The 72,089-nt window shown below is 30.9% G+C and overlaps 4 protein-coding genes and 1 pseudogene across 7 annotated transcripts; 2 read left to right on the top strand and 3 right to left on the bottom strand.

Moving 5' to 3' along the window:
• Positions 1-27,205: 27,205 nt before the first annotated feature.
• Positions 27,206-34,015, top strand: LOC111310396 (neutral/alkaline invertase 3, chloroplastic). Of its 3 annotated transcripts, XM_022909818.2 has the most exons (8): positions 27,323-27,484; positions 27,583-27,651; positions 28,057-28,859; positions 29,869-30,034; positions 30,135-30,346; positions 32,325-32,818; positions 32,922-32,970; positions 33,396-34,015. In XM_022909818.2, exons 3-8 carry the CDS (start codon positions 28,149-28,151, stop codon positions 33,720-33,722), a joined length of 1,959 nt encoding a protein of 652 aa, XP_022765553.1. In that variant the 5' UTR covers positions 27,323-27,484; positions 27,583-27,651; positions 28,057-28,148; the 3' UTR covers positions 33,723-34,015. The 3 variants fall into 3 exon arrangements, with proteins under 3 accessions (XP_089604675.1, XP_022765553.1, XP_022765554.1); XM_089748549.1 differs by lacking the exons at positions 27,323-27,484; positions 27,583-27,651 and adding an exon at positions 27,206-27,273; XM_022909819.2 differs by lacking the exon at positions 27,583-27,651.
• Positions 34,016-36,925: 2,910 nt separating this feature from the next.
• On the top strand, positions 36,926-41,689 carry LOC111309897 (serine/threonine-protein kinase D6PKL2-like). The gene is made up of 2 exons (XM_089749013.1): positions 36,926-37,606; positions 40,647-41,689. Exons 1-2 carry the CDS (start codon positions 37,032-37,034, stop codon positions 41,434-41,436), a joined length of 1,365 nt encoding a protein of 454 aa, XP_089605139.1. The 5' UTR covers positions 36,926-37,031; the 3' UTR covers positions 41,437-41,689.
• A 3,017-nt stretch (positions 41,690-44,706) lies between these two features.
• On the bottom strand, positions 44,707-45,734 carry LOC111309896 (large ribosomal subunit protein P2-like). Its single transcript, XM_022908893.2, has 2 exons — positions 45,471-45,734; positions 44,707-45,073 (listed from the first exon to the last, which is right to left on the bottom strand). The coding sequence occupies exons 1-2, from the start codon at positions 45,556-45,558 to the stop codon at positions 44,811-44,813; spliced, it is 351 nt and encodes a 116-aa protein (XP_022764628.2). The 5' UTR covers positions 45,559-45,734; the 3' UTR covers positions 44,707-44,810.
• Positions 45,735-48,977: 3,243 nt separating this feature from the next.
• LOC111310395 (pentatricopeptide repeat-containing protein At2g27610 pseudogene) lies at positions 48,978-51,645 on the bottom strand (annotated as a pseudogene). Its single transcript, XR_016330386.1, has one exon. The product of XR_016330386.1 is annotated as a pentatricopeptide repeat-containing protein At2g27610 pseudogene (transcript).
• Positions 51,646-53,912: 2,267 nt separating this feature from the next.
• On the bottom strand, positions 53,913-54,335 carry LOC149513430 (uncharacterized). The gene has a single exon (XM_089748668.1). It carries the CDS (start codon positions 54,333-54,335, stop codon positions 53,913-53,915), a length of 423 nt encoding a protein of 140 aa, XP_089604794.1.
• Between the last annotated feature and the right edge of the window lie 17,754 nt (positions 54,336-72,089).

The raw sequence follows: 72,089 nt of genomic DNA, 5'->3' as shown, positions 1-72,089 counted from the left end.
TATCATAGAAACAGATAACAACTCACAAAAAAATTTTGAAAAAAAAAACAAAAAAAGAAAAAAATTGAAAAATCTTTAAATAGAAGAGTTGGTGAAAAAATGAGAAAAATGAAAGAATAAAAAAATAAATGAATATGCAATCAAGAAGGGGGAAAGTATTGATAATGTACTAAATGAGAAAATGAAACGAAATTTTTGATGCGAAAATAGAAAAGAAAAAGAAGGAAAGTAAGCAAACCCACGAGAAATCGAGGAAAAAAATAGGAGGAAGAGAAAAAGTAACCATAGCTAACGAATTAACCATCAACAAAAATGGGAAAGCAATCTAGAGGCAAGAAGTATAGGTAACGTTATGAAAGGGAAAATAGCACAAAATTGTTGATGTCAAAATAGAACAAGAAGAGAAAAAAGACATGCAAACTCACAGGAAATTAAGGGAAAAGCAGGAAAGGGAAGGAAAAAGAGAATGTGAGAAGAGTTGATACCAAAATAGAAAAGGAAATGAGGGAAATCAAATGAAACCTAGGGAAAATTGAAGGAAAATGTAGCAAAGAAGGAAGAAGAGAAAAGAATAATAGACAACATGTGGCAAACCAAACAAGGGTTAATGAAAATCCAAAGCTAGTAAAATTAAAAGATGGATATGTATCTTCTTTTTTTTTCCAAAGAAAAATAAGTATCTTCTAAAAAGCAAAAAAAAAAGTCAATATTTATGTAAACCAAGATTTCAACTATTTTTTATTTTTTGAATTAAAAAATTGGACTCTGTTCTTTGAAAAAAATTATACATCAACCAGCTTAATCAATTAGTAAATTCATATTTATTTTTGTTTTAATACAAAGGGCATAGAGGCATGTGGATTTTTTATATATATATAGTTACACGTATATGTTTATTTGCATATGTAATGTATATAAATATAAATGTATAAACCATATGATAGTTTTGTTGTATAAAAACAAAATGCTTGTCGCAATTGAGATTTGATTTAATGATTTTAAGTATCCTTTTTACAAAGAATAAAATTAAAGATTCAGAGTTCAACTCCTTAAGTTATTTTATATTTATAAATTTAAATAGCTTACTTATACTATATGATTCTTTCGTTATAAAATAAGAACTCAAAGATTTTTTACGAATTGATAATAAAACAAGAAAGTTACTTAGTTTAAATATTTAATTAATGAAATGATAAGTTGTATTGAAAAGAAAAATAAAGTAGTTTTGTGGGATTAAGGTGAAATTTACAAATTATATTATGGTTTGATATTGAATTTTGTTATTGTATTTTAATTTTATTGAATTTATTATTATACTTTTAGTTTTATTGATTTTAATAAATATAATAAAATTAATACATTTTACAAAATATTGTGTTAATATAAAAAGAAAAAAATTCATTGTATTTTCAATTTCATTAAATTTTAGATAAAAAAACTACAAATTTGAAATATTACTTAGAATATTTTATTACTACAAATGGTAAATTTCTATCAATAATATAAAAATATATAAAATTTAATAAATCAAAATACATATATATAATTCAATAGTAACTCATAATAAAATAATAATTTAACTTTAATCTTAATTTTTTTATATGATATATATACATTAAGAGCATAGTGATTCGACTTGGTATCAAACCCTAGTGCAAGTTTTAAAAATTGGAATGTGCAGCTTTGTATATTCCAAGGCGGAGTTGACTGGTCAATCCACAAAACTAGTGCTATAATCATAGCTAGCGGTCTAATCATAATTAGATTTCGGTAAACTATTTATCATATAATAGTAATATACTCTAAGGACAATAATGATACGGCCAAAAAGGCTTTTCTCTCAAAAGTTCAAATGATTATTTTTAAAAATAATATATAATGAATTTAAAATTTAATACTTATAATTTTTAATTATCAGATTATGACATTATAAAAAAAATATTTATTTTATATATTCTCAAAACACTTCTTTTGTTATGTGAAAATATAATCAAGAAATATAATTTATTGATAAAGTGTAGAGGGTTGAGTTTATAGTTTCAAAAAGAAATCATGTGAAATAATATTTGATTTGGAAAAAAATCATGTAAATCACATATATTAGTATTAAAAAAGAAAATTAAAAAATTAAAAAAAATTATGAATATGATAATATATTATGTAAAATTTTAAATAGATTATTAGTCCATTATATTACTTAATTAACACTCAGTTTTTCCTTTCCCTTTTATTTTCATTTTCTTTTACTTTGCTTCCAATCAATTTTCGTTCCTTTTCTTTTTGGTTTTACAATGGCTTCTTTTCCTTTTCCTTTTTTTTTTTTTTTTTACCGTTCAATCCTTTAAATGAGGAAAAAAATAAATGAAAATGCCCACTAAATAACCAAATTATCTTTTAAAATTTTATAAATTTCACTTACACCTAACAGGTATCAGTCACTGATGAATTTGTTGTTAACTTTCTAATTTCTATCAACGATAGATTATTACTAAAGGAAGAGTAAAAAGAAATCCAAAAGTAAATTAAAAAAAGAGTACTAGCAGCTGTCTTATTGCACATCTTTTGAGTCTTATATCCCCAATAAAAAGGTGGTGGTTGGGGGCCAAGATTTGAGACTCATTGGTCCCATTTTGAATATATTACAAAATTGACAATGTTAACTCAAACATTTTAAATACTATATTATTAGAATGTATGGATTTTATTTATTTTTTGCTTCTAATTTTAGTAATTCAAAATTTAAATCTTATTATCTATAATTTTTAAAAAAAATAAAATAAAGAATATACTTTTTAATTATAATTTGTAACTTATAATCTATTATCTACAATCTTTTTATATATTTATTTTTTAAAGGCTAATGTCACTTTATTTCATCAAGTAACCGAATTACAATCAATCTAGATAACATTTAATATTGGGACAGGGCACTCCTCTAACCACATAAGATCCTCCTGTATTTATAGTCCTTCTTTAGCAAGTATATGAGATGCTTTGTTGCCTTTCCTTGCCATATGTTTGAAACTGCACCTCAGGAAAAGCCTCGTTGTCTCTCTAGCTTCATCAAGAATTACCCTGATCGGGGAAAGGTCTCTGACCATTCAGATTTCTTGGTAACACTTAGCGAGTCTCCTTCCAACATAATTTTAGTGAACCTCATCTCACTAGCAAACTCTGTTACTTTCAGTGATGCCCTTGTTTACGTTATAAAACTGTCTGTCTCGTTCTTTACTTTGAAGGCACTACTCCCAAGACTTCTCTTCTATGGTCTCGGATTACTGCTCCCACGCCTCCCTTTCTATCGTGCAAGTCCAAAGCCCTATCGAAGTTGACCTTATAGCATCCTTGTGGAGGAGGGGTCCACCTGGAACTAGCTTATGGGGTTTGCCTTGCTTCCTTCTACTGTGCTTGAGCATACTCTAGCTGATATTTTTGTATGAATCTTGCCATGTCATGTGGGTTTTGTCGTTCTTCCTCATGCAACTTATTATTTTTGCCGCTCCATATGGCTCATAGTGCTACCATGAAGAGCTGTAATCATTGATTTTCTAGACCGTGGATGCATTGTTTCAACCAGTTAGACAACATTAAGGTGTCGCTGTCCCCTACAGGCCATTGGCATCCTACATGTCACCAGATTTCCACCACGCGCTCGCACCTGCAGATGGCATGTAGTTCAGACTCCTCTTCTTTGCCAAATCTGAAACAAGTTTTGTTAATATTTAATGTCCTCTTTTCTAAATTTTTCTAAATTAGCCATCACTGGCAACACAACATCGTACATTCTCCATGCTAAGACTTTGATCTTGTTTGGAACCTCTGCTTTCCAAAGCCGGTTCCACATGGTCTTGGTGGATTCATCAACATTCTCTGCATCCTCCTCCATCATGCATAACTGTTGAAAAGTTATTCAAAATTGAGTTCACATTTGGGCTCAATGTCTTGATTTTTAGGATATAGTTGGTAGTAGACATTGGTTTTTAGGATTAGTTTGTAGTAGTTGTTAAACGTGGTTGAGTGATTCTTAATATTCAGTCACTTTCTCCACTTTCTCATTATCTATTAACTATTTGAGTTTTTTACTCTGTTAGTTATCTTTTAGGCCTATTAAAAGGTTGATTGAATTTAATAGAAAAACAGAGTAATTTATTTATAATTACCCAAAAATAGTTATTTCTTTTGAGTTGGTAATTTAATTTTAGAAAGCCTACCTCTTTCCTTAACAAAATTTTGGTATTAGAGCCTTAGGATCCTTACCCATTTTTTGTATTCGCTGAATTGTTAACGATGGTAGTAAATGACAGTTCAAATGTAGCCCAACCTTTCATTCCTGTGTTCAATGGAAAACGTTACGACCTCTAGAGCATTAAGATGAAGATACTATTCAATTCTTAAGATTTTTGAGATTTTGTAGAGATCAAGTATGATGAGAATGATAACGATGAAGGACGACTGAAAGACAACAAGAAGAAGGATTCCAAAACCCCATTTATCAGTCAGTAGGCAATTTATGAGACACTTTTCTCTAGGATTGTAGTAGCCAACACTTCAATAGAAGCTTGAGAAACCTTGCAAAAAGAGTTTTGAGGATCTTTAAAAGTTATTGCTGTGAAACTTCAAACTCTTTAGCATGAGTTTGAAACTTTGATGATGACAAGTAAGAAAATAGTGAAAGATTTTCTTTCTAGTGTAATTTCTATTATTACTCAACTGAGATCTAATGGTGATAAGATTATTAACAAGATCGTTGCTTTCAAAATTTTACGAAGCCTAACTCCAAAGTTTAATCATATAGTTGCTGCAATAAAAGAGTCTAAGGATTTATCTATTTTTTCTTTTGATGAACTAATGGGTTCTTCACAAGCTCATAAGGCAAGGTTGAACAGATCACAAGAGAAGATTGATAATAAGGCATTTCAAGTGAAAGGGGAGCAAACTAGAAAGAAAGTATCTGTTGGCAAAAGACATGGCAACAGAGGCTTTCGTGGAAGAGTACGTGACAGAGGTAAAGGAAGAGGCCATTTGATGGACAAGAGAGGTAGTTTGTTGGTGAGCAAAAAAAGAATAAGAGTGCTATCCAATGTTATAATTACAAGAAATTTGGGCATGTAAAGGTAAATTGTTGGAACCAAGCGAGCTATATAGAGGAAGAAATCAAAGAAAGTAAGTTATTTATAACCCATTTACCTACTAATGAAGTTCCAAATAATGTTTGGTTTGTGGATAGTGGGTGCTCGAACCATATGACTCCTAATAGATCACTGTTTAAGGATCTTAACGAGTCTCAAAAGATACAAGTCAGACTTGAGGATAACAAGCAGATGCAAGTTAAAGGAAAAAATACCATTGTAGTGGAGGCAAGCAATGGTAAAATAAAATTACTTTCTGATGTTTTCTTTATTCCTAATTTGGCACATAGCTTGTTGAGTATTGGACAACTAATGGTAGGTGGATGTGCAATTGTGTTTAAAAATGGAGTATGTGTGATTAAAGATAAATTTGGGCAACCTATAGTGAATGTGCAGGAATGATGAATCAAAATTGTGGCATCTACTATATGGACATCTTAATATCAAAGGCTTGTAGTTACTAAATAATAAAGGTATGGTTTTTGGATTGTCTCAAATTAGATATCTTGAATTATGTGAAGGGTGAATTTATAGGAAACAAGTAAGAAATTCGTTTCCAAGTAGACAATCATGGAAAGCCTGTGAATGCCTTAAATTAATACATGTCGATCTGTGTAGGCCTATAAGAACTACATCACTTAGTGAGAGTAAGTATTTTTTACTTTTTACTGATGATTGTAGTCGAATGAATTGGGTTTATTTTCTAACAAGTTAAAGACTTTTAAAAGTTTCAAAAAATTCAATGCTCTTATGGAAAGGCAAAGTAGAGCTTTCATAAAGACTCTTCGCACTGATTGAGGAGGAGAATTTTTATCTAATGAGTTTAACCCTTTTTGTGAAGAGAATGACATTCACAGGGAATTGACTACACCATATACTCTAGAGTAAAATGGTGTAGCTGAAAGAAAGAATCGTACTGTTATGAAAATGGCTAGAAGCTTGTTGAAGCGAGAGGACTATCGAATCATTTTTGGGTTAAAGCTATGGCAATTACTATTTACTAGTTGAATCTTTCTCCTAGAAAAGTAGTCCTTAATTAGACACCTTATGAAGCTTGAAGAGGTACAATGCTGATGGTAAGCCACTTGAGGATTTTTGGTCGTGTTGCTTATGCTTTGGTTAATTCTCAAGCTTGTCACAAACTTGAGAAAAAAATTTAAAAAATGCATTTTTGTGGGATATTGCACTTAATCCAAAGCATATTGTCTATATAATCCTCTTAGTGGCAAAGTGATTATTAGCAGAAATGTGATTGTTGATGAAGATATAAGTTCAGAGTGGAATGACAAAAATAAGACTACTCAAGTTATGATTCCAAGAAGTGAGAATCCAAGTGAGAATACAGCAAATGAAGATGTCGAATCAACTCTCACAAACTTTTTAGATAGTTTTTAGTCATCAACTTTCTCATCTTAGTTTTCACCTCTAACCTTACGATATAGTAGTTCACCTTTCTTAGAAGAATTATCAGATGAAACACCTCCAAAAAAGTTTAGATCTTTGAAGGATGGAACTTATTAATTTACTCTCTTTGTTTAAGATCTTACAACTTTTGAAGAAGCAACAAACCAAAAAGAATGACAAAATGCAATGCAAGAAGAGATGATGGTAATCCAAAAGAATAAAACATGAGAGATGGTAGATCTACCTAAAGATAAAAGTGCAATTTACGTTAAATGGGTGTTTAAAACTAAATACCACATTGATGGAACCATACAAAAGCACAAAGCCTAGTTGGTGATGAAAGGATACTTGCAACAACAAGGTATTGATTTCAAAAAAAATTTTTCTCTGGTTGCTCGATTTGAAATGGTGAGAATTATTTTCACCTTGGTTGTATAACTTTATTGGTCTATTTATCAATTTAATGTCAAGTCTACCTTTTTAAATGGGGATTTAAAAGAAGAGGTGTATGGTAGTCAACCTGAAGGGCTTATGATCAAAGGCAAGGACATAAAGGTGTACAAGCTAAAGAAGGCACTTTACGGGTTAAAGCAAGCACCATGAGTATGGTATAGTAAGATTGATAGCTATTTTTGTCACAATGGCTTTACAAAAAGTAAGAATGAGCTTACTTTTTATGTGAAAAAGAAAAAAAAAGATAATCTTATAATTGTTTGCCTTTATGTTGATGATATTATTTATATAAGCTTATATGATTCTCTTGTTGTTGAATTTAAAGTTAACATGATGAAGGAATTTAAGATGTCAAACATGGGCTTGTTGTATTATTTTTTGGGGCTTGAGGTAAAGCAAGGCAAGGATAGAATTTTCATTTCACAAAGGAAGTATGCAATGGATCTACTTAAAAGATTTAATTTGCTCAATGGCAATCCAACTGCCATACCCATGAACATGAATGACAAGTTACAACTTAAAGATGGTTCAGAAAAGGCTAATGTAAAGACTTTTAGAAGTTTAGTAGGAGGTTTGATTTATCTAACCCATACTAGACTAGATATTACATTTTTTATTGGTGTAATATCTAGGTTTATGCAAAGTCCCACAAAACATCATTTTGGAGTGCAAAAAGAGTCTTACATTATATTGCTAGAACTAGTGATTTTGGGATTTGGTATTGGCAAATTACAAACTTTAGGTTATATGGATTCATTGATAATGATTGGGCAAGTTCATTGGAAGATAAAAAGAGTACTTGGGTAAGTGTTTTCACTCTTGGATCAGGTGCCATCACATGAAGTTCAAATAAATAAGATATGATAGCCTTATCATCTTCAGAAGTTGAGTATGTAGCAGCTACTTTTGCAACTTGTCAAGCAATTTAGATTAGAGGACTTTTTACAGATCTTTGTTAAGTTTAAGATAGAATAACTAAACTTTTTTATGACAACAAGTCAGCAATTGCTATGACAAAGTTCCCACATTTTATGGCAGAACAAAGCATATTGACATTCGCTTTCATTTTATTCGTGACTTAGTTGCAGATGGCATAATCAAAATGGAGCAATGTGAAATGGGTGAGTAGCTAATAGATCTTCTCACCAAAGCACTTTCAAGATAAAAAATTTTCTATTTCAAATTATGTCTTAGAGTATGTGATTTTGAATCAAAGGAGAGTGTTGAAGAGTGATTCAAAAATGAGTTTATGTTTACTCAATGTCTTGGTTTTTAGGATATAGTTGGTAGTAGACATTGGTTTTTAGGATTAGTTGGTAGTAGTTGTTAAACGTAGCTGAGTGATTCCTAATATTCGGCCACTTTCTCCACTTTCTTATTATCTATTAGCTGTTTGGGTTTTTTACCCTGTTAGTTACCTTGTAAGCCTATTAAAAGGTTAATTGAATTTAATAGAAAAGTAAAGTAATTTATTTACAATTACCTAAAATTAGTTATTTCTTTTGAGTTGATGATTTAATTTTAGAAAGCCTACCTTTTTCTCCAACAATAACATGTTGTATATATTTTTTATAGTATATTTGCCTACTTTATCATAGTGATGTACCTGGATGTCTAGCCTTTCTATTCGATTGATTGGAAGTGAACATATTTGCTTTCTCCTTTGAGAACAAAAAGGCTGTGGTGTTTAGGTTCCATTCTTATGTGTGTGCATTAAAGAGCCTTTCAACTCGCATGTCCAAGTTTTCTTCAATAGTTGGAGTTTGTATTATGAGAGGATGTACTCTTGGAAACCATATATTAGTCCATACCCACTCTCAATCTCAGTTTTTGTTCTATAATACCTTTGGCCCCCACATACTGTGCCATGTTAAGGATGGACATGACCATAGTCTTGCCTCCAAGAAATATTCATTTGAAAAGTATTTAGTTTTAAGCACTTGATAAGCTAAGGTGTTTGTTTCCATCAACAGTCTTTGTCATTGCTTACCTTGTAGAGCTATATTAAACTTCTTCATATCCCTAAACCTCATACCACCCATAAACTTTGAGAGACATTTTTTTTCCATTTTACCTAATCCGTACCTCTAACCTTTCCAGCATGCCGCCACCGGTTTTTGCTTAACATCACATTTACTTTTTTGAATAATGACTTAGGTAACAAAAAAAATTTTTTACATAAGCATAAATAGCTTGCAACACTGATTTGATGAAGATCTTTTTCCTTCTTTGCAAGAGGCATCTATTGAAAGTGGCATCTCTCTTTTCAGGTTTTTGACTTTTCTCCTTTCTTTCTCTATGATAAAAGGTAGTCCTAGGTATCTCTTCAAGCTTTTTGTTGCTTCAACATTAAATATTCCTTTGATCAAGTCTTTTTGCCCCATATTAGCGTCATTACTGAAAAATAAAATAGACTTATCAAAGTTTCTTCATTGGCTAATGCCATGTTTATATCTCTGTAGCAAATCTTGCCTTTTTTTCTCTTTCTTCTCTGTTTGCTTTAGCAAAAAACAAATTGTCATATGTAAAGAAAAGATATGTGACTCTAGGTCAAAAATGGCTAGCAAAAATTGCATGTAACAACTTATCCTTTTGAGCATTTTATAAGAGAGCTGATAATGCTTCATGGCATATCAGAAATAGATAAGGTGAAAAAGGGTTACCTTGGCAAAGTCTTTTCATAGGGCAAAATTTGTTAATGATATCTCCATTAATAATAATTGAATAAGAAACTAATGTGATGCATTTCATAGTAAGTAAAATCCAATGAGAATGGAACCTTAGCCTATTCATAATAGCCTCTAAAAAATGCCACTCAACTCTATCATAAACCATGTTCCTGTCTAACTTTAAAGCAAAAAAAATACCTTATTTGCCTCTTTTTATGGATTTTAGAAAATGCAAAAGCTTGTAAGCAACCAGTATATTACCCATAATTAACTTGCCTAGAACAAAAGCACTCTGCTTAAAATTTATGCAAGAAGACAAGGCTTGTATAAACTTATTGGCAAGTGTTTTGGCTATGATTTTGTCTAATATGTTCAAAGGTTAATAGGTCTGTAATGTATTTTTTTTGTTGGCTTACTTATTTTGGGAATTAAGACAATGTGAGTGTGCTTTATTGGTGACAAATCTCCCTCCCTATTAAGCAAAGACATGTAGTAAGACATGTAGTAACTAATAACCTCATTTCTAATAATTTGCCAAATCTTATGATAAAAAATAGCAAGCATACCATTAGGTCCTGGTGCTTTGGTGTTAGATGCATTTGTTTTATTGCCAAAGTGATTTCTTCAACTTTGAATTCTATAATAAGGAGATTATTCATCTTGTTTGATACTCAAGCTTTGATGCCCCAAGGGCATCTTTAAATTAAGTGTTATCTTGTGAGTGGAAAAGCTATTTGAAAAATGTAGTAGCTATCTTTTGGATTTTCGATTCCATATCAACCATTGCCTGTGTTCATCATCTAGCCCTATAATGGTGATGTGGCAACTTCCTTGATTTGCCTTGGCATGGGAAAAAAAACAGCATTTTTGTCTCTAACACGTAACCGATTTATTTTTGTTTTCTGCAACCAAAAGATCTTCTTTTTCCATCTCATTGTACACTTTAGATATCTTTTAGATATTGTCTAAAATTTCATCATTTGACTGTGATTTTTTAGGGGCTCAAGTTTTGAGTGAAGTCCTTTCATTTTCAGTTTTTGGTCTAGGAACTTTTCTTTATGCCATCTGATTAGTCTAACTCCTATTCGCTATAACTTCCCATTCAGTTGGCCTTCATATCCCTCCCATGCAACTCTAACTTTCTTCTTAAAGTCATCATTCTTTCATTCATATTGCTTCAAATAACAGCCTTATATTTTATTCCTATTCCCCTCTATGCACCTCATCACCTTCATATATATTAAAAATGGGGAGTGATCAAATATGTTTAAACTTAAGTGACAAACCTTGTAGTTTGGAAACAAATCCCACCATTCCTTGTTTGCAACTCCTTTATCCGGTCTTTCTTGAATGTTGTTGTGGATACCATTTCTATAGATATCTAATTTTATTTGAGCATACTCTAGTCAATTATGATGCTTTGAAGATTGAAACTCGGATATTTTCTAAGATTTTCTAGACTTAATGGAAATTTCATGGTTATCGAATAAATTGATTAGGTTGATACAAGAAAATTAGAAAAAATTAAGAAAAAAAAGGTCAAAAGTTGATCTAAAAGTCAATTTAGTCACACTTGAGTCACACTTGATCAAACTCGAGTCAATCTTTGAATTTTGTAATTGATAAAGACAATTGATGCTCATTAGTAATAAAATTATGGTTTGGATTCTCAAAAATCTTGTTAGAACTCAAGAAGAGTGAAATTACAAAAATACCTTTTAGGGATATTTTTATAATTTCATTTTTTAAGGTTGGATTTTCCTGAAAAACTTTAGCCCATGTTTAAATATTATTGCATGAATTTTGAAACATTAAACATCTTGATAGCACTTCAAAAAGATTAAATTACTAAAATATCGTTTAGGGGTAATTTTGTAATTTGGTTTTTTTGGGTTGATTTTTTTATGAAAATTTCATATTATGGTTAAATATTATTGCATGAATTTTGATACATTAAACATCTTGATTATACCTCAAAAGGATGAAGTTATTAAAATGCCCTTTAAGAGCATTTTTGTGATTTGGCCTTTATGTTTTTATGTAAACTCCATATCATATTTAAATATTATTTTATGAACTTTGATACCTTAAAAATTCTGATTGCACCTCAAAATGAGTGAAATTATCAAAATACCCTTTAGATGCGTTTTTGTAATTGGGCCTTTTGGGTTGGCTTTTCACAAAAGCTCCAAATAACGTTTAAATATTATTTCATGATTTTTTTTGTACATTGAAAATCTTAATTGCACTTTTAAATGGGTGAAATTACCAACATGTCGTTTAGGAGTATTTTCAAATTTTGGCTTTTTTGGGGTCGATTTTTAACAAGAAACTCTATATCTTAATTAAATATTATTTTATGAATTTTGGTGCATTAAAATCATGAAAATCAATGTTGGATTATAAGATTTAAGAAAAATCATGAAAAAAGGTTTAAAATACTAAAAGAGGTAAAATGATCTTTTCACATTATGACTGCTGCACTAAAGGCCAAGATGTGTGCTATATTTCTTTAGAGTTATTGATTCAAACCTAGCTTAGATCCAATGGTCAAGATTGCATTGATTGGTCCCCAAACTTAATGTAAGAGATAAAATTATTATAACCATTGGATGGAAATTAATCTAGGGCTAGGAGAAGGTTGTTTGGTCTATAAATATATTATATAACGCTGGAATTTAGGGGAGGCAATAAGGAGGCTAGTGGCAATACACATGAAAGGGAAAAAAAAAAAAAAGAGGACGTAGAAAGAAAAAGCTTAGAAAAGTAGTATTTTTAACTTTGTCTCATGCTTTTCTTTATATCCATTTTTGTGTTTAAGTTGCTAGAATGTAATGGAGTTCAAAATCATCTTCCTTCTTCAATTTTAGCTTCATAGTCACTGCCATTTATATTTTTTTTCTTTCTTGCTTTGTGTTGGTTCTATTTATGCTATCATGTTTCGAGTCCCACTTGAATTTAATACTTGCAATGCTACCAACCTACTTTATTGCTTCATGTGCCCTATTTTTGTTGCTAAAATTTCATGGTTTTTGCTTTTATCTTTCTGTATTTTAGCTTAGGTAGTAGTTGATTTGTTTATGTTGTCTTTAGCTTGCACTTTCCTTTGTTTGCTAAGGTTGAAAAATCGTCATTTGTAGCCTTTTTTCTTCTTCAATCATGTTTCGTTATTTTTGTTTTATGGTATTTAAATTTCAAACAATTTAAATTTTATGTTCTATAATATTTCTCATTCAAACACTTTAAGCATTTCCATTTTCATTAATGATTAATATTGCTCATGCACATTTATGGTATATTCATGTTCACTTGCATTTTACTAGTAAGTATGTTAATTGCTATATTCATTTGTATTTTGAAATGTTTCTCAAGAAAATCAATAAAAGTCCAATTTTTAAAAAAGTGATGAAAACAAACTCGCTCTAAAAATCTTATTAGATTTTGAAGATTTTTTGAAAAGTTCATAACAATCATGGAAGAAACCCTAAAATCAAAACCCTAAAAAAATCCTAAACCTAAATTTAAACCCTAAACCTAAACACTAACATACCAAAAACCCTAAATGATACCCTAGTCCTAGTTTAAATCCTAAACCCTAAACCCTAAACCCTAAAATCTAACCATAAACCCCAAACCAAAACCTATACCCTAAATGAAACCTTAACTTTAAACCCTAAACCAAACCCTAAACCTTAAACTAAACTCTAAATTTGAAATCAAATCCTAAAACCCAAAGTCAAGCCCTAGATCTAAAGTCAAACTATAAAACCCAAAATCAAACCCTAAACCCCAAAGTCAAACCCTAAATCTAAAGTCAAACTTAATCTCAAAGTCAAGCTATAAACTTACCTTAAACCCTAAACTTCACTAAAATTATAAACCTAGCCGAAACCCTCAACCTAATATAAGCCAAAGCCTAAAGCTTTCCCTAAACCCTAAATAATAAATCTAATCCAAATTCTTAAACTATTCGAACCCTAAAACAAGTCAAATCCTAAAACCTTGAAACCATTTCAATGCCCAAAGTCTTCTCAAAATTCAAGGGATTTTTATGAAAATCTCAAATGAAATAATATGTTCCTGAATGTTGCCTAAAGGATAGGGTATTTAGGAAATTTTATTTTATTAAGTTTTTCGTATGATTCTTTAACCAAAAACTAATAATAACAAGACCAAACAAAAGAAAAGAAATAAAAGCGAGATCTTAAGTATAAAGAGTTGTACCTAAACTTTACCTAGAAATTGGAGAGTCAGGGTGATCTATTTGTATTTAAGGATCCAATTTGAATATCTCATCTTATCACCATGCATGACATCTATTGCATATTCCTTTAAATCACTATTGTTTCTTTGTTAATTATAGCATCATCGATTTTTTGCATAAAAATGTTTTTCATGGAAGATGTTTTTCAAAAAATATGGATTTTTGGAATAAAATTAAAAAAATAATTCGAAGAAATAATTCTTCGTACTCTATCTAAAGGTTGGAGTGTTACCAATAATTGCATCTACAAAGAATGTTATTTTCATTTTAAAGGAATTTCATGGTGGATCTTAGGTAGAAAGGGTTATTTTTAAATTCTGCCTATATGTTGGAGAATTTTATGGTAATTCTTTAACCTAAAGATTTTTACAATATTTTTAAGTAAGGTTTCCTTTTTATCAAATAAAATTGATTTTTCCAAAAAAAATGTGAAAGGATTATCATTAAATTTCAAATTGAAACCATTTTTATCCAATCCCAAAAAGATAATGCATGATTAATTAGTATCACTTTTAAACAGACGTTATGGGGGCACTGATCCTTTTTTGCATGTAATTGTACTCTCGAATCAACTCTTTTTTCAAAAACCAAAAATATATTTTTTATAAACCTTATTTAAACACCTATTTGTGTCTGGGCCTGTTGAGGTTCGAGCCTATTGAGGTTTGAGCCCAATTTGGCCCATTGATGTTCAGGCCCAGTTGGGCCCATTTAGGTTCGAGCCTAAGTGGATAGCTTGTCTATTATTATTATCATTATTACTTTATTATTATTATTATTATTATTATTATTATTATTATTACTACTACTACTACTACTACTATTATTTTTCTATTATTATTTTCCTTTTTCTATTTTCCTGTTTTACTATTTTCTTTTTTTTTGTTTCAATCCACACGTGCATGAAAGAGAGAATCATGGTCAGAATCCCCTGGTCAAATTCAATCAATAATTGCTAGAATTTTGGACTTAAAATCTCGTCTAGACAAATGTAATCCCAGGATTCAAGCTTGGGATTGATTCTGTCTATTTCCTAAAATCATTGTTAAGGTTACCTATAAATTAGACTAATTTCTACAGAAGGAACACATAAAAACACAAAAAATTTAGAGAGAAAACTATGAAAAAAAATCTGAGAAATACTGGGCAGAAAGGGTTCTAGTAGTTCAATTTTGGGTTCTGAAGTTCAATCTAGAATTGTGGGATCAATTTTAGGTTTTTGGGTTTGGATTAGGGCTCAAGATGATTCTGAGAGGTTCTGGGAGTAATCTGGGCAAAATTTGGAGAAAAATTCAAAGAAATTTGAGTTTTGTGGGTTTTTCTAGGTTTTTAGGGAAGAATATGAATTTTTCGATGAATTTTTCGATGACCTTTTGAAGTTTCTGGCCAAATTCCAACAAGATTCTAGTAATATTTCTAGAATCTAGCTAGATTTCCAGAAATCGACAGGTTTTAGTTGAATTTTCTAGTAATTTTTTTAGAAATTGATGGAATTCTAATTCCCAATTGAAGTTTTCGGTGGGCATGCAGAGAAAAGTTAGGGTAGAAAGAGAAGGAATGAAAGGCTTCTAAAGAAAAGTGCTGAAGCTTAGCTTTTATACAGCAGTTGAACAACGTCGTTTCAGATAAGCTAGGATCCATGTGTAGACCTAATGACCTGCGTGTTGACCCGCACCTTGACCCTACCTGATCGTAATTTTTTTTTCATTTTATTTTTATTTTTATTTTTTGATTTGATTTTATTTGATTTTATTTTTAACCTATTTTCCTATTTGCTGGTTTTATTTTAAAAAAACAAAAAAAGTTATTTCTGTTGCTTTTATTTCTAAAAGAAAAAAAAATAAAAAAAGTAAAAAATGAAGTAAAAAAAAGAAAAATAATGCTAAAAATAAAAAATGATAAATAAATAAATAATCCTTTTAATAATATATATATTTTTTCAAATAAACAAAAATAATTTTCATCCTTTAAATTATCGGAGGATTGCTTTGAAATGAGCCCTACCAAATTATTGAAAGGCTGCATTTTTTTTAATAAATTCGTTGATAGAGCCTTTTTAGAATATAACACTAGTCTCCATGAATATTGCTGAGGTGAGAGAATTATCCTAAATTGCTACCAAACTATGTTACCTATTAAACTTTACAATTAGAGGTTACTAATTCAAAGTTAGGTTCCCATTATTGGTGTCTAAAGGAATTTTAAACCCATTCCATTTGTGGTGCTTCTTACCAAATTTCTAGGTAGCACCTTGGTAAGAAGATCTGCTAAGTTATTAGTAGATTTAACATATATGATGGTAATTACCCCATTTTTTATCAGTTCTCTGATATAATCATGTCTTAGACTAATATGTCTAGATTTTCCATTATAAATTTCACTATAAGCTTTAGATATAGTAGCTTCACTATCACAGTACAAGAAAATGGTTGTCATTGGTTGTGGCCACAACTCTATATCTATTAATAAATCTCTTAGCCATTCAGCTTCCATGCCTACTGCGGTTAAAGCTATAAATTCAAATTCCATAGTTGAATGTGAAATGCAAGTTTGTTTCTTGGATGCCCAACTAATTATGCCACCTCCAAGGGTAAACATTCATTTTGAAGTGGATTTATTATCACTTATACTAGTGATGCAACTTGCATATGAATATCCTTCCAAAATAGCTGGGTCTTCGAAATAAAATAAGCCAAAATCTTTAGTTCTTTTAAGATAACCTAGAACTCTTCCTATGGCTTTCCAATGATTTATACTAGGCTTACTTGTATATTTCGATAACTTGCAAATAGCAAAAGCTATATTTGGCTAAGTGCAATGCATAACATACATAATACTTCCAATAGCACTAGCATATTCAAGTTGTGCAATTATATAACCTTGATTTTCTGTTAATTTTATACTTGTATCATATGGAGTATTGGTTTCTTTTATATTGAGATTCTTAAACTTATTAAGCAGTTTCTCAATATAATAACTTTGATTAAGAATGAAACCCTTATTATATCCCTTAACTTTAATTCTCAAAATGGTATCAATTTCATTTAAATCTTTTATTTTAAAATTAAAAATCAGATACCTTTTGGTTTCATTTATGCCAATCATATTAGTACTAAAAATTAGCATATCATCCACATAGAGACATATTATAACTCCATATTCTTTAGTAAATTTTGAGTAAATACACTTATCTGCTCCATTATGTTTAAAACCATTGGCTACTATGATTGAATCAAACTTTTCATGCCATTGTTTAGGAGCTTACTTTAGCCCATAAAGTGACTTAATTAATTTACAAACTTTATTCTCATTTCCTGGAAGAATAAAATCTTCTAGTTGTTCCATGTATATTTCTTTTTTAAGTCACCATTTAAAAAAGCTGTCTTAACATCCATTTGATGCACATGTAGTTTATAAATGGAAGCCAAAGCTATAAGAACTCTAATGGATGTTATTCTAGCTACTGGAGCATATGTATCAAATATAATCTATGCCTTTCTTTTGTTTAAAACTTTTTGTAACTAATCTTGCTTTAAAGGTTTGTACAGAACCAGCTGTATTATATTTATTTCTAAACACCCATTTACATCCTATAGGTTTAGAACTTAGAGGTAAATCTACCAAGCCCATGTATTATTCGACAAGATTGAGTTCATTTCATCATTAATAGCTTCATTCCAAAAAGCAACATCTCTTGAAGTCATAGCTTCATTAAATGTTTTAGGGTTTTCATCTACATTTAGTAGAATTGGTGTTTTCTTAAGCACTTTGGTTCTATTTCCTTCTACTAGGAATACTATAGAACCTAGAGAAACAAAATCAAAAGGTAAAAGATTCTCTTTTCTAACTCTTTTGCTCATTCTAATTTCAATAGAATCATTACTTTATTTTATTTTATTTCCATTTGTAGGAATCATTTCAATTTGTTTCTCCATATCAATTTTGGTATCACATATAAACTTATTTTCAAAAAATTTTACATGAATAGATTCAACAATAACATTAGTATTTAAATCAATAAGTCTATATGATTTTGAATTTTGTGCATAACCAACAAAAATACTTTTAATACCTTTAGGTCCTAATTTTGATTTATGAGGATGAGGTATTTTATAAAAGGCAATGCACCCCCACACTTTAAAATAAACCAAATTTGGTTTTCTACCATGATTCCAAAGTTCATATGTGTTTTTAAGAATTTCTTTGAAAGAATTCTATTATGTATGTGGCATGCTGTTAAAAGTGCCTCTCCCCAAAGATTCAGAAGTAATTTAGCATTTAACAACATACTATTTACCATATAAACCAAGGTTTTATTTTTTCTTTTGGCTAAACCATTTTGTTGGGGTGCATAAGGGGCTGTCTTTCGATGAATAATTCCATTATCTTCACAAAAAAGAGAAAATGAATCTAGAAAATATTCGCCACCCCTATCTATTCGAAGAATTTTGATTTTCTTCTCCTTTTGATTTTCAACAATTGATTTATATTCTTTGAATTTATCAAAAGCTTCATCTTTTGCTCTCATTAGATATATAAAAGTATAACGAGAACTATCATCTATAAATGTTATAAAATACCTTTTTTCTCCCCTTGTTAATAAACAATTTAACTCATAAATATCAGAATGTATAAGTTTTTATGTATTTCTTTCAGCTTTTGGAAAAGGTTTCTTAGGCATTTTTGCTTTGACACAGATTTCACATTTAATGTCATGATTTTTCTAGTATGTTATATAACCATGCTTAGTCATATGACTCATATAATGATAATTTAAATGTCCTAATCTAGCATGCCATAAAGAAGAAGAATGTTCAACAATGTAAACAGAAACATTATTTATTTCATCAATGCTTAGTTTAAACATACCATCGTTGGAATAGCCTTTTCTAATGAATACATCATTTTTGGAGACTAACTTTATCAGACTCTAGTACAATCTTAAAGCCTTTCTGACATAACAGATTTACGGATACAAGGTTCTTTCTAATCTCAGGAACATTAAAAAAATTAATTAAAGTTAGTTTCTGCCCTGAAGTGAATTTCAATTCAACCGTTCTTTTTCCAATCACTTTGGTAGGAACATGATTTCCCATAAGGATGTTTTTTGGTCTCTTGTATTCTTCATAAGTCTTGAACTGCTTTTTGTTGTTGCAAACATGAATTGTTGCACCAAAATCTAGCAACCAATCAGATGACTTATTTGTAATAGTCATATGAACTTCGGTGATCATTCCAATTTGCATGTCAATCACCATTGCAACAAGTTCATTAATTTCTTGCTCAACTAGATTTGTCTTGATTTCAGAACTAGAATCAGTCTCAATTCCAGCATTTTTAAATCTGTAATATTTAATCAAATGTCCTTTCTTTCTACAATGGAAACACATTTTATTCTTATTAAATTTGTATTTCTTAAATCCATTCTTCTTGACTTTAAAATTGTTTTGCAATTTACTAAAAGACTTGTGAGTTTTTTCAAAATTTTGTCCATTCACATAATTCACATTGGAACTTCCAAGAAAGAGTGCATCTCTTGCACGATTTTCTGCTTCAATCTGTATGTGAGTCTAAAATTCTTCAATAATGAAAATATCTATTGAATGCAAAACTTTCTTCTTATATCCATTCCATAAAGAATGAAGTTTTGACAAAATAGCTCCAACTTGAAGTGAATCAGGGACCTTAATTTCTAGCTCACTTAACTTAGAAACCAAAATTTGTAACTCGTGCACTTAATCTGTGATTGGTTTATCATCAGTTATTGAAAATTCAAAGTATTTCAAAGCCAAAAACTTATTCGTACCTTTCTTTTCGTTCATGTATTTGTGTTCGAGAGTAGTCCATATCTCTTTTGGTGTTTTCATATTTCTGTATAAGTTATATAGACGGTCAGATAATGAATTCAAAATATAACCTCGACAGACTAATTCATCTTCTACACGTTTGCTTCTTGTTGCCTTAATAGCATCAGAATCTTTAGGAGTTAGTTTTGGAATTGGTTCGAAATTTGGATTAAGTACATAAAACATCTTTATTGCTGTCAATAGAAAAACCATTTTGTCCTTCCACCTAGTGTAGTTTGATCCATTAAAATGATCAAGTCTGATTACATCTTGATTTTGAAAATGAACCTTCATGCTTGATTCCAAATCCATAGTAGCAGTAGGGATAATAGTAGATGCAGTATCTATAATTGCCTTTAAATTGTTAGTAAATTTAAGAAAAGCAAAAATAGTACGAAAAAAAAATGGCTTTGAGGCGTGAATAATATACTATCTTAAAAGCAATTATGCCTATAGGATACAACAAAGCCTTAAAACTCTCTAAATTAAAAATAGTGAAATTGGTCAGGCAGAAAGATCTATTTATAATAAATGAATAGTCATCAATTAAGCCAATTCAAAAAGTCATAACATTTTGTATAATTATGTTTTATTGTTTAAATAAACTTTATTTAAACAGTTATATTTTTCACTGTTCAAACATATTTATTCAGAATCAGTAATATTTTGAAATAAATAAAATAATAATAATAATAATAAAAATTTAAAAATTAAATCTATTTATCAAATAAATCCAAGTGCCCCAAATGTCCAAATGCTCATCTTTAACCTTTTAAAATTGTCCAACCCACTAAGAAAGCTCCTAGTAAGTCCAAACGACTTTGCTCACTCTAATTCTTGGTGGAGTGTTGTTGACAAATACTGTTGACACTTTTGCTCTCATTTATTTACGGAGAGCGTTTGGAAGGTAAGAGTTTTTCAGCTAAGTTTTTTATTTGGCAAATGTCTTACCAATCCTGACAAAAGATTACTAGAATTTCCAACTATATTTTTCATCTCTTTCCTTTCGTGTGTCCCTGTCCCGTGCAAAGTCTACGTAGATGGAAATCGTATCAAAGCTTATGGTAATTACTAATTAGTATATGAATATTATTTTTAAATAGTATTTTAGAAATAAACAGCTATGCTCTATACTGCAATACAGTTAAAAATTTTATTTTATCATAAAAAAAAACTTTTTTTTCTTGAAAATCCTTGTATATTTGAGATAATTCCTCTAAAAAATATATCACTACTCAAAAAAATGAAAAACCTCCCCTTGAAATGGTTGTCATTTAACATAGAGTTAAAATTCGATGAACTGACATATATAAATGCTATATATTGTTAATCAATCATATGATAACATATTATTAATAAGTAAAATTAAAAAATAATTTAGTCCTTAAAAATTATTTTTTTTTGTAATTAATTAAACTTATTAATTTTTTTAAAGATATTATTATTTTTTATTTTTTTCATTAATGAGATATGCATGGTTTATTTGACAGTTATACACTAATAAGGCATGTAATATTAATTCTTGAACAAAATACAAAATTATATAATATATAATTTCTCAAAATTTCCTAATTTTTTTGAGTTGCAAAATAAATACAAAACTTCCAAGAACATGATAGTTGTGTTCTTGGTGTTTATTTTACCATATATAAATATATATATACATATATATATATATATATATATATACCCATATACTGCACATAAGTGTTTTGTTCACTCAGCTGATCATGCAAATGCAGCCAATCTAGGCTGTGGGGGTTCAACCAAGCACATTTCCCGAAGTCTATCAACTGAACTATATTTGTAGTCTGGAGATAGGTTGGAGGCTTCCAAATCTTCTGTACTCAATTCGAAGCTCATTTGATCACCTTTGATAATATGTTGTGCAGGAATGCCACAGGAATGCTACCTGGATGACCCAATGCTGTTTTTACAAAATCAAATGACAATTTCATTCAGATTAATTGGCCTGTCTACGTATGTACAAGTAAAGGATAGGCAGAAACGGATTTACGGATTTCAATGGGGTAGTAAAGTGTTTATGAACATCAAAATTGGAAAACAAAAGAAAATTTAAGATTTTTTATCAATAAAATTAATAAATTCATAAATAATTTTTTAATATATATTACAAATAAATATCCAAAAAATTTTCTTTATAAAAGATAGGAGGCTTACTCTCTGAGAGCCAGGGGCAGACAATAGTTTTGGTTTGAAGGGGCCTGCCCCCCAATTTTTAATTTCTTATAATATCTATGTTATGATAAAATTAAATGGCTCCCTCAAACTAAAATAATTAATTTTATTTATTTTTATGTGATTTCATAATTTAGTTTTATTTATTGAAATTAAGATATATATTAAAATCATATTATTATTTATCTATTTATTTATCAATAAATTATTATTTACAAATTTTTAAAACTAAAAAATTTGGCACAAGGATTAAATCACAATAATATAAATTTAATAAAAGCTAAATTAATTTTCTAATTTCTCATATAAGATTAAAGGTCTCCAATAAAGTATCAAACGTATTTTTCTGTACTTTTTAATTGATAACAATTCCACATTTCCATATAACTCTTCATTTTTAATTCTATCTTAGATTTTTTCTCTATCAAATAATTTTTTTAACACAAAAGCCAAATTGAAACCACTTTATTTACAAGGTTAAAAAAAAAAATCCTAACTTCTAATCTTAAAGTTTCAAATTTTGTTCTTTTAATTATATAGTTTATTTTTCTTGTTTTGATAAAAGATATATATTGTTTAACAATTAATTTACTTATACTTAAAAAAAATAGTCACAATTGCAAGAAAGATTCACAAGTTTAAATAAAGTTATTTATTTAATGTACTATATTTTCTTTATATATTGGTTTATAAATTAATAAAATTTATAATTTTGAAAACATATATACTTTGCTAATATATTGCTTATATATATTAATAATATAATAAAATACATTCTATGAAAAAAAAAATAATTTTAATATAAAATCAATTCGCCCCTCCAAATAGAGATCCACCAATGCCGAGAGCTTGGAACATGGATCTTTTTCAAGGTTTGGCCCATCTTTTCCTCCCAACCACGAATCAGATCTTACTGAGATATAACGTTTCTTGGAGATGGTGAGGACGCGATTGGCTGTTCTTGGATCTGAGGCTGCTTTCTCTGTATAGTTCGTAATCTATGACACCTGACAAAAATTTTAGATTTTTTTATATATTGGACCCCCAGGGATTTGACTCCACATGTTCATGAATTATGTCTACCATGCAAAATTTGTTGAAAATTTTAGGTTCCATTTCTTTAGCAAAATAAATTTTTATTTTTTTGTTTTTGTTTAATGAAAGATTGATTGGTTAATATAAAATAATTTATTGATTAATAAAAAATAAGGTATTTTATTTATAATTTTCAAAAAAAATTATCTATGGGTAAGATTACTTCACAAATTTATTAAGTATCCTTCTACTCAAGTAGGATTTTAGATATAATTTTTTAAGCTCAAATTTAAATAATTTGACCCAACTTAAAATATTATTATGTTAATAAGAATATTTTTATTTATTTTAATTTTAAATATTTTTATTTTGTATATTGTTAAACATAAATATTTTTATACTTCAATAATAAATAGTATTATCTTATTATTTTAATAATAAATAATAAATATTGATATTGTAAATAATATTTTATTATTTTATTAATTAATACTATTTAATACAAAAATATTGGGATTTTAAAAATATGAATATTTTTAATAATTCGTGATAATTTTCAATTAAAAATATATTATTTTTATATTTTATTGATAATATATTTATATTACTATTTTAACAATAAAAAATATAAATAATAAATAGTTTTATTTTACTTGCTAATATTAATATAATATTTTTAATATTAAATATATAACAATGTTTAAATGTTAATATTTTTAATTATAAATAATTTTGATATTTTAATAAAAATCATTTCAATATTTTTTGAAAAAATACAAATTTTTAATAAAATAATCAAATAAAAGAAAATATTTTTATTGACTCATCCAAACAATAAAAAATATTCACCTTTCCAAAAAAATATAAATATATTACAAAAAATTGTTTTTTGAAAGTTGATGTTCGAGAAATAAATGGAGTCTTAATTTCATCCTTTTTATTTTTATCTATTTTATATTTTTTGTCGTTGTACCTTAATTTTAATAAATTTAATCTTTATATTTTAAAAAGCCGATTTTTATGCGTTAAACTTTTTTTATTAAACTATAGTGCTTCCCCTACTTCGCAATGGTTTTTTCAATATTTATGCTATAGCATTATCTATGAAGTTGTATGTGCTACCCGAATTGTCTAACATGATTATCTTCTGGCCATTAATGACCCCATGGACTCTCATTATCTGATAACATGTAGTTCCACAAATGGCATACAGTGTTATTACTAGCACATCACCTTCTTCTGAGTCTGCCAGCAACAATTCTGGTTTATCTACACAATCTAAATATTTTTCTAATTCTGGATCGTCAGCCACATCTTCAATTAAGAGTTGGTACAATTATGATTTCATACATTTATTACCAGGACTGTATTTAACACCACACCAATAACATAATCTTTTTTTTTATCCTTTATTTTAGCAAGAGTTGGCTTCCTAGTGTGAAATTTAGGTGAAGTGTTATGTGATGTTGAACTTTTTGTTAAGGCATGGTTATATATAGGTGATTTTGGTGGATTCTAGAATAGTAAGTTTGGGTTGGGAGGTGCCTTAGAGGTTGGTGGTATGAGACGCAGTATATTGGGTTTACCATATGTATTATATGAGTTAAGGTGAGTGGCAAGTAAGAAGGGTTTACTGAATTGAACAAGTTTTTTATGGGAAAGGTGTAAAATGAATTCAAATTGTTTGGCTAAGTGTAAGGTTTGGTTCAAACTAGAAGGTTTGAATAGCTTCACATTTTTAGAAATATCATAATGCAAATTACTAACAAATATACTCAAAGCATAGGATTCTAATAGTTGTAAAAGATTTAGCATACCTATAAAATTTTCATAGTATTACTCCATAATCCCAGATTGTCTCAACTTCACCAGCTCAACCATCGAGTCATCAAATTCCTCTGATGCAAACCTTTTCCTGATACTGGCTATATACTTATCCCAACTTAACATCTTAAAGCTACCTTGAGATTTTTTATAATGCTGATGCCACTGAGGGCTTTACCTTTCAAACTCAACATGGTTACTCTGACCTTCAACTCTTCAAGCACATTTTTTGTTGCAAAATACTGCTCCATCTTCATGAGCCATCCCTTGAAATCTTCTCCCTTGAATTTAGGACATTCGAACTTGAACATCTTGGAAAAATCAAGACCTGAGTGCTAACTAGTAGTGCCTACCATCGAATGAAGTTGTTGTTGAGTACTTTGGGATTCATTACTAGTATTTCAAGGTGGAATGCATTCTCTAATGAGAGGAGTCTCACATGCTTTACCCTTTAACTCTCTTTCATTCAAAAATTCCATCAACATTGTTTTGAAATCGTTTCTTATCTCCAACAAAGACCATTCACCTTTTCTTTTAACTATTGAAGTTACATTTGGATTTGAGTAACACTTTATTACATCTGATTATTATCTTTAACGTGATTAGTTTGAAATTGTGACACATAATAAATAAATAACCCCCTAAATAACATATTAGTTAAAATATTTATAGTTCAAGTATTATATTGGATATTTTAAAGTTTAAGTATCACATTAAAAATGCTTTATAATTTATTAAGAGCCATTAACGACATTAACCCTTTTAAGATTAATTAATTTTAAAATTACATAATATATTATATATAATTTAATATGTTGTTGATTAATAATATTTAATATTTTTATTATTATTTAATGTAACATTAAAATATATCCATAATACCATTAAAAAATTTAATTAAATTATTATTTAATAGTATATAATTTATAATATTTTCTGATAATTTATATAATTTATTTTAATAATTAAACAAAAAGGATTATACGTCTTCATATTCAAACTTGAGAAATTCATATTGTGATTTAGACTTTGAACAATAAGAATTGAGGTTAGGAGGTGGGGAAAGAAAATTATTTTATATTTTATTAGATAATTTATGAAATTAATATAAAAATTAATTATTAAATAAAATTATTACAACAATACTTGTGTGATGAATAGAAGAAGATATTTGGTGAAATTTGTTACTATATTATGAATCAATATTTGATTTTTTTATCATTTTACTTCAATTTTCTTAAATTTTGTGCCTTTACTTTTGATTTCATTAATTTTTTTTTTTGATAAAAAGAAATAAAATTAAAATATCTTATGAAATATTTTATTAATGTAAATGATAAAATTTGTGATAGTAAAATTTAATTATACTTTACATAACATTATATTAATATTCATAATAAATTTTCATCAATTTTGTTATAATAATTAACAAAATTAAAAATACATTGACTAACCCTTAGATCAATTGGTGTTTGTGGGTTATGGATAGCTTATGCATGTAATATTCTCTTTATTAAAATTTAAAAAAAAAGAAAACAAAATTAAAAATACAATGCTAAAAATTCAATAAAATTTTCGTATAATATAAAAATTCAATAGTAATTCATAAATAAATAAATACATTAAGATAGTCAAAGTTATTTTGAACTTAAAATAAGTTTACCTTTTTTTCTCGATAGATAAAGATGGGTATAACCCATGAAAAAGGGAGGGAAGGTTTAACAAAGCTCTTTTTTATATAGGGATGACAATAGATGGTAAATAAAGTAATATCGTTGATTTATATTAAACTTAAATAGTTATAAAAAATGATTAATGAATTCAGATAGAATATTTACTTTGTGATGAGTTGAGATAGAATATAGATAATATTATTTAGATATATGATATTCGAATTGGTTTAAATTTTAATGAATTATAATAGATATTTAAATTTTTAGTCATTTACATACGTAAAATATGAAAAATTATATGCTTGTGAAAGGTTTAAAATTTTAACAAATAACTTTTATTTGTTATTAATTGAGGATGGACTCGAATTATAATTATAATTCTTATTTATTTAATATTTTAATAAAAAATTTAATTAAATGAATACAAATTCATATATTTAAATAAATAATTTTTATTTAAATTATTTAAATTTAAATATATTTAAATTTAAATATTATAAATATTAAATAAATTCAAATAATAAATATTCAATATGTTGTCATTTTTACTTTTATCTTCTTTTAAGAGCTTAATAAAGGGGCTAGAAAATTAAATTTAACCTTCTAGTTAGATAAAATAATAATTAAAAAAAGTAAAAGCCACGTGAAGAGAAGTGATTGATATTAAACAAGACTAGATATAAAAGAAAGGAAAGAGAAAGAAAGAAGAGAAGGAAAACCGATGATAGGTACAGCAAGGAAAAAAGAGACGTGGAAGATTGGTCATATGAATTTCTGGTATGGTTGCATTTTATTTATATTAAACGAAATGCCTCAAATACCTTTCAAAGTGATTGTGCTGAACGCTTTTGGTACACACAAAAAGAGGAAGGAAACATTTTCTATCCTCTTTTCTTCTTAAAAAAAAAAACTATCTAATATTCTCTCGATTTTTCCGTTTCTTTTGCTTCCAATTCCCAAACATTCATTTCCAAACAGACCCATTAAGGTTAGTTTTTTTATTATTATTATTTTAAATCTCTTTTAAATTTTTTTAGCTCATTGTAATTGTAAATAATTCTATCTGGGTTTGTTGTCTGCATGCAGGGATTTGAATTTTTTTTTATATCACCTAAAATGCTATGAAGGAAATAATTTTTCACTACTTTTTTGCATGTGGGTATTGATAATTTTATTTGAATACTGCTCGTCTGGTTTTTGTAGGGTAGTTTGACGATATAAAATTGTCTTTTTTTTTTTACTTTAATTTTCTATTTGATCAGTTAATTTATGTGTTATTATGATGACTTTTGTTAATTTTTTTCATCTTCATTTGCATGCTTAATCTAATAAGAAAATACGAAAAGAGAAGGAAATGAGAGAGAATTTTATTTATGATTATACATATATTTTGGTTTCTAAAACGTGGACTTGTAATTTTATCTTTGCAATGCTGTTATATTAACTTCAAGCTTTTTGTTTTTGGTTGGTTTATTTATTTTTCTTTCTGGATTATGTGAACCCTTTTGTATATGTACTGATTGTTTCCTTTTTTTTTTTAATTTATTTTTAAAAATTAAGGTGTTGGTATCTTGAATTGAAGTGAAGCATCTGGATTTGTATGATTAGAAGGAATTTAATTTAAATACAGTGTCTTTAATTTGATAAGCATCATGTCAATGGGAACTTGTGAGGCAGTGCTGCAAGTTTTATCTGGGGCTGTCCCTCGGCTTTTAAGTAGTGATCTGTGTTCTAGCAATTCGGATTTTGTATTTTCTTCTAAATATCACATTAGGTCCGTGAAGAAAAAAGGCTCAAGGTATTTGCAATCTCTGAAGTGTTCGAGTATGATGAGATGTCAAATAGGAAGCTATAAGTGTACACGATTAGTTGGTGGTTTGGATGCAAATACAGCCATTGACAGATTGAAGCTTCTTAGTTGTAAATGCCAGCAGGCTGACCGTGTGAGTGGAGTAGGTATGGGTGACGGAAATGGAGCATGGTTTGTGGATAATGCAAAGAAATTGAATCTTAATGGATCAATAAACTCACCAAATGTTCTGGAATTTGAGGATGTTGAGCAGTTGAAGAGGGAAAAAGAAGTGTCGACATCAAATGGTACAGCTGGAACAGGCACGAGTACCTTTCACAAGGCTAGTGTAGATTCTATCGAGGATGAAGCGTGGGGGTTACTGCAGGATTCTATGGTTTACTATTGTGGCAGTCCTATTGGAACAGTTGCAGCCAATGACCCCACAAGTTCCAATGTATTAAATTATGATCAAGTCTTTATTCGGGACTTTATACCTTCTGGTATTGCTTTTCTATTGAAGGGAGAGTATGACATTGTTCGGAACTTCATTCTCCATACACTTCAGTTGCAGGTAATATTATATTCAATAGTATGACTGTATTGACTATTTCTGATGGTAATTATCATATTTTGGTGGATATTTCATGTCTTGATAAATTATTTCCCTCACTTGTAATTCACGTTCAAGGACATTTGTGTGCCTTTGTGTGTATATACAGGGGCAAAGCGAAAATGATTTAGCAAGCTATGATCCTAGTTCCAACACGTGATATTATTGGCTAGCCAACCCCCCTAATATGGCCACTGTTTATTTTCATGTTCTTTTTTCCTTAATTAAGTTGATTGTTCTGAAAATTTCCCTGTTTTGTTTTGCTATCATTGGACTTACATTTATGTTTATAATAGAGGAAATTTTCCTGTATGCTATTTAGAATAAATATTGAAACAGTGATTATAGCCACTCTGCCATTATGGAGTTTGATTGATTCTTCATGATTTAAATTTGTGAAATTCTTCAAACTTTCACTGTCCGTTCTAACTGCCTAGTCATTGCCAGTAAACATGGTTTACATCCTAATGCTTTGTCAACCTGCTGGTTACATGCATAGGAGACAGCAGATACTTTTCTAGAAAAAGTCAAAATGAATATAAACTTGGATTTACATGCCTTGACAACTATGATCATGTAATCTTTTACTACATAGCATTATCAATATAATTAAAGGACTCTACTGTAATGATCTTTCTTTGGATATGGTCTTAAATAAAATAATATGGAAAAATTTGATCCATGTGGCACAGTGAACTTTTTGTTGTAGATGTTTGAGAACGAGCAATAATTTAAACTGTTGTTTCCACATATGTAATTGTTTCATGTTGCAACCACTGTGATTGCACACTGCTGTTTGCAGTAATATCAAATTGATAAATGGGATACATTGCGTCTTCATTTGTGTCATGCATTTGGATCTATGTCGATCTAACAAAATTCAACATAAAATGGTTTGGATGTATATCCTACTGTTAAATAAACTTCCTGTTTTTTCTTTTGTTATTTAATATACTTACTTATGTTATAGAGCTGGGAAAAAACGATGGACTGTCACAGCCCCGGTCAGGGATTGATGCCTGCAAGTTTTAAAGTGCGCACAGTTCCTCTTGATGGTGATGATTCAGCAACAGAGGAGGTATTGGATCCTGACTTTGGAGAGGCAGCTATTGGCCGTGTTGCTCCTGTTGATTCTGGTAACAAAGTTTAGTCTAAGAGAGGAATTGTATATTTGGTTTTATTCATGGAAATGCTTAAATTTCTGAATTCTTTTGCAACTGCCTATTTCAATTGCAGGATTGTGGTGGATTATATTATTACGGGCATATGGAAAATGCTCTGGTGATCTTTCTGTTCAGGAGAGAGTTGATGTTCAAACTGGAATCAAGATGATTCTGCGGCTATGCATTGCTGATGGTTTTGATATGTTTCCTACATTACTGGTGACAGATGGTTCTTGTATGATAGATCGCCGCATGGGAATTCATGGACACCCTCTAGAAATTCAGGTAAATAACAATATCTGATTGCAAAGAGCAATAATGGAAGCTCCATTTGGTTGTTGGTTTTGCTACTTGCATTTTGCGGATTGCTTTTGCTACCTAAATAACTACACTTTAGTATATCAGGAGTGACTTTTGTTACTGGTTTGATGATAATGCTACCATTACTGAGGTAGAGTACTTGTTTCATGCTGGGAAAGTGGGAAATCCTGGAAACTGAATTTACTTAGGCTAAAATATATATGTTTTCTTTTTTTTTCTTTTGAAGAAAAGTATGTATGGGCTATGAAAGGGGTAAAAGACATCAGTGTTGTGGAAATTGAATAATGAAAGAATATTCAAGCTTTGAGTTTTCAAAAGGTTATTGTTTTGGGTTCAAGGAGATTGAGTTGGGAAATTTTTTAAAAGTAGGTAGCCTTAGAGCGAGTCAAGATGTGAAATTCATGTGCATCTTTATACCATACCCATAAGCACGCTTATGTTACTAGGATCGAACTTCATGAAAGTTCTATGTTTGGCATGGGTATAAACATTATGACATTCATATCACTTATGTTTGTTTTGAGCTGTAGGTTGTTGTCCCTTTTTGTTTTCCTGTTAAAAGGCAAAAAGCTTTTAAATGCTTGATTACATGGCTGTCTGAGGAGTAATTAAATGGTAAATATCCTGGACTAGGACTTTGATATGTATTTATGGCATTTAACCATTGTGCTCAGACCACCTTTCGGTGAACAAGCATTGTTATTTTTTTGAGAAATAGATGTTTCTGGACCCAAATATTATAGACTTAAAATGACATCCTAGCTAAATAATCCCTCTTGAGATGATCTCATGTGGTGCTGGTAACTTCATCTAGATACGCCATTGGTTCCCTTATTGAGACTAATTTGTGGTACCATGCTTCACTTTGAAATGCTTCACTCTTGAGATGGTCTTATTTGGCTTCTGCTAGTAACTTTCTCTATATTATTTCAACTTTCAGGTTTGGGAACTTGGATACCGATATGTTTAAATTTAGTTCTTACCCTACTGGTGCATCTTAAGCATTATCCTGGGATTGGATTATCAGTAAACTTCGCTTTAAAAATAATTGACCAGAACTTGACACCAGTTCCTGTATACCACACATTAAGAAAATTTGAAAGCAAAATGAAATATGTGGAACCTGAACCAAATATGTACAAAACAAAAGAATTTAAACCAAATTATCCTTAGCTTTGAAGAAATATTCATTGAAAATGCAGAAAAGTCTCCTTGCAAGAGTAGTAGTGGCAACTATATGGCAAAGAATTTAATAACAGTAGATGGCTTAGGCATTAGCTTAAGTAGTTAAAGTCTGTGATTTTATCATGGTATGTTATGTTCACTCTCAATAGTATAAGGGAGGAAAATCTATGATATGTCAAATGACTGGACAGGTGTTGCCATGCAATACACCTTCATGGTCCAAGATTGCTTTAATGACAATTTTCAACAGACATTAGATAATTTTTCCCACCTATTTCATAGTTCATGAAAATTGCATGCATGAATAGGGAAATAAAGTAAAAAGATAAGAAAAAGAAATCAACGGACTCATTCTTTTTGTAGGGAGCTTCTCTTGATCCTTGGTTGGTACCATTATTTTTCAAAGTGAGATGGTTCTTTCAGGAGGCTATAATACCCATATTGTTTACTAGCGAATCATAATCATACCACGGTAGTCAAAACATTTTCAAATTTGATGGTATTTTTACTCTATTATTTTGAAAAACATGTCATTCAAAATTTGTTCCAAGAATTACCATAATACCCTGCTTTTCTTTGATCGATGCTGCAAGTTGGTTGAGTTTACTGATTTGTTGTTTATTTTTATATATTTGTCTGTTGATACATTTAAAAAAAAATTACATGCATTGCATGCATGAGGAATTTAAGTCTAGTGGCCATTTTTATTTGCAAAAAATCCAGACCTGATCTTGAGATAATTTTTGCGTTCCTGTAGGCACTTTTCTATTCTGCATTATTATGCGCACGAGAAATGCTTACTCCGGAGGATGGATCAGCTGATCTTATTCGAGCACTGAATAATCGTCTGGTTGCTTTGTCATTTCATATCAGAGAATATTATTGGATTGATATGAGAAAACTTAATGAGATTTATCGTTACAAGACTGAAGAGTATTCATATGATGCTGTTAATAAGTTCAATATTTATCCGGATCAAATTTCTCCTTGGTTGGTAGAATGGATGCCTAATAAAGGAGGCTACCTAATTGGGAACTTACAACCAGCTCACATGGATTTCAGATTCTTTTCTCTTGGAAATTTGTGGGCTGTTGTGGGTGGTCTTGCAACAACTGATCAGTCACATGCTATATTGGATCTTATTGAAGCTAAATGGGCAGATTTGGTGACAGACATGCCATTTAAGATCTGTTATCCGGCTCTTGAAGGTCAGGAGTGGCAAATCATTACAGGCTGTGATCCCAAGAACACGTAATATATCTACCGTAAATATGATAAATGTTCTTTCTTTTTTTTTTTTTTTTGTTGAAATCAATATTTTAATTTTAAGAAGGTTCATTTGTTTCTAACGCAGACCTTGGTCCTACCACAATGGTGGTTCCTGGCCAACTCTACTCTGGCAGGTTAGCACAGTGGCATCCTTCTTTTGTTTCTCTAAATTGCCTTGTTAATAGCTGGATCTTAGGTTTGCATTTGGAGTCTGTAGATTTTGAGGACATTTGCTTTAATTCTCTTAATATTTGAAGTTCCTATTACTCTGGTTGGCTTACCCAAGTAATTGTAGATGAATATCCAAAAAAAAGGGAAAATATAGGTGCTCAGGACATTTGGTCCTTTGTGACTTGAGTAGTACTATGCCAGTCTGGCCAACTTTTACCCATAGGTATTGGTGCGTTATACTCTAGTTTTGCCTATCTTATGTTATTGGTGCATTCTTTAACCATTTCCATATCCATACATAGCTTATGTTTTGCATGTTTAAGAGGTTGGTTTTGAGTAGCTTGGCAATCCAAGTATGAAATTCTGATGTATGAATCCCGTTGTACAGCTCACAGTGGCATGCATAAAGATGAATAGACCAGAAATTGCTGCAAAAGCTGTTTCAGTTGCTGAGAAACGTATATCTAGAGACAAATGGCCCGAGTACTATGATACCAAGAAAGCAAGGTTTATTGGAAAACAATCACGCCTGTTCCAGACCTGGTCTATTGCAGGTTATCTCGTGGCAAAACTTCTGCTTGCAGACCCAAATGCAGCAAAAATTTTAACAACTGAAGAGGATTCTGAACTTGTCAATGCCTTCTCCTGCATGATCAGTGCTAACCCAAGAAGAAAACGCGGTCCAAAGAGCTTGAAGCAGACATACATAGTATGAGTTATCTAAATTGTGTGCATACCTGATTTATGGTACATTTTATTGTCTCTAACGGCCATAATTTGGAATTGGCTATTGAAGTGTAATATGAGTGTCATTTTTCCTTTCATTTATTTGATCAGGTATGAATGTGTGCATACCTGATTCATGTATCATAATACTTATGAAAAGATTGTTTTTTTCTGACTTAGGCTAATAGGTAATACTCAAGCATATTGTTATGCTCCTATGGACTATCGGAAATGTTCATTTGTCAAACTGTTATATATATGAATATAGTGAATTTCTCTCAAGTGTTTAATTGTAAATCATAAACTTTACATCTGTAGAGTTGTTCTAGGTCCATGGTTTCGATGTTGATCATTGAGATTTAAAGATTGCTTTTGGAGTATGTTACAACATCCATTGTTGTCAATGCCACTAGATTGTGTAGTTTCCATTGAAATTGGGCGGCTGTGTAGTTCCAAAAATCGATTTATTTTTAAATGCTCAAAAAAATTTTTCTATGTTACATGAGATTGAAGCATCCTACCTATTTCTTATAATTTTTTTTTAATTTTGTGAAATTGAAATATCTTGTGAGTTTGAAACATCGTGGAGTAGCATCTTGCCTACTCTCATTAATGTTTGACATTATATTAGCACTTAGACTTGGCACAATAGGAGACTAGTTTATCTTGTCTATTGCGTCGGGACATTTGATATGGATTCAAATAGTCCAGGAAAGATTAGTTTACGTTACTTATCTCGTCGGGACGCTTGACGCATGATGAAATAGTTCAGAATTAATTTTGATATAACATTATCACATAATCATTATCATCTCTTATAACATGATTTATTGAGATATATAACGTCTTAACGCGTTTGATGTAACATTTAACACTTCACTTGATATAAAATAAAATTTATTTATTTTATTTATTTTATTTTATCATATGATCATTATCATTTCCTGTAAAATGATTTATTAGGATATGTAATACATTGCATTGTATTTAACTTGACATAAGATAAGATTACTTTATCTTACTTATCTCGTAGGTATATTTGACATGAAATTGAATAGTTCATAATTGGTTCTAATATTATTTTATCATATGATAATTATCATTTTTTGTATAATAATTTATTGAGATATACAACGATCACATTTATATATTTAAATATTTTTTATTTCTTAATTTATATGAAATTAAAACATTTTCTTACTCTTAAAATGTTTGACATTACATTATCACTGAGTAATCTTTGGAAATAGCTTACTCATATTAAAAGCTGTAAAACATTATATTTCATTGATTGCTGATATCACTTCTTTGTACAAATGGATGATTTATCGCCTTTTAAATATATATAGAGAGTTCAAAATTGGACGGAGGGCTTGTATCTCATTGCCCTGTTTTATATGGCTTTATAAGGTTGTCTCCTTGCTTTTGTCGGCAAAGGTCTAGTTTTGAAAAAATCCCAGCCACTGATAGGAGCCAAAGCCTTCCTTATTTTAATATGACAGTTATATTTGAAAATTCCTCATTGATTGTAGACTAGGCAAAAAGATGTGCACGCATCTTTTTCAGCATGTTGGGCTACACTTGAACGGGTAGGCTTTTCCTTTTGTATCTATCGGAGACTTGGTCACTAAACGCAGCTGCTTCAAATACATTTTGTATAATGTTAGATGGTTAAAATCTTCATTTCTTTTTTTCATTTTTAATTGGAAGCATAGATTTTGGAAATATTTTATCCCAATGGATGCTTATGAAGTAACAAGTGGAGAAAATTAAATGGAATGAATGCCAACAAGGTGACAGCTTTTGGCTGGGGGATTATCATCATATGTCTGTGACTCGTCGGATATCCTTTTGAAAAGTAGAGTTTTTTCCTAAAATAAGGTAATTTATAATCTTATTTTTAAAGTTGGAGTTGTTTTAAACTTTATTCCTAATATAAGGTACTTTTGTACACTTATATATCGTTTTATCTAATTCTCCCTAATTTGCAGTTTTCTATTTTTTTTTGGTTAGAAAATCTAAAATAATTTTGGTGAGTGTTTCCTTCTCTTTCACTACCCAGTCCCCACATATCTTTCAAATTTTGATGACCCAAAATGATTATTTGGTAAAGTAATCACATGTAATAATCAAGAGTAACTCTTTGTATTTTTTGAATACAAATTCAATAAAAGAAAAAAAAAAAAGAGAAGCAGAGTGGCCAACATTGAAAACAAAAGCTCTCATCTTGTTACTATACTTGAATTTTAATATGTTTATTACATTTCTTAATTGGGTTTACATATAGATTTGGGGTTTAAAACGGGTCATATTGGATTAGTGTTGATGTTTAATTTTTTGTCGAGAAGAAAGCTTCAAGCCAGCAGTTACATTTCCCAAACTTGCAGTACTTTTCAAACTAGCTGTATCCTTAAAGCCGAAAAGTAGTATTTCAAATGGGCTAGCAGGCTCAGGCATCTAGGTCAAGTGAATATTCTACGAATTTGGGAAAGGAGATCAAGATTAGTTGCAGTATAAGATTTTGTTTTGAAGCGAATTGGAGTTGCAGTTGGATAATGAATTTTTTTCTTGCTTCAAAAAGAAAAATGCATGGTAATAAAAAAAGGAGATATTATTCGTGCTAGAAGACAATTAATGACAGGAAAAAGGAGATCATTTCAGATATCAAAAAGGAAAAATGACTTTGATTTTTACCAAAATAAAGAAATTTAAACAAGGTAACAAAAAATCCATTACAAATTTCCATCTAAAGTAGAGATATATGGCTGCATTTGTTCTTATAAAACATGGCAATTTCTTATCAAGGAAATATTACTCGTGCTACCTTTTTTGTCTTAGCGCATTTGTCTCTCTTGATATGAATATAATGGATTAATTTAATTATAATATTTCATTAATAAATAACCTGATTTAGCCATGAATTTAAAGACGCCATTTTAGAATTTTTAAAAATTAAAAAAAAAAACACAGATATACAGTGACAGTGAACTATTCATGCTTCATCAACACAATTTATTATGCAAAAGCACACTTGTAGCCTAACAGTGACATACAATAATTCAAGTTTTTAAAAGCATGAAATCCAATTATGCAAGTACACAAAACCGGAAATGGGAATTGACCAAGTGGGTCCTCCAACAACACCAAAATCTGCCACATGGCCCAACCTCATTTTGCCGGCCCATACTCTCATTCCCTTGCTCTTCAAAAGCCTCTTCCTCTCACTCTCTTTTCCTATTCTCATTTCCACATCCACACCCTTTTGAGGCAAAAAGGGTGGCTCCACCTCTCGACCACCATGCAACAATGCGTCGATGACCTTGCTGATGACCTTGACAACCTTAGCTTCACCTCCACAACTACTACTGCCACCACCGCCACCACCTCCACCACCGTTCCCGAAACAAAACGTAGCACAAGTTCAGGGTCCGATGCCACATGGGCTACCTCAAACCTACTATCCACCTCCACCAAGCACCACCACGCGCCTCCACGTGACCCCTGTTGGCATGCCATCCAACGCGTAAAGTCCGACAATAATGTGCTAACCCTAGCGGACCTACGCTTTGTTCACCGGCTTGGCAGCGGCGATATAGGGAGCGTTTACCTTGTGGAACTGAAGGGTGCTAGTGGGTGCTTTTTTGCTGCCAAGGTAATGGACAAAAAGGAGCTTGTGGGAAGAAACAAAGAAAGTAGGGCAACAATAGAGAGGGAAATATTGGAATCGTTGGACCATCCGTTTCTTCCAACTCTCTATGCCACATTAGACTGTCCAAGGTGGTCTTGTCTGTTGACTGAATTTTGTCCCGGCGGCGACCTTCATGTTCTCCGTCAACGACAACCTGACAGACGATTCCATGAGACTGCTGTTCGGTACGTACAATTATCTACACTTATATCTATATCATACAAACATATATGAATTTATATTAAAAAAAATAAAGTTATGATATGTTCATATCATGCATGTGCAATATGTATGATTCCATGGGAAATGATGTTTCATCATATAAAAGTGGGGTTTCACCACATATGTTAAGCACTGTTCATTGCATGTGGGCTCCATGGTTTGATCTATGTCTGGGGGAACAGTGGATGTGAGCCCAAGCAGCTTAAAAGAGTGAAGAACTCTGCTAACTTTGCTCCATACATGCCTCAATTCATGGCTAGCTATTGCTTTGAAACTTTTACTGGTTTTGGTGAATCCCTAATATGAGTTTAAAATATTACTTCACGTGAATTATGGGAGATGATTGATAAGTCAAACACACAAAATCTATGCAGTTAAAATTTGGCTTTGTTTTCCTTTTCAAGTTATGGAGGATTCTTGGAAATTTCTGATTTGTAGTTTGCCTATATTCTTCTAGTCACCTTTGTAGGATCCTCACTTCCTTTTTCACAATATCAATCTAATAGTAGTTGCACTGCATTTTTCTTGTCATTTTTTAACATTTTATAAATTTTTTATAGAAATATAAAAAAAAATGTTTTTGCTTTATGGTCTTGAGGTATCATAGCAATAGTGTAATATGGGATATTTCAATCTCAAATATTTTTCCCAAAATGCAGGAACAAAAAAAATTTCCTAAACAGTGGTTTTATTGTAATTATAAATTTAATGATTTAATCTACATATAGAAAATATCTCTTTTCAAAAGAAAAATATCCTTATAGTAGTTAGAATTTGAGTTTTGTTTTTCTTTTTTTGAAAATTTTGAATTGAAATCTTATCCTGAAATGATAAGATGAATTGGATGATATCAAGAGATCTAGCTATTTCCTATCACTCCCTCTGTTTTATTAATATTGTTTCAATTTGACGTTTGTGCTTCAATTTTTCTAATTACACTTAATTATTTAAACATTTGATTAAGTTAAATTTTAACAATATATACTTGAATTCAAAATTTAAAAGTGTTTTCCTGTTAAAATTTTAATTAATAAAAACTTTCAAATAAAAAGTGATAAAACTTGAAAAAATTTTGATAAAATAAATCAAATTCAATCACTAATTATAGAATGAAGGAATATATATTTTAAAATATTTATATATAAATAAAAGAAAAAGATTTTATCAAAAATCAACAATTATTATAGATATATAATTATTATTTTTATATTTATATTTGATATATTATCGATATATAAATGTTATATATTATTAATAAATCACACAATAAAAATTTATAAAAAATAATTTTAATATATTTTTAGGATTTATTTTTTTGATAATTTTAAACATAAATACTATTTATTCTGTCAATATATTTGCTTAAGAATTTAAAATTTTAAAATTAATTTTCATAAAAATGATAATGTATGTAACAATACAACATTTATAATTACAATACTTCAAATATAATATATATATATATATATATATATATATTACATGTTTTTACTATCACCTCTTTCCAATTTTTATGACAACTGAATAATGAGTTTTGAACTTTGACCAAGTTGTAGAACATGATATTAGCACTTACCAATTAGCAGCACACAATAGCTATGTGGTCCCCGGCCGTGCATGATTGCTACTAGTGTTGTCGTTTTACATCCACGCGATTTTGCTGCTCGTTTATTCATTGCATGACATTTTTTTTTATCCCATTTACATTTTTTTAAATTCACAATTATAAATAAAAGTTCGTATAAAAGGCGAAAGTTTGAATAATAAACGGTGGAGTTTCTAAATTATATATTTACTGAAAAAAAAACTAGAATACATAATTTAATATTTGTGGGTAAATTGATAATTGAATAATAAAATGAATGTAATAAAGGAAATTACATTAAAAAATTTATAAAAAATATTAGTAAAAAATATTACTACATTTTTCTTATTTTTATTTTTATTTTTTAATAAATATACTCTTTTTTTACAGGTTTCATAATTGTGTTATTCTTTTATTTTTTAAAAATTAAAATTTTTACATTTTAAATTTAAATTTTGTCATCGTTTTTTTTTTTTTTTTTTAACTTTTTAGCATTAAAATCCATATAAATAAATTCTATAAAAAAATTTAAAATATACTAATTTTGAAGAATTTTTTTCTTTTTAATTTCATAAAAATAAAACAGAAAAACATAAATGGAATGAAAAGAGCAATACGGTTTTCAATTTAATTTTATAGTACTATCAATTTAATTGTTTTTATAATAATATACATTATTGATATTTTACATGGGATACTACAGTCGATTACTCATAGTAGCTAGCTAGTATTATATGATAAGAAGTTGTATTATTTTTCTTTTTGCTTAATAATCAAAGGGAATTAGTTATTAAGTAATTAAAAGATTACAAAATTAAAATTTATTTCCAAGGCTAGTAAAAACATTGAACATAAAGTATATGAAAAAATAAAACAAAAAAACAGAGACCAATATCTTAAAAAAATTATCAATTTTCAAAATTTCACTCGAAAGTATAATACTCCATCCCATTTTCATTGTCTTTATTGATTTTTTTTAAAAAAATTTAATTTCATTGTATTTTTATATCAAAATTTAAATGTTTCATAGTTAAAAAATTATAAAAAAAAAAAAAAAAACCAGTATTGGGTATTAAAAATATAAAAGTGATATAATTTTAAAACATTAAAAAATTGATAAGTAAAATAAGATGGAAGGGGTGCAACTTTTGTTCATGGGCCATGGCAAACATGCATTATCAATGTAATATTGTAAAGCCATGGCAAACATCCATTCATAACTCTGAAAGCCACCATTCAAATTACTGCTAATTTTTCCCGCAATCATTCTTTGTTTCCAACTGTATGATCATTGAGTGTGTTCTCCACGCGCTATTATTGCGCATGGGACTTCAAGTTCCAGTAGACCTTTAAATTTCGGTAGAGATTTTTTAAAAATTAATTAATCTTAAATATGATAAAAATGTTAATGTTAACAGATTTTATGCATCCGAAGTTGTGGTTGCTCTGGAATACCTACACATGATGGGAATCATCTACCGTGATCTCAAGCCTGAAAACGTCCTAGTAAGATCAGACGGTCACATAATGTTGACGGATTTTGATCTTTCATTAAGGACTGATAGTTCAGCATCAATGGCTCAGCTTGTGTCTGACCAAAACACATCGACAGCAAATTTTTCAACAGACCATACGGCTGATTTATCAAATTCCTCGTGCATTTTACCTAACTGTATAGTCCCAGTGGTCTCATGCTTACACCCTAAACGTAAACGAAGAAAAAAGTCAATGCATCGTGAGGCACTTGAGATTGTAGCGGAGCCGATTGATGTTCGATCGTTGTCCTTCGTTGGAACACATGAGTACTTGGCTCCGGAGATTATATCCGGTGAGGGTCATGGCAATGCGGTGGATTGGTGGACGCTAGGTATATTCATATTTGAAATGTTTTATGGTGTCACACCATTTAAAGGGATTGATCATGAATTAACCATAGCTAACATTGTGGCTCGAGCACTTGAGTTCCCCAAGGAACCATCCGTGCCAGCCCCAGCTAAGGACTTGATTACACAACTTTTGATGAAGGACCCAACTAGGCGAATGGGATCAACAATGGGTGCTACGGCAATTAAGCATCACCAATTCTTTGATGGAGTTAATTGGGCACTATTGAGATGTACAACACCACCTCACACTCCCCGGCCGATTGCTCATCGGGATTTTCTCGCCATGGATAATAGTACCGGCAATTCAGTTGAGTATTATTAGTGACCAAAATGATCCGAGTCAAAGATTTACAGGAAAGGAAAGCATGCCTTGGATACCAAATTGGAGAGGGCAGAACCCACTTTTTTTTTTTTTTTTGGTGATTCATATTATTTAATGTACTTTTCTTTGAGAAGTGGGCCTTCTCGGCCAGCTGCCCAGTTGAACTGTGAATATTTGGTATTTGGCATAGAAATCTTTACATTTTTATATATTGGAAAGTATAGGAACTTTAATCAATTAATAATATAAGGATTTGCTGAAAAGCCAATGATGTATTGTTTCAAAAAAGTCTCATGCGAGTTTCTTTAGTTCTATGCTCATTATTGTTTTTAAATATATATATATATATATATATATGAGAGTAGATATCTATTTATATTAATATAATATTTATATATTTTTTTATAATTTTATTAAATTTATTAAATTTAAAAATATTATTTTAATTTGTGAGTTATAAATTTAATTTTAATTTAAAATTTTAAAAAATATAAAAAAAATTATATTAATATAAGTGAATCAGTCGTATATATATTTATAGTTTTAATTAATTTTCTTTTCTTTTGTGGATGTATAATGTAATCATTTTACATTAATTTTTTCTCTATTTGTTATAAATTTATTTTTGTTTTATACAAGCAATTATAATTTGAGAGAAAAATGAGTTACAAATTTTGAGATGTAAACCACACACTTATTAAATGTCATATCTAAAAATTAACTATATGAAGTCATGAACCAATTGAACTATGTTCATTATTTATCAAATTTTTTATTTGGTTACAAATAAATAAGTATAGTGCAAAGTTGTAAAATTAAAATGAGATTAGATTCTACACATATTTATGTAAAAAGGATAATTTACTTTTGCCTCATATGCATACATTATTTAGTTATGCATTCTTCAAACAATACATATACATATTTATAATAATTTTTTCTCAACCAAAAGAAATTTATTATTAGAAGCCAAAAGGCTAGAAAGGCAGTAAAATGCTAGCAAAAGCTCAATTGCAAATATACAAATCCAAACGGATAACTTGAACTAAAAATATCTAGCACCCAAACACATGTAAACATTTGAAATATAGAATTTAAATCAAAATGATCTTTGACTAAATAAAAAAGGGTTAACTTCATAAATATACCCTATAGTTCAGGTTGAAATAAAAGTGCTTCCTAAGATTAAAAATGTGACACTTAACTATTTTATGATTTATTTTTTTTTTTTTATGAATTTATATTATTTCTATAAAAATTCATACTCTCTTCCTAAAACCAAACCAATTCTCTCTCTAACCAAACCAAATCGCCTGAGTATTTTACAACTTCTATCTACCAATTTTAAATTCAAGAACAAAACCCAAAAATTAGCGAAAAAACCACTATTTGCTTTGCCATTAATTAATCATTAGCCTTTGCTCTTACCTTCTCTTGTGGCATAGTTCCTCTCTTTCCTTATCTAGACAATACCCAACAAAAGCTCAATATCTTATAAAAATTGTTGCTAACTTCGTTTCTATTTGAACACTTCAAGCTCAAATCAAAACCCAAAACCTTTCAATCGTCCTTGCCACTATTCACCAATTAAGAATCCTCAAACATTTTTTTTTTATTTTTTTTCAAAACCCCAAAGAGAAAAGTCCTATAACTTAAAAAAATACTAAAAACTCATATAATGAAAACTTATTATTTTGTTTTCAATTTTTTCTGTGGGTGTCTTGTTGCTAATTTATGTGTCCATGATTGTTTAATTGTTGATTTTGCATTGCTGAATCGACCTTTTTAGGATTGGTTAATTGCGATTCTGATTTCACTGGTTGCTGATAGAGAGAGCATTGATAATGATGTTAGTGATGAAAGCAGCTTTAGTTGTCTAAGTAATGCCATTTACAAACCCCACAAAGTAAATGATATAAGATGAAAAGCAATTCAAGTTGTCAAATCTCATAAGGGAGACTTAGACTTTAAGTACTTTAGGGTCTTAAGAAGATTGGAATGTGGGGATATAGGTATTGTTTATCTATCATAATTGACTTAATGGTGGTGGTGATGCGGGGATTTTGGTGATTTAAAATTACTGTTTGTGGATTAGTTTGAATTTAAAAAGAAAATTAGTTTGGTTTTAGAGAGAGAAAATAAATTTTTAGAGAACGGGAATATGAATTTTTAGAAAGGGAATATGAGTTTAGATGAAAACAAAGGAAAATTTTTTTTGAAATAAGTAATGCATGTGGCATTCCTCTGACAAATGATTCGGGAATATCTTAATTCTTTGGGGGATAAAGTCATGAAGAAACCGGATGATTGGAAAGGAAAGGTTTTAGCTCCCGCAGGAAGAAAGGTTTGTTGTCCCAAAATCAAGGGTGCTTTGGGCTTGAGGAAAGAAAGAAATAACAACAATAATAATCTTGCTACGCTTGCTAAATTTATGTTGGGTTTGGCAGTTAAAATGTCCTCAACATGTTCGTGATAATCAGGTACGTTTTTATAAACATATGACTTGTAATGCTGCTTGTCCACGTTGTGGTAATAGGTTGGAATCTATTGATCTTGTCTTGAGAAATGGTAATGTGACAAAAGAAATTTCTACGGCCATGCTAGCTACCGTTATTTAACCTGACTTTTTCACTTTACAATTTAAGGATTAGTTAAAAGTCAATTGCATGTCTTCTTTGGTGGCAAATTTTCAAGTTCCATGGAGCGTGCTATTTGCCACGTTGTTGTGGGGGGCTATGAGATCTTACACTTTAAAATATAATACAATAATATAACACAAAAATAATATAAAAAAGACACGAAACTATCACGTTTCTTCTAAATGAGTATGACAAAAAAAATGTCACTAATGCAAGGCATATTTTTAGAGAAGGGAATAGTTGTGCAATCATTAGGCTTTTGGAGTAACTCAGGCCACCTCCTTGATAAGATCCTTGTGACGGTAAGATCTATGAAAAGTATTTGCAACAATTTTTACCTACAATTGTATTGCAAATATATCCTTTGTGCTGCAATAAGTGTATATTGACATGTACAAGCATATGCCGAAGGGTACATTATGCAACTTCTTTGAAACTCATAACGGATGCATACTGTTCTGGTGGTGCAATAATTGTAGTTTCTCAGCGTTAAAACACTTCGTTAACAGCCAAATGCTTAAACATATTGAAAATCAGGATGGAAGTAACAAACACGAAAAAATATATGTATACCATAACCATATCTTGAAAAAATTTAAACCAAATACATATATAGCAATATGTTTACCATTTAGTCAATGTTGATTATATCCTATTAACTTCTATAGAGAAAACTAATTAATCCCTGCTTTGAGTCTACAGAACAATTAAAGTTCAATATTCCTAATTAAATCCTCAATCAAACAGACTGAAGCACATGTCATCATCGGATTGTTCTTCGATTTTTTCCTCCTCCTTGGGAGCAGCAGCAGAAGGAGCAGCAGATGGGGCTGCACCAGCAGGACCTCCAACAGCTGCAGCAGTACCTGGAACAGCAGCTCCAGCAGAAGGCATGGCAGCCAATTTCTGTCTTCCAGCAGCAATTAGCTCAGTCATATCCTTTCCCTTCACTTGGGACAGAAGCAACTCAATCTTTTCATCATCAGCTTCAGCCCCAACTGTTAACCAAACTAACAAATCAGTAACAAACTAAAATTAATAAACAAATTCATTATAATTCGCCTATATGATGAACAAGAAGTTTCTGAATTGATTTGAGTACAACTCAAACTGACCTATCTACATATTGAAAAATGTTAGCTTTAAAACGGTAATTACCTTACCCTCCTTACCTAAAAATAAAAATATTATGTTCTTGCTAAATCTAGTAGTCAATAATCAACAACAACTGCTAAATCCTCCAGTAAAAATAAAATGCAAAGCACATATTTCATGCAGAAACTATCGGCAAAATACCATGAATGAAAGTCTTCTTTTCAACAGATTAAAATAAAAATCCGTGAAAATATGCAATCAAGAATCCAAGGGAGAGACAGAAAAAGATTTAATGTCTACCAGAAGAAAGAATCTGCTTCAAATCATGAGCAGAAGGGTTAGTATTGCCTCCCAAAGCTGCCAACAAATAGGCTGCTACCACCTTCATCTTCTTTTTTCTTTTTCTTTCTTGAAAATTTTTGGTACAAACAACAAAAAACTTGCTCTCGGGGGGTTTCTTATATATAGACCAAGGACTACTCTTGCCGCATAGGCAGCCTTGCTATCCAAGTCCCTTTGTACAACGGGAATTTCCTAATCCTGGTCGAGTTGTATGATCGAATTCAGAAGAGTGATTTCTCCAATTTTCAGTGGTTCGGATATGTTATACTCCTACTCTACTTATATTTCTTGATGATTCTATAATTATAAACATATTATATATTATTATAATAAAATTTTCAATTAATTTCATTGCATTTTTTGCGTCTTTGCTTATATATTAACAATTTTCTTTTAGAAAACAAATTCTACTTCGAAGAAAGATATTGTGACACCAATAATTATAGCAAACTTAGTACTTTTATACAATTTTATGTAAATTAATTAATTCATTATAACATAAAATAACATTAATATTCATGTTCGAATGCATAAAACACATAGACAAATTATTTTTCGTTAAATGAAACTAAAAAGATGTAATATATATATATATATATATAGCTATTTGATAACTCTCTCCATTATTATGCAATTTTTTATATTTGTCCCAAAATTATTACCATATTTTCTTTATGAACACTTAATATTCTTATCTTTTATATTTCAAATTAAACATAGGTTTTTTTTTTTTTTCTAATCTTTTGAATATTAAATATATTGGGCTCTTGAACAAAAAATTATTAGCGAAATAAGGCGAAAATACCTACCGTCAAAACGAAAGTTGAACATAGAACAAAGAAGAGTAGAAAGAATTTCATCAACTTTATTTAGAATAAAGGTGACATTATATCAATACTTGTTGCATAACAGAAACAAGAAAAGTCTAAGTAAGGTTGCTTCAAAATCAAAGGTATTTATCTCTTACATGTATTGTTTCTATAGACTTTTCAGACCATATCAACATATAATGGACATTATCGCCCAAATAATGAATACCTCGGCAGCTTCTTAAACTTCTTGAAGGAAACTTAAGCAAACCCTGATGAAGTTCAGGTATGTAACATATAGGTCATAAGGTTACATAAAATAGATGGCTAGGATTTAAATTGTGATTGCGGATATATTTTTGGTTGTTTCGCATTTGTCATGATTATAGATATAATGAAAATCATTACAGTCATTATGGTTATCAAGGTCGTAAATTTATTTTTTAATTTTTACAATTTATTATAAAATGTAGTAATTATAATTATAATAATAAAAAAATAGTACTTATAATTTTAAAATAATTTATGATATTTTGATTTTTATTTATAGATTAAAATAATTTTTTCATGTTTTGTAGTTATAATTTAGAATGAAAATGCATATTATAAATTTTTCTTTATTATACCCATGAAGTTCAAGGACATAATACTATCAATACATAAGATGGAAAAAAAAATCTTATATGAAGTTAATTAAATTTATAATTAATTTAATTAAAATATTAGTAATGAATATTTTAGATATTTTTATAACATATGTTTATTGGGGGAAGATGATAAAACTAACTGTTTGACTATGAATAAATATACTTTACTATTAGATCAAATTTTCAAGTGCAATATTTTAAATAACTAATTAAACCAAAATAATATAATAATAGCAAACTAATCTTTATTAGCTAATAAAAATATACAATTAACAATAACATTAATAATATTAAAATTATAAAAAAAAACTACTAATTACTTTAAAATGATGGTAAATAAAAATAAATTCACTAATTAATAGCTCACATTTCCCTTAAATTTTCATCAAAATCAATAAAAGATTTTCTAAAATATCCAATTTCTCACAATCATTTGCTTTTTCCTCTCCAAATTTTCACCTAAATAAGAAAAAGCAAAATACAACATACTTTTAAATGTCACACGTATGCACATTTTAAGTTAAATATTATAATTGGTTGACTTGGTTCTGTTGAACCCAAACCTACTAAACTTTTTTCACATCTCTATATTCTTCAAATTTCACGATTAAATCTCTCTGTATCACGCTCTGTTGCTTGTTCTCTTTCTCTAAAAATCCACAACCATATCACCTGCTTCTTCTATCTCCTAACATCTTCCAAGTTCCAGTGATGCTATCTTTGCCTTCTTCCTCAACCCAAGCCATCGGCAACGCTACTATTGAACCCAAACCTCTCATCTTCCCATCTTGGTTGTTAAAGAATGTTTTGCTTGTTCTCAATTCTTAAGGTCTGAGGTAGTCATTGATTGACTTCAACAACATGTTCTTTGATCTTGATTAAAGTTTGTATTTGCTGATTGCGTTATAAATTTAAAGGTTTTTCTTGTTTAGAATATGTTTTTTTATAAAAAATTCTATAACTGCTGAAAAAAAGAATGGTTTTCAAATTACATTTTGAACTGAAAAATGGTGATTGTGGCTATAGCATCTTACTGTTGTCCATTATGCTGTTATTTTGCGATCATGAGTTGCCGTTATGATCATGAATCCCGTTCACAACCCAATTTTGAGTATGTAGCGGTGGCCGCGAAATAGCAGCCACGATGCAACTATACAACTGCTATTTGAAACCCAAGCCAGAGCGACCATTGTACAATGAAAAAGAGCAATCAGTTCAGTAGATAAATAAAAAAAGGGATAACATTATGAATAATTCTTGAATTATAGTGAAAATATTATGTTTGAACTTTAAAAATTTTTAATATATTATATGAATTATAAATCTATTAATTAATGTGATAATTAAATGATTATTTGTATGTCGTGTGTTATTATTTAAAGCCAATCACGTTAGGAGTAAATATTATATTAATTAATAAATTTATAGTTTAAGTATCACATTAAATATTTTTAAAGTTTAAGTACCATATTGAATATTTTACTATAATTCAAAAGTTGTTCATAACATTAACTAATAAATAAATAAATAAACAAATAAATTGAAGAACCGAAAATGCTTAAATGAAGCATTCTAGTTTCAAGATTCTAGGCAAAAACTGATTTTCATGAAAATTTTTCTACATAATTTTGTGTTCACACTTACTTTAACATTGCTGATCTGATATAACAAAAAATTGCTAAATATTGTGCTTCTAGCCTATTTTCTGATTTTTCCTATTTTAGTCAGGTACTTTCCCCTTTGAATCATCATTTTTAGCTCAGACACAAAGACAAGAAATTATAAGTGAACACACTCCAGAAATCTCCAAAGCCCAGGTGTGCCAAAGAAAGAGATCATACAAAGGATCAAATAAAAGCAGGAAGCAAGTTCATACCAATTAGGTCACCAACTATCTTCAAAATAAAAAACAGGCATGGACCAAGATTTGGATGCACTTCAGACTACCCCATGAAACTAAAGAGTAGAAGCCCTGGAGAACTTACACTCAGCTATGCCACCCCCAAAACTTCAAAATTTCTAGCCATTGTCAGTTCATATTCAACTATCTGCGGCATGTTCTTACAAATTTACAGACAATGTTATGTCGCTTCATTTACATAATTCTGTTTTTGTTTCTGATAAGTCAATGTTTTGTATGCACTAGAATACCTGTATTTGCATATTGTTTGAAGCCATATTTGATGAAAGATCCCAGCTTTTAAGTGTTTTTGCCCTCTTTCTCCTGATATAAGACTCTTTCGATATTCATCTACCATAAATAACATACAACTGTAGAATGAGATGCTGTAGCAGTAAACTTTCTTCGTTTCACATCCTCAGCTCACTCACTGTGAAAATAGAACAAGGCATCAGGAAAATATCCTGGATCAAACAAATGGAGTGTCAATTGATTCAAAACTTCAGTTAGGTCGATCCCTTCAAATTTTGTAGAATGACTTGCAGAAAAACTATACACCTTATTCTTCAATTCAGTCCAGCTGCATCCTCTATCTTTCTTTATTTCTTTCTCCTTCATAATTTTTCTCAATTGCGCTGTTTCATCCCACATTTTGGCATCTGCGTAAATGTTTGATAGCATAATATGAGCTGAAGTATCTTCCGGATCAATACTCAAAATTTTCTCTGCTGCAAGTCTTCCTAAGATTAGATCCTTGTGAGTTTTGCAGCCTGACAAAAGACATCGCCAAACCACCTTGCTTGGCTCCATAGGGAAACTCCTTATGAACTCATAAGCTCTTCCAATTTCTCCTTTACGAGCAAGAAGGTTGACAATAGAAGCTAGATGCTCCAGCCTTGGTGCAATACCATGGTCCCTGATCATGGAATTGTAGTAGTACAAGCCTTCCTTTAAAAGACCTGCATGTGCACAAGCAGATAATACCCCGATGAACGTAACATCATTAGGTTTGACAGAACTTATCTGCATCCTACTATAGATCTCTAGTGCTTCTCTCACAAAACCATGTAGAGCATATCCTGCAAGCATAGTATTCCAAGAAACCAAATTTTTTGAAGTTAGATAATCAAAAACTTTTTGAGCAGCATTCAGTTTCCCACACTTTGCATACATGTCTATGAGGGCACTTCCAACAATGACATTGGAATCAAATGCAGGTTTTATGATACAGCAATGTGTTTGCTTTCCCCATTCGATAGCTGGCACATCACTACAGATACTCAACATGCTAGAATATGTGTAAAGATTAGGTTTATATCCTTGAAATAACATATCTTTTAGGAGTTCAATGGCATCCCCATATTGACCTGACCCAACATGCCCAGAGATCAAAGAATTCCATGACACTATATCATGCTCATCCATATCTTCAAAATTTCTCAATGATTCCTGAAAAAGTCCACATTTTGAGTAAAAGTCTAAAACTGCATTTCCGACAAATATAAATGAACTATATCCCATTTTAATGATCAAAGCATGAAGCTGCTTCCCAACTTCAATAACTTCTGCATCAGCAAAGGCTCCAAGTACAGAAGAGAATGTTCTTTCACTAGGCTTTATTCCTGAAGAGTGCAGCTTAAGAAAAAGATCAATGGCTTCTCCTCTCTTGCCTTGTTGAACATAACCTCCAATTAATGAAGTCCAAGCTGCCAAGTTCGACTGATTTACGTCCAAAAACACCTGACAAGCCAAATTCAAGTCTCCACACTTTGTATAAACACTTATCAATCCCGTTTCAACAAATTTGTCAAACTCAAATCCACATTTGACCACCAAGCAATGTATTTGCATTCCAACCTTCAAGTCTTCCAATCCTGCACATGCACTCAACATACTTGCACAAGCAAACTCATTAGTTCGCACACCCACCCTTCTTGACAGCAAGAAAATCTTCAAACATTTCACGTTTTCTCCCTGTTGACTATAACAAGAAAGAAGTGAAGTCCAAGAAATTAAATTCGGCTCCAACATAGAATCAAACACCAGCTGAGCTGACTTCAACAACCCACATTTCCCATACATATTAATCAAACTGTTACTAACAGGTGTACTAAAATCCACCCCACTCCTATAAATCCTTCCGTGAACTTCCTTACCAGCTCTATCATCACCTAAACTAGCACAAGCCGAAACAGCACTGACAAAAGTATAATAGTTTGGCTCCAAACCATCATTAATCATCAAACTGAAGCAACCTAGGGCCTTTTCCGCCATACCAATTTGAGAATATCCCGAAATCAACGCCGTCCACGAAATAACGTTTCTTTCAGGCATTTCATCGAATAGTTTACGTGCATAAGCAATACGGTCGAATTTTACGTACATTGCCAGCAAATGATTGTTTGTGTATATATCTCGGGGAATCCCTGATATGATGATCTTGGCGTGGAGAGCTATGCCTTTGGAAATGCTTCGGGTATCGCCGAAAAGACGAAGAAGGCGAGAAAATGACGACATTATGAGGGACTGTGGAAAGGAGTCTTGGGTGCATGAACATTTCTATAGATGGAAGGAAAACATTGTTTAAATTATTAATGGAAGGTTAGGAAGCTAGGGTTTTCTCTGCCGTTGTGTGTTTTACACTTTCTTATTTACGAATGCCTGGACCTTCCTAGTGCTATGCGATTAGACCTATCCATGCGTCCGGCTACTGCGTCGCCCGGACCATGTCTGTACAGAGTTTTAAACTTAAAAATTGAGTCGGGCTCGATCTAAATTATTATATAATTAATAAAAAATAAGCAAAAGATTCACTTCTATTAGTATAATTTTTAAATTTTTTTTCGAATTTTTGGATAAAATTATTAAATATAAATGTTATTTAGATTCAAAAGTCCAAAAAATTATAAAAATTCTATTTGATGGTGTAAATGATTTATTAATACTTATAAATTATTCAAATTCAATTCGAATAAAATTTAAATTTGATTCGATCGTTATTAAATCAAACTCGAATAACTCGATTTGTTAGGTAAACAAAATTTGAACATTCTAATGCTTAACTCGAGTATGAAGAGCCTAATTATTTTTTTATATTTTAATATATATATTTTATTATTTTAATTAAAAAATTATTTATATATATAAATTCAAGATTAAATTTAAGTTTGAATACAAATAATAAAGTTTGAAATCGAATATGAGAATCAAACTCATTTTTATTTGATAAACAAGCTTAATTGAACTAATTTAAATAATTTAATTTTAATTTTAAGTCAAGATTGAGCTTAAAAAATGAAAACTCAATCAAGTTTAAGCTAAGTTTCAAGCCACGGGCTTCAAATTGAACTTAAGCTCGATCTTTTTATTATATCAATTCGACTCAGCTTGATTATATCATGTCGAAATGTGTTGACTGATTAGATAAATTTTAAAATCAAAACAAATAGTTACTACTAATTTTTTTTTATAAATGTGATTAACCATTTAAAAATTTTATCATTTAAATAAAATCTTAAAATTAGTTTAAAATTTATTAAAAAGATAATTTTGATCTTTAAAATTATAAATATGTTCGAGAGTATAATTATGCTTGAAGAATAATTAGTATTCTTACAATATCAATTTTAAAAATAGTATCAATTAAATTATGTACTATTCTTTAGTTTTGATAAAAATGATCTTAATGTTAATATTTAAAATAACTCTTTAAAAGCATTTATTGTCACAAATTTTTTTATTAATCTTTTTCTAAAATTATTTTATTTAAGAATAAACTAAAAACCTTTGGTTATGAAAATTTTTTAAATTCCTTAATATTTAAGCAAAATTTCAAAAAATATTTTTCAACTTGAAAAATCTCATAATAATCCTTTAAATCAAACATAACATTTTTTTATAAAGAATAATTGTCAAGATTCACTATAATATTTAGATAGAGATGGATCTCCTTGCCTCAATCTCCTGGTAGTCCGAAATTCTTCAGTTTTTTCACCATTCCAAAGCAATTGAAAAGTTGATGTGATACAGGACATGATAAGGGAAAGAAAAGAACTATTTAGACCAATCTCCATAATAATCTCATGAATAAATTGCCAATTCATCTTGTCATACGCCTTTTCAAGATCGATCTTCCACGCAACTACACCATTTTTCCATTTTTTCTTTTTTAAAGAATGAATCATATCTTGCATAATAACCACATTATCAACAATATGTTGTCCAGGAACAAAGCTGCTTTGGGTGGGACCAATGAGAGTAGGTAGAACAGTTCGACTTCTTTCCACCAAAATCTTAGTGATGATTTTATATACCACATTACAGAGACTGACAGGGCGAAACTAATTCATATTTTCAGGATGGTTAGTTTTAGGGATGAGGGTAATGGGGGTTTCATTGAGACCCTAAGGAATGGTGCCAGATGAAAAAATTTCATCAATCACCTTACACAACTCTTCTCCTACAATGTCCCAATTCTTTTGGAAGAAACAAGCTTAGAAACCATCAGGTCCAATAGCCTTATGTGGTCTGATGCTAAACAGTGCATTTATTATTTGACTGATCTATGTAAATTTTCTAACTCTGCTCTCGTGAGTTTCAGATAGGTAATAGAGATGTCAGGTCTTTCAATATCATACAAAGTTTCATTGTATAGTACAATGTAGTGATTAAGAGCAAGTTCTTTAATGCTGTCAACTTCAGTGATCTATTGCCCTTCATGATTTTTCAAGGCAGCTATCCTGTTTTTGCTTCTTCTAATGAGATCCAATGTGTGAAAATAGCTAGTATTTCTGTCTCCAGACTGTATCCACTGCTCCCTTGATTTTTGAAACTACAACAATTCTTCTTGTTTCAAAATCTGTGTATATTCAGCTTGGAGTTGCTCTCAATATTCCAAAGAAAAGGATTTGGGCTTTGGCATAAAGCTTTTTGTTACCCTCTTATTCTAGCAAGGATTCTTCGTTTAGATTTGAAAATATTCCCAAATGTAGATTTATTCCACTCGACTAAAGTAGTAGCTGGGTTATCCAATTTGACAGGAAAGTTAGTCAGAATTATGATCCCAAAATTCCTGCACAATTCTTTTAAACCTATCATGAAGAGTCCAAGCTTCTTCAAATCTAAAAGGTCTTAGATTAGGAGAAGGATTAAGAATACCTTTTATGTTTAAGAGAATCGGGCAATGATCAGATTTGACCCTTGGAAGATGTAGGACAATTACTTCAGGAAATAAGTCTTTCCAAGATGCTGTACATAAAACTCTGTCAATTCTCTCCCAAACTGTAGATAATCCTCTTGGAGACTTGAACCATGTATATATTGGACCAACAAACCCCAAGTCAATGAGCTCACAATTGTGTATCACCTTTTTAAATCTCTTATATCGTCTTACATCCATGTTAGAAAAATTGGATTTATCAGAAGAGGCCGCAATCTCGTTGAAGTCACCTCCAATTATCCAGGGCATATTAGTTCTATTTTTTGTTTGCTTTAGGATGTCCCATAAATCATCTTTGAGTCCTGGGATTGGGTTACCATAGACTGTAGTAAGCTTCCATTGTGAATTTATTTGTAACTGTTGCCGTGACAGATTGAAAAGTTATTTCCTCCACGTGAATATCAACCTCAGCATCATTCTACAACAGCAAAATTTCACCAGTAAACCCAATACCGTTCACAATTCTCTACCGAGGAAAACATATTCTTTGAATAATGTTCTCTGCCCAGTGTCCCGACATTGTTGACCCTAGTCTCCATTAAACCAACAATTGTAGTCTTGTGTTAACTAACAAGATTTCTGATCGTTCTTACAAATCCTCACTTCCTGCACCTCTAACATTCCAAAATAAGACTTTCATAAAAAAAATAGGATTTAAATGTGATAAGTAAGTCACGGAGTCAGTTGACTCCTTCCATCGGCGTATCATTGCCAGATTCAATAACTTCAGAAGAAGAAATACTTCTGCTTTCAGAATTATCAGTGGAAATGGGGGTATCAAGTTCCCCTGGTCCTCCATTTCTGGCATCAATATTAGCTCTAGTTAAACTAGTGCTGGTCCCATCAATGTTGATAGTGGGGTGATGATTAGATTCTTTATCAACCGTTTCTTCTTTAAGAGTGGGGACTTGGTTAATTTCTTCAACAACCATAACCTCTTTATGATGATGGTTCAAAAAAGGTTGGGTGGTGCTAATATAGGCTGGAGATATGGGATTGGATGGTGTAACTAGTGTTTTTGTGTAAGCAATGTTCTATGCGAAAGATGATGTTTGGAAATGATAGTTGGGAGGGGGAGCGTTCAAAAGGGCAAGTAGGACAACTGGCTTGCGAATGTTTTGTTTTTTTTTTGGAAAGGACTTTTGACAACAGATTTTTGAACACTGCTTGAAGCTCCAGGGGTAAAATGGGTGGGGATATGTTGAGTGTTTTGACTGGAATTTGAGTAAAAAAGGGACCCAGCACCATCATTTTTGCTAACATTGGTAATATTCACAAAAGGGATGGATATTTGTTTCCCTTTGTTCAATGGTTTTTAGTGGCTCACTTTGATTTTGAGATCCATTGTAAGGGAGTCCTTTCCTCTTGCATTCAAATTTTCTTTCATAGGCAATGATAATTCTTCCTCAATTTCTTCCAAGATTTGAAACCTGGATCTAGATCCTTTCTTAGGCCTCCCTCTGTTTACTAATCCGAGCCTTATTGCCATTAGAATTCCTTGTTCTTCTTTGTGCAACCATCCAAGGCCCAAATTGGGAGCCGTCATCTGCCTTCTTCTCTGCCTATTCTGATAACTTCTCTAGTGGAGTAACTGTTGGCATTGTTTCGGTAGTAGGTGAAGATTCCATCTCTGTTGGCTTGTAAGTTTGGGCAATTCTCAGACTTTTCTTGGTGGCCATATGTACCACATTTGAAGCAAATATTTTCCAGGCTTCATATTCCGCTTCATATTCCACTCTGACATCTTGGTCCAATCCCAAAGCCACCTAGTAATGGTTGTTTCAGATCAACTTGAACACAAACCCTTGCAAACTTACCTCGCAAGGAATCTCTAGTATTCCTATCAATCTTTATAGTGTTACTAACAAGATTCCCTATATCCTTCAAAATCTTTGCGTCAAAGAATTCCACTGGTAAACCTGGCAATCGAATCCAAACTGCAGCAGATGAGATTTCTTCTTCCCAAGGGTTGAATAATGTTTTCCATTTCCGGACAGTTAAGTAGTAGCCTCCAATTAGCCATGGTCCTTCCGTTAAGATGTGAACACCTCTAGTTTTTGCACCTTAACCAAATAATAGTCATTACCCAAATCCACAAGTGAAAACTCCTCTTGAAGTGTCTAGATAGCTTGTAGTCTATTAAAGAGAAAATTAAAACCAAAGGATTTACCCTACGTTTTCACTATAAGTGTTTTCTTCCATAATTCACATGCTTTCTTAAAATCTTCAACTAAAATATGCAGTCTCAGACTTAAACCAGATCTATCAGACATTGATCGAGTTCAGGGATAACCAATTGCATGTCACCCAATGCTTCATCCCATGAAAGCGATTTTGCACCGTCGCCATGGAAAAAAAGCTTATTTAAAGGATCTTTGACTACTCTTTGACCTAGTGGGTTTCTAATTTCCATTTGTTCACCTTTATTTTCTACAGTGCGGGATCTTTTCAAGGTAAGGGTGGACGGGGTGCATCGCCACTTTTGTCCCCTGGCGGAGAAGGGTCTGCCATCATTAGGAACCAAGGCGGTTGACGGCTGACGAGTGTTAAAAGTAATTGTTTTTCCTAAGGGTTTCAAACAGTGGTGGTTTTAATTTTAATTTTAGGTTAATTTTATCACTATTTTGATAGCCTCAATTGTCCATAAAAAAATTTATTTGCAAAACATATATTTGTTCCAAAATTTACCTATTCAAATCATAAAAACAATTTTCTCCCTTTTTTTTTCAAAAATTTTCAACTATAAAACCCAATTTTTTTTCTAATTCATTTCCACCCTCTTACTAAAAAAACACTTCTTCCAAAAAAAGATCAAACAGCCTATTCTCTTCAAAACCTAAAATCCCATATTCCGGTCGGTGACAACCATCTGCGACGCCGTCCGTCACTGCCAATTTGCCTTCAAGTTTCACCCATTTCTTCCTCTTGATATTCTCTATCCAAATAACTGACTAGTTTTGCATAAAATTCAATGTTTATTCTAGATATGAGATCAAAGCCAGCAACTTCAACCCCCATAACACCTACTTCCTCTACTCCAAACAACTTTAAATTTTAGTATGTTCTTCCCCTTTCCTCCTTCTTTCTTCCCATGGTTTTGGATTCCAGAAATCTCCTTGCGCCGCCGTAAGCGTCTACGGCCCTACATGAGCCGTTGTTGTCTTCTTTTTCGTAACCTCCAAAAATAGTCCTTCCTTTCTTTTTTCTTCACAAATCCAAATCAAGCACACCTAAGAACACCTCTAAACCCATGAAATTGCCTCTGCCCGAAATACCAAAGCTGTTTTTCCTTTTTTATGATGTGTTGCTTCCTTTCTTTCTAATGAGGTTAATTTTTGTTTGTGGATGTATTTTTTTTTCTTTGGCTAGGTGACTTAAGTCTCGGTCTGGTAGTGATTTTTTAAGCTATGTGTGTTTTTTATCAATTATTTTTTTATGTGTGTTTGGAAAAAGGCTTGGGTTGTGGTGGTCTTAGTGAGAGGGGTTAGGGTCTAAGCAGAGCTATGAGGGCTGAAAATGGGGTGTTCAAGTTCAGGGTGGCTGGGGCAGAGGATTTTTTTTTGCTTGATGTCTTTTGTTTGTCTGTTGGCTGTGTTTGTAGTTTAGTTATTGTTAAATGGGTGGCTATGGTTTTGGCTCTTATTGCTATTCGGACAGGTGATGATGTTGGTGGGGGTGTGGATTCTCAATGAAGGTGTTGAGTTCTGACGGGGAAGTCGATAATGGTGTTACTAGTGGTAATGTGGCTGGTGGTAGTGGTGTAGAAGGGTTTTAGTTTCGACTTGTGGAGGCAGTAAAGCTTGGGTATTTTTTTTCTTGTTCACTATGATATGTGAATTCCTTTTCTTTTTTTGTCTGTGAATTTGCTCAATCCTTATAGAATAAGGTCTCCGGTAGAGGAAGCCTAGGAACTAATATGTTGGGTTGTTGCTGGAGTAGGGCAGAGGAGCTTGATGCACTTAAGGTGCTGGAGCGTGTTGAATTTTGGGATATTAGGTCTGCAATCAAATGGTGCTAAGGGTCAGTCGGTGAAATGGGAAATGAAAAATAGAGAGCTGAGAATGGATAGCAAGATGGGGAGAAATATTTTAGGGTTTTTTTTTTGGGAAGGGAAAAGTGAAGGGAGGCTGTTGCATTTTTTAATTTTTGTAATTTTTTTTTTAGTTTAATTAATTATATTAATAAAATGCATTCGGCTTTTAATATATTAGTTAATTATATTAATAGATTTTGGGCTTTTAAGCCCACATCATTTAATTTTAAATTGATCCAAAATTGAATTAGATCAATCTTAACCCATGCAAAATATTCAAAAATAATTAATATGAAACAAAACCTAAAAAAGCTAATTAGATAAATCCATTTAAAATGCTCAATTAAGTTCAAATGGAAACATTCAAATTAAGCATAAAAATTTAATAAATTTAAATTATTTTAGATAAAATTAAATATTTAAAGTTACTTTTTTAACCATTTTTTAAAATTAAAAATAAGGTAAAGATAAAAATAATAATCTTATTCGTAGCAACAAAATCAAAAATCTTTTGCAAAAGTTTTTTCTTTTTTAAAGTTTTTTTCTTTTTCTTTTTTTTTTTTGCATTTTTTTATATGTTTCTTTTTTTAATTTTTGTTTTTTTTAAGGTTTTTGTTGCTTTTTTAAACAATTTTGAAATTGAAATTGAAAACTTGAAAATTAACTTGAAAAGTCCTTTTACTAAAGGTTTAACAATTTTGAAATTTAACACAAGATAATCCTCTTGTTTGAGGCTCAATAACTTTAAAAATTAACTCGAGAGATTCATCTAACGAGAGACTAAACAACTTTTTGAAAATAAATCAATATGACTTTTGAAAATAAATTACAAAAACTCTTTTAACTAAAGGTTTCACAACTTTATGAAAATAAATTGAAAAGAAAACTTTTATAACCATAGGCTTTACAACTTTAAAAATAATCTTATCTCAAAAAGCTCCTTTGAAAAAAGTTTCGATAATTTTAAAAATCTCATCTTGAAAAAGGGTTTTTTAAACCAACGCTATGCATATTTAAAAATATCATCTTACAAAAGCTTTATAGGTTAAGTTTGAAAACTAAAAAAAAAAAATTTTTTTTAATTGTAAATTGACCTATCACATCTAGATTCCTCTTGAAAACGTTTTCACCTTGTTTTGGTATGCTCAGTCTTCCATAGTCAAGCTTGATTTTCCATTTCTTATATTGATATAATATGTATGTAAGGAATGTGATAAATGCAGATAATATAATGTATGTGATACAATCATTTAAATCACGCCATGTGTTTAAAATTATATCAATCAAGTTCTCATGACCAATTCTTTTTTTCAAATTCTGGACATGATTCCAACTGTTCCCATTCATTTTATGTCTTTCTTCAAAAAATTTCTTTTTCTCGTTAATTGCTTTTTTTTTCTTTTTTTTTTTCTTTTCTCTCATTTTCCTTTCTTTTCCAATTTCAAATAGTTATAGGATTAACTCACAAATCATGATCCCTTAAACATCTATTTTGATAGGAGATGCTCTCTGTTTGCCTAGAAACCTTAATATTGGTGCTCCCCTGGTTCTTTTCTTCTTTTTTCACTTAATGGTTCATTTTTATTAGTTCTTTATTTCCACTTTCAGTTTCATTTCTTCAACTCAACTTTCACCTTTTTTTTTAATAATTTTTCAATCATTTCATTTTTATTTTTATTTTTTCTTTTATTTTTATTTTTTTCCCTTCATTTTTCATTACCCTTAAATCTCTTCAAAATATTGTAAAGGTCTATTATGAACATTATCAATTATTATCTCAATTCCATGACAAATGCAATAGTTCATGAAAAAAGATAGGCAAAAAGTTGTTTAATTAAAGAGAAGAAAAATATTTATTATTAGGAAAAGAATGAGTTTTTTATTATTTATTTAAAAAAATATATCAAAAGAAGACATAAGTTTTTGAAGTACAAAGAAAGAAAGCAATTAAAAAGATATCATAAATAGAAATCATTGAATCAATTATCAGTTTCCTAGACAATGAACATTCGAATAATTCAAACCAAATCAATTTGGATCTTGCCCAATAACTTAAGATTGATGTGGAACTATTTTTTGATTTAGACCACTTTCGACGTTAATCCTTCTTACTTTTAAGCCATATTTTCAGGTTTTCAACTCTGATGTATCCTTCTTGCTTTCTCTTTACACCTAAACCATCTTTTTAGGTTTTTAGCTTAGATGCCCTATTTGATTCAGACCACCTTATTTGGGTTTTTAATTTGGACCCTCTTTATCTTTATCTTTACTTTTTCAATCTTTTTTTCTTTTTTCTTACTTTTAACTGAAATATTTTTTCATAGTGTCTGAATTCACTAGATTCAACATTCATCTCCATCTATTTTTGATAAAATTAAAGCATAATTTGATAAGGCCTTTTTCACCTCATATGGACTTGCTTCCTAGTTAGGTATCCATTTTTCTCTGTTATCACATTGGCTTGACAAGATCTTTTTTAGAACCAATTCACCCTCATAAAATCGTTTGGGCTGTATTTTCTTGTCATATGCCTGTATCATTTTTTTTTTTTTGTACATTTGGCCATGGCTAAGTGTTATGAGCATTTTCTATTCAATGATATTTGATTGTTCAAAATGATTGTGGACTCAATTTGCTTCTTCTAGTTTTGCCTCTAACATAACTCTTAGAGAAGGAATTTTCACTTCAATTGGCAATATGACCTTCATACCACATACCAATAAAAATAAGAAAGCTTTGAAAGAGGTGTAAACTGGTGTTTTGTAAGTATACAGGGTAAAAAGTAACTTCTCATGCCAATCTTTATAAGTGTCAATCAATTCTGTTATATCTTCTTGATATTTTTGTTAGCAGCTTTTACTGTACCATTCATTTTGGGGTGATATAACACTAAATTATTGTGTTTTATCTTAAATTGTGTACAGACTTTTTCATCATTTCGTTATTCAAGTTGTTAGCATTATTAGGGATAATCCTTTTTAGGAGTTTATACTAACATATTATTTCTTTTTTAATGAACTAACATACCATTGCTCTTATGACATAGGCATAAGAAGCTACTTTAACTTGTTTTATAAAATAATCAATTATTACAAAGATGAAACAATGCCCATTCAAAGCTTTTGGGATAATACGTCCAGTCACATATATTTTCTATATAGAAAAAGGTTATAGAGGTGCTAGGACATGTAATGGAACTAGAAGGGTGTGAATCTTATCTGTATAAATCTAACACTTTTGGCATTTTCTGGTATAGTTAATAGAGTCACTTTCTAACATTGACCAAAAATAACTTGCCCTCATAATTTGTTTAGTCATCATGTATCCATTTACATGTGTCCCACAAATTCTTTTATGCACTTCTTTAAGGATTTTTCTTGCTTTGATAGTATCTACACATCTCAATAGTATTTGATCTCAACTTTTTTATATAAAATTTTGCCATCAACAATGAATCTTATCACCAATCTCCTAATGATTTTTTTTATTGTCTTTCAATGTATGTTTTGGGTATTTTTTATATTTGATGTACTATATGATATTATAGTAGTAAGGTTGCCTTTCCACTTTTTCTTCAACACTTGTGCAGTGAGCCATTGATTCTAACATATGCATTCTAATGGGTTGAATTCTCGTACTTGCATTCATCTTAAACATTACAGCAAACACAATCAAGGAATCAGCAATTTGATTTTCTTTTCTAGAGCTATAGCTAAATTAAAGCTTTTCAAACTATTCAAATGAATTAGCTATATGCCTTTAGCATAGAGTAGCTTTGGATCTTTCATCTCCCATTTGCCCCGTAATTTGTAAATCACTAAGGTTGAATCTCCATACATATATAACATTTTAATTTTCTTTTCAATGGTTATTTGTAAGCCCATGACACAGACTTCGTACTCTATCACATTATTGGTGTAATTAAAATCCAACCTTACATCACTAGGATAGTAATTTCCATCCAAGGATATTAGTACTGCTTCAATGCATGCCTATAATATTGAATGCCCGATTAAAAAAAAAATTTCCATGATTTGTTTGTAAATTTTCTATCCTTATTTATTAGGACTGCCATTAAGTATTTGTTCAAAAAATCAAACTTCATGGGCCTATAATTATAAGTAACATGATCTGCAAAAAAGTTAGCTATTGCACTCTCTTTAATGGCTTTGTTCTACATATACAATATCATATTCATAGAACATGATATCTTGTTGTTCTTCCAAATAGAGATGGTTTTTCAAAGATGTACTTAAAGTGATCCAATTTCAGCACAAGCCAGATGTTATGAGCTAACCTTGTATACAGCCATGACCGGGCATAGGTTGTCATGAGCCACCCATTTATAGCGTCATGACTGGGTTGAGGTGCCAAGTATCCCCATTTCAAACATTGTAATGGTTATTGGTAGCATAACTATAAAATTTCATTTGTTTTTTAGAGGAGGTGAGCAGTCGACATATTGTTGGGCTACCTCACTGGCTAAGGTATGTGCAAGACCATCCATCTAGGGCTACCCTTTACTCTGATGATGGTGGGAAGACTCATTGTACTACTCTTGATATTAATAAAATATTTTTTTATATGAGATTTTGAGTGTCGCCTTGGTGTGCTCTCATTTTGCCTTGATATATATAATTATGTATGCTTGTGATTAACTTGTAGCTTGTTGGTTGCCTATTCAGATATTGAACTATCCTTGGCTAACTTGTGTAGAAGTGTCCATCAAGTGCCACATAATCTATTACTTCATTAAAAGAAAGCTAAACCCGTGACATATGATATCAGAGTATGATTGAAAAGTGCTAGAGAATTGATAAAGTGGTTACAAGTGGTGGATTTAGTGACCAACAGAGGATTGAGGAGTTGGATGCCACGGTGGCCACCTAAAAAGCTCATGTGGTAACAACGATTGACTGAAGGAGATCAAAACAACCCAGTGAGAGTTGTCTAATACTCTACATAGCTTGGATGAAGGACCCAAGATGCCTTGAATGTTCTCTAAAAAGAATTCGAAGAGCTCAGAGCCCAAGTGAGCATTCCATAGATGGCTGTGACCAGGTCGAGTCCTAGCTCGATAGACAAAGAGAAAAGGGCCAAAATGCCAAAGCCTCGATGTTATGAGGGGGCAAGAGATGCTGAATAGCTTGAAAACTTCTTGTTTGACATTCAAGCCGTGCATACTAAATCAGAGGAGGATAATGTTATAATGGCATCAATATACCTTGCCAGGGATGCCAAGCTGTGGCAGTGTTCAAAATTTGTAAATGATGAATGACCTATTAAAACGTGGGTGGATCTTAAACAAGAATTGAAAAACCAATTCTTCTCTAAGAATGTGGAGTATATGGCCTGAAAAAGGCTTCAAAAATTGGTGTAAATGGAAACAGTGCGAGAGTTTGTAAGGAGCTTTTTTACCTTGATGTTGGATATTAGAGGCATGTTTAAAAAGGACAAAATATTTTATTTTCTAAAGGGCCTCAAATCTTAGTCTAGGATAAAATTACAAAGACAGAAGATGCAAGATGTGGCCACAGCCATGGCTACTACTGAACATTTTCATGATTATAATGATGGCTCTTCAAAATAAAAAAAATCCTCAATTAGGTGGTAGTAACTACAACTTAAGAAGTGGGGGAAAGATGGCTAGAGTGGATAAAACCTTCAGTGGGGGATCAAATAGGAGGCTCTTTGGTTAAGACAATACCATCCCAAGGCAAACAATGCATTGAACTTCAAGTTGAGGCAACAGTTAGCTTGCTTCCTGTGCAAGAGATCGCATCAGGTGGTCGAATGCCTCTATAGAGTGCCCTTAATGCTTTGAAAGCCTTTTCTTAAGGGTCCATGAAAGCACCCGAGGTAGTCAAAAAAGAGCTAACCAAGATGGGCTTAATATGATTCTTTAATACCGTTCATACCCAACTAAACATGATAAAGAAAGAACCTAGTAGAGGCCTGATGTATGTCGATTTGGTACTCAATGGGAAAACCACAAGGGCCATGGTAGATATAGGTGCAATCGATACCTTCATCATACCGAAAAAAGTAAAAAGGTGTGGTCTCAAGGTTATTAAGGACTATAGGTAAATGAAAGCAGTTAATTCGTCAGCCTTTATGATCAGTGAAAGCTCTAAGAGTGTGATGACCAAGTTGGGGCCATAGAAAAGAAAGGTAGACTTCACAATTTCCTTCATGGATGACTTTAATGTTGTCATCATATTAGACTTTATGATGTTATCTCACGTGATCCCAATCTTCACTGCAAGTTATCTATTATTCTTAGGGGAACGCTCGTGTGTTATGCCAATCGTGATCTTTCCTAAGAGTGAGAAGAAAATGATTTCAACATTACAATTCAAGAAAAAGGGTAAAGAGATGGAAACCCTCATATATGGCCATGTCGATTTACAGGGAAAGGATTAAGTTAGAATCAATACCTGATAGAGTGAAAAAGATGTTGGAAGAGTTTGAGAATGTGATGTCGGAGTAATTGCTTAAGGTTTTACCTTCTTGAAGATCGATAGACCATGAGATTAAGCTTTTTCTAAGAGTTAAACCATCAGTTAGAGCCCCATGTCGCATGACTCTGTAAGAGTTGGCTGAATTGAAAAAATAATTAGATGAGCTTTTATAGGCTAAGTTCATCAGACCATCGAAGGCACCCTTTAAGGTACCCATGCTATTTTAAAGAAAGCATGATGGAAGTTTATGGTTATGTGTGGACTATAGGGCCTTGAATAAAGTCACCATGAGAAACAAATATCTTATTCCCTTTATTACAGATTTATTTGATCAACTGAGCCAGGCCAAGTACTTCTCCAAATTGGACTTGAGATCTGGCTATTATTAAGTCAGAGTTGCTAAAAGAGATGAGCAAAAAACCATTTACATAACGAGGTATAGTGCATTTAAATTTCTTGTTATGCCTTTTGGATTGACTAATGCCCCTACCATATTTTGTACCTTGATGAATCAGGTATTCTATGACTATCTTGACAAGTTTATGGTCATTTTTTAGATGACATAGTGGTGTATAGTTCTACCTTGGAAGAGCATTAAGAACACTTGTGTCTTGTGTTTCAAAGATTACAAGACCACCAGTTGTATGTTAAAAGGGAGAAATATGCATTTGCTCAAACACGAATTCATTTTTAGGCCATATTGTTGAATAAGGCCACATTCGAATGGACATGAAAAAAGTTAAGGCTATTAAAGAGTGGGCAACACCAAAGAATTTTAGTAAACTTTGTTCAATTTTGGGATTGGCTAATTATTATAGGAGATTTGTAGAAGGGTATTCTTGTAGAATCACTACCCTCAGGAAGTTATTGAAAAAAGAGTATAAATGGTATTGGACAAGTGAATGTCAAGAGGCTTTTGAGGGATTGAAGGAAGCTATTATGAAAGACCTTGTTTTGCCTCTCTCTGATATCAAGAAGCCTTTTGAAGTTCAAACAGATGTATCTGACTTTCTTATTAGAAGAGTGTTTTTACAAGAATGGTACCTGATAGCATTGAAAAGTAAAAAGTTGAGTGAAATCAAAAAGAGATATACAACTTAAAAAAAAAAAGAACTCCTAGCAGTAATTCATTATCTGAGGACTTGGTGGCATTATTTATTGGGTTCACACTTCATCGTGAAGATGGATAATGTGGTGGTTAGTCATTTCTTCACCCAACCAAGGCTCATGGCTAAGCAAGCTAGATGGAAAGAATTTCTAGTTGAATCTAAATTTTATTTTGAGCATATAGCTTAAAGAACCAATCAAGTGGCAGATACATTGAGTAGACGAGCAAAGTTAGCTGCCTTCAAGAGAATTACCCCAATGATAGCTAGTAAAGTCACCACAGACATCCATAAACTAATTGAAGATAATTTAAGAAAAAACCTATAGGCCAGTGTCATCCTGAAGTTAATAGAATAAGGGAAGTCCAAGTACTTTTGGTAAGAAAATAGAGTCTTATTGACAAAGGGCCCTTAATTGTTTGTGTTGAAAGTAAGAGGTATAAGACAGATGCTAATGAGAGAATGTCATGACACCATATGGGTAGGGCACCTGATTGGCAACATACTTTGGCACTATTAAAACAAGGCTATTATTGGCCTCATATGCGGTAAGATATGGTGGACTATACAAAGACTTGCCTCATTGGCTAGCAAGATAAAGTAAAAAAAAAAAAAACCAGTAGGCTTGCTTGAACCATTACCTATACCTACAAGATCTTGGAAAAGTATCTCCTTTGACTTTATATCATACCTCTATAAAATTGGTGATCTTGGGTCTATTCTGACAGTGATTGATCATTTCTTGAAGTATGTTACATTCATTCCTGCCTAAAAGTATTATACTACGAAAGATACAGCCTGGTTAATGTTTAAACAGTAATCGAATATTGAGGCCTTCCTTAAAACATTGTTAGTGACAGGGATCCAAGATTTACTAGGTCATTTTGAAGAGAACTTCTCAAGATATTAAGGTTTCAACTCAACATCTCTTCAAGCTATCACCCATAAATTGATGGTCAAACTAAATGATTCAATTGGTTGTTGAAAGAGTACTTAAGACACTTTGTTGAAGCCAACCAAAAGAATTAGCCTTCATTATTAGATGTCGTTAAGCTCTGTTTTAATTCTAATAAATGTTCTTCCATAAATAAGAGTCCGATTAAAATGATCACCGGATAATTACCAAGACTACCACATACATCTATTAAGCCGTATGGAGGGAAAAATTCGTGAGCCTTTAACCTTAGAAAAGAATGGAGACAAATTATAGAGATTGTATAAGCATATTTGGAGAAGGCATCGAAACGCATGAAAAAGTGGACAAATAAGGGTCATAGAGTATAATAATTCAAAGTTGGTGATCTTATTCTTGTTAGACTAGTGCCCGTACAAACTAGGTTCCTGAGAAAGCAAGATCACAAATTGGTGAGTAAATAAGAGGGTCCAATGAAGATCCTTTCCAAAATAGGGAATGCCTCTTCCCAAATTGACCTACCAAAATGAATGAAGGTGCATCCAGTATTCCATATGAGCAATTTAAAGCCTTTTCATGTAGATCTCATAGATGCAAGTAGCGAAGAGTCAACTAGGATCGCCATCTTCATGAAGCCACCATCAGAACATCAAGTTGAAGAGATTTTAGCTAATAGGGTATCCAAAGTATCACGAAGAGTAGTTCATGAATACTTAGTAAAGTGAAAAGGCTTAAGACCAGAAGAAACCAACTGGAAAATAGATCATGACCTTTGAACATTCAAGCAAAAATCAAAGAATTCCAAGCCAACAAATCAATAAGGATGTCAATCGAATAGGTGAGGAAGGATATCATGAGCCAACTTTGGATAGGGCCATGATCGAGCATAAGTTATCATAAGCCACCCATGTATAGGGTCATGACCGGGTAGAGGTGTCAAGAGGAAGGGTAGATCTCATGTGTTAGGAAAAAGTGTCCCAATTTCAAACATTATAATGGTTATTAGTAGTATAGCTATAAAAACTCATTTGCTCTTTAGAGGGGGTGAGCAGTCGACGTATTATTAGGTTACCTCACTAGCTAAGATATGTGCTAGTCCACCCATCTAGAGCTGCCCCTTTTGCCCCGATGATGGTGGAAAGACTCATTGTACTATTCTTGATATTAATAAAATATTTCTTTTTATAGGGGACTCCGGGTGTCACCTTAGTGTGTTTTTATTTTGCCTTGATATATATAATTGTGTATGCTTGTGATTAACTTGTGACTTGTTGGTTACCTATTCAAATATTAAACTATCCTTGGTTGACTTGTACGGAAGTGTCTATCCAAGTACCACACGGTATATTGCTTCATTGAAAGAAAGCTTAGCTCATGACACTAGGTTTGTGATAAAGCCTATATTGCCTAAGCCTACGAGTAGTCCATACCAATGCATAACATATTTTCTCTAATTATGAGTATTTAGTTTCATACTCAACGAATATCTTACTTATATAATAAATTGTTTACTTTTTTTACCACTTTCATCTCTTTACCCCAGCATATACTCTATGGAGTTTTCAAGATCATTAGATAAAAAATTAAAGGTTTCTTTCAATAAGTGGTACCAATACCGGTGGACTTGATAAGTACTTCTTAATTATTTTCAAAAGCATCTTGGCATTCTTCATTCCATTCACTAGGGTCACTTTTTCGAAGCAGCTTAAAAATGGGATCATATTTAAAAGTGAGTAGGAAACCAAACGAGAAATATGATTCAACTTTTCAAAAAAGCCTCTTACTTCTTTTTTAGTGTGAAGAGGAAACAAGTTCTAAATGGCATAAATCTTGTCAATATCCACTTCAATTCCTCTTTCACTAGCCATAAATCCCAGTAATTTTTTTGACTTGACCCTAAATGCACATTTTGCTAGATTTAGCTTGAGTTGGTAATTTGGTAACCTTTTAAAGAGCTTTCTAGAGTTAATAACATGGTCCTCTCATTCCTGAGATTTTGCAATCATATCATCAACATGCACTTCTATCCCTTTATGTATCATATCATGGAAATGGGTGACCATTACCCATTGATATGTAGCATTAGCATTTTTAGCCTAAAAGACATGACTTTGTAGCAAATTGTACTTTACATCATTTGAAACGTGGTATTTTCTATATCATTTCTGGCCATTTTGATTCGATTATAACTAGAAATGTGGTAGCCCTAATCATATATTGTTTTTATAAGTTAAAAATCTACTAAATTTTAAATTTTGGATGATTTTTGGTGCTTTTCATGTTGTTTTCATGATTTTAGGTTTTCAAGCTCATGGATATCATATTCATATAAGTCATGTATGCAATCTTATAATGAGAAATTTTGGCCCAATCTTGGAGCTCATAACCAAACCATCTTGATCCACATTCATAAAGTTTTAATAGCACAAGTATTTTTTCATGATGCATTCAATCACCACAATTCCAAGAAAAATTGCATGCTAATCCAAGCTCACTTAGACTCCATCATGTTTCGCCAAAGAAAAGTTTGATCCAAGCATGACTCTTGTGCTTAGCCATGAAGAAATTATGTTTGCATAAAGACTCTATCCATTCAACCATGGAAAGGGAAAGCTTAATTTGTAAGATCATGGACTCTCAAAAGCATTATCCAATTCGACCAAGACTTTAAGAGAACCTTCATACAATTTTCACCACAATAAAGGCTAGGTACATTCAGCTAAGAGTATATTTGCTTATGATAGACTCTTTAGCTCATCTAATACAGAGTCTTGATAAATGAAGGAATTAGCATGATAACTATCAAGAAGATTGAAGAAAAATCAAATTATTCTTGAAATTCCAAGCCTTAGCCGAATCCAAGAGGGGAAATTTATCAAGATTCATCAACCATTGATCAAAGGGCCAAGAATGAATCTCCAAAGTCCCATTTGGCCAAGCATACCTACGGAAGAAAAGTCCCATTCGGTTATCTTTTTTTGGAAGATAAAGATCAAGCTTATTGCCTAAAATTTGAATTTGAAAATAATTTTTGTAAATCTTACCCCTTAGCCGAACCCTCCACTATAAATTAGGAGGGCATTCATGCTATTCCATTCATCCCATTCCTCTTTTCTCTTCTCTTTTTTTAGTTCTTTTATTTTTTTTAGTTGAGTTATTAGCTTGGTGATAGATTTACTAATAACCATGAAGCTTTTGTTCTTTGAATTCTTTTATTTTAATTTAAGAAGTATTATTTTCAAGATTTTTCCTTTTTTTGTTTTCAAGTTTCAAATCTTGTTGTTTTTAATTCTTGATTTTAGCAAAGCTTTTTTTTTTCTTTTGTAAGATTGATTCAAGCATTCTTTTAATCCTTACAAAGTTTCAATGATCACCCTCTCTCATGTTTTACAAGTTTTCTTTAATGCAATCTTTATTTCAAGACTACTTAAAACAATTGGTATTATCAAGTTTTCTTTATTCTTCAAGCTTTCAATTCTTGTTTTCTTAGATTTATTCTTTGGCAATCTTTTTTTACTTCCCAAGTGATAGTTAGTGAAGTTAAGATCTCTACTTACACGTTGCATTTAATCTTTATTTTCTTTACCCTGCATTAAACCTTAAATTTCCAATTATTTAGATATAAGACCTTATGTTTTCACCATTGGTACTTAAAGAGCAACCCAACATTTAAATCTATAATCCTTGAAGAGCCAATAATAGAATACTTCCATTTATTACTTGATCTATGCACTTGTTGGCTATACAAAAGTAGCAATCAAAAAGCCATCCATGATCAAGAACATAGAGTGTTTAGCAATGTTATCTACAAGGGTATCAATATAAGGCAACAAAAAATTATCATTTGGGATCACCTGTTCAAATCCAGTAATCGACACACATCTTTACTTTGCCATCTTTTTTAGGATTGAGAGTATATTGGCTACCCATTCAAGATATTTGACTACTTACAGAAAGTTAATATCAAACTATTTTTTTATCTATTTCTTCATTTTCAATAACATATTTGGTTTCATGAGCCTCAACTTTTGTTACACTAGCATGTATTTTGACTTTGAAGGTATCCTATGTTCTACAATATCCATGTTAAGCCTTAACATATCCTAATATAACCATGCAAACACATTCATATACTTTTGGAGTAAATTCTTCAACTTTTGCCTTTTGGTTAAAAAAACGAAGTATCAATCCTGACTTCTTAGTTTTTTCATCTCTTAAATTGACCATATCTATGGACTCTTGATGGGGTTTTATAAACTTCTTTATTTGTTCCACCAATCTCAACAAATTAAGAAGCAAGGCATAGTTCTCTGAATCCTCATGATTATCAAGCTCATAAATATAAGTCAAATTCTCAAAATTGAGCCCAAAATTATAACCATGATCATCCATAATGTTCAATCTTCAAATACCTAAAAATAGGTAAGATCACAAAGATATAGGTGGATATGTTTTGAAATAAAATATATGTAAGAAAAAAATGACAAAAAAAAAGAAAATGAACAAAATGTGAAGTAAGATATGCATTGCACTTGTCATTTTATTAATGATAACAAAAGATACATCCATATAGACTTCTTACATGGCCTTAGTTGGAGGCAATTAGTTTAGTTTATTACATTGGCAGGGTTCAAAAATAATGAAAACAACACAAACTGCATTTTTCTCTAATCTTTAAAGTTAGTAACTGAAAAGGTAAATAAATAAATCTTTCTTCATCTCCATATCTCTATTTTCATTCTTTTTTTATTTGCATTCTTGATAAGGCTACCTTCAAAATTTTCATTGGTTTTCTTATTCTTACCTTCGATGGCCTAAGATGAACATAACCTTTTGAGTGGAATGTGTCATAGAGGTAAAGGAACATCATTTTGCCATCATCTGATACTTTCCCTTAGAGGCGAGCCATTTTTTTTTCCTTATTCACCATTATCATTCTTCTCTTGTCATTGAGAAAAATAATTTTAGGCACTTTTTTTATTCCTTATAATGCTTTACTCAAACCAAATCCATGTTGCCTCCTTTTGCCAATTGTTTGTCTAACCATTATACATGTGGTATTTGATAGATGTGGGACAAGTATCTTCGATCTTTTAGCTATGTAAGTGGCATTAACAAATTCAAAGCCTTTAAATAAGCATTCAGAAGATGCTTCATCGATGGCTTCTAAATAAGAAGTGGTTAAGGTCCTGGTTACCAATAAGTCTTTTTCCCAAGCTAAACATACTTGTCTTTTTTTTAGTAATGAATTTTACCTTTTGATGCATTGATGATGGCATAACATTCATAGTATGGATCCAAAGTCTTCTTAACAGAAAACTGTAGGACGATGGAATATCCATGACTTAAAACTTAAAATTAAAAGTGTAAGAGCCTATTTACTATAGGATTTCTATATCCCCAATGACTTCTTTTCTTGATTAGTCAAAAACCCTTACTACCATGTGGCTATTCTTCATGTGCGATGAATCAGTTGGTAATTTAGCCAAT

This window comes from Durio zibethinus, chromosome 19, assembly GCF_047325235.1.
Source record: "Durio zibethinus cultivar Kanyao isolate XHJ-2024 chromosome 19, ASM4732523v1, whole genome shotgun sequence".
Lineage (NCBI taxonomy): Eukaryota > Viridiplantae > Streptophyta > Magnoliopsida > Malvales > Malvaceae > Durio > Durio zibethinus.
This window is presented reverse-complemented; position numbering and strand designations above follow the sequence as displayed.

Coding starts and splice junctions, on each gene's coding strand:
- LOC149513430 (XM_089748668.1), bottom strand. CDS start 54,335: ATGCCCTGGATAATTGGAGGTGACTTCAACGAGATTGCGGCCTCTTCT.
- LOC111309897 (XM_089749013.1), top strand. CDS start 37,032: ATGCAACAATGCGTCGATGACCTTGCTGATGACCTTGACAACCTTAGC. Junction 37,607..40,646: donor TTCCATGAGACTGCTGTTCG/GTACGTACAATT, acceptor TAATGTTAACAG/ATTTTATGCATCCGAAGTTG.
- LOC111310396 (XM_089748549.1), top strand. CDS start 28,149: ATGTCAATGGGAACTTGTGAGGCAGTGCTGCAAGTTTTATCTGGGGCT. Junction 28,860..29,868: donor TCCATACACTTCAGTTGCAG/GTAATATTATAT, acceptor CTTATGTTATAG/AGCTGGGAAAAAACGATGGA. Junction 32,971..33,395: donor GGCCAACTCTACTCTGGCAG/GTTAGCACAGTG, acceptor CCCGTTGTACAG/CTCACAGTGGCATGCATAAA.
- LOC111309896 (XM_022908893.2), bottom strand. CDS start 45,558: ATGAAGGTGGTAGCAGCCTATTTGTTGGCAGCTTTGGGAGGCAATACT. Junction 45,074..45,470: donor GAAGCAGATTCTTTCTTCTG/GTAGACATTAAA, acceptor TTTGGTTAACAG/TTGGGGCTGAAGCTGATGAT.